General features: G+C 37.3%; 3 protein-coding genes across 3 annotated transcripts; 1 reads left to right on the top strand and 2 right to left on the bottom strand.

The window, feature by feature from the left end:
• Positions 1–1,696: 1,696 nt before the first annotated feature.
• Positions 1,697–4,029, bottom strand: LOC149827327 (zinc ion binding protein). The gene is made up of 3 exons (XM_090020291.1): positions 3,881–4,029; positions 2,527–3,411; positions 1,697–2,342 (listed from the first exon to the last, which is right to left on the bottom strand). The coding sequence occupies exons 1-3, from the start codon at positions 4,027–4,029 to the stop codon at positions 2,240–2,242; spliced, it is 1,137 nt and encodes a 378-aa protein (XP_089876417.1). The 3' UTR covers positions 1,697–2,239.
• A 1,768-nt stretch (positions 4,030–5,797) lies between these two features.
• On the bottom strand, positions 5,798–14,070 carry LOC149827328 (26S proteasome regulatory subunit 6A homolog). Its single transcript, XM_090019287.1, has 10 exons — positions 13,821–14,070; positions 13,533–13,649; positions 11,159–11,266; positions 10,002–10,193; positions 9,624–9,815; positions 9,375–9,493; positions 7,784–7,871; positions 6,446–6,565; positions 6,229–6,369; positions 5,798–6,056 (listed from the first exon to the last, which is right to left on the bottom strand). The coding sequence occupies exons 1-10, from the start codon at positions 13,920–13,922 to the stop codon at positions 5,979–5,981; spliced, it is 1,257 nt and encodes a 418-aa protein (XP_089875413.1). The 5' UTR covers positions 13,923–14,070; the 3' UTR covers positions 5,798–5,978.
• Positions 14,071–47,463: 33,393 nt separating this feature from the next.
• Positions 47,464–54,009, top strand: LOC149827329 (glycine--tRNA ligase, mitochondrial 1-like). The gene is made up of 8 exons (XM_090019286.1): positions 47,464–48,051; positions 50,568–50,950; positions 51,067–51,184; positions 51,503–51,697; positions 51,836–52,060; positions 52,673–52,732; positions 52,829–52,909; positions 53,022–54,009. Exons 1-8 carry the CDS (start codon positions 47,518–47,520, stop codon positions 53,655–53,657), a joined length of 2,232 nt encoding a protein of 743 aa, XP_089875412.1. The 5' UTR covers positions 47,464–47,517; the 3' UTR covers positions 53,658–54,009.
• Positions 54,010–72,089: the final 18,080 nt, after the last annotated feature.

The following is a 72,089-nucleotide window of genomic DNA, read 5'->3' on the forward strand; positions in this document are numbered from 1 at the left end:
TTAGGAGAGTGAGGCTTCAAAAGAATTTATTCTGTGTGTGTGTGTGTGTGTGTGTGTGTGTGTGAGAGAGAGAGAGAGAGAGAGAGAGAGACTTGAATTGGAAATGTATTGTGGTTTCCCCAACACCCTAAGCTGTTTGGGAGTGTGAATTGCCATTTCCCCCATCTGTTGATTCGGAGCAATGGTGTAGGTGGAGATGGAATTGGCAACCCCAATGTCACAATTCAACGACATTTACAAGATTTTTTTGGCAACTCCATCCCCAAAATCACATTTTGGCAAGACCATACTTTGGCCACACACACACACACATATATAATGGGTGCTTCTATGGTGGTACCATACCACCAAACTTGATTTACATAGATCTAACTCCAAATGCAAACTCTAACCTTTAGATCATGTTTAACATGTTCGGTTTACTATCTCCATGTTTAACATGTAGCTTGCACTCAGTAGACAAATAATCCTTTTCTTAAAAGTTTCCATAGAGTTGAACATACCTTTTTAGTATACAGCACATCAATACCTTATATCCAATTGATCCATCTTTCAAGAAGTCATACTGGTGATGTCTTCCAAAAATCCATCATTCCATTTGGTCTAGGCACAACGAAGCCTTCATATCATTAAGTCCTAGCAATTTACAGTTTCTATTCGAAGCAATAATGTTGATAAACCAAATTTTGCCAATTTAGTGTGCAAATAAAAACCCATGTTACCCCTAAAAAAAGGCCTTTGTAACATGGTACTTCAAAATCCCCATACAAGTGTTAATGCTGGTATATTCCGGTCTTGATACTAGGTGCTGCTACAAGTAGACATATTCTATAGCATAACATGCATTATATATGACCATGTATATTTTATATTTTTTATGCTTTTTCTCCATATTTTTAATGGATTTCTATATCTGCAGCAAAATGTATGTGCCTGACTGTAACATATACAACACAGGCGCATCCTTGCACCCATCTTTTGGAGCATAGATGTAACTGTGATCCTTGAGTGCACACATATGCATGAGGCCGAATATGTACCTATGCACATTAATATTTTTCTGTAGTGTTATGTATTTCAAAAAAATATGCACACATTAAATACTTTGTTCATATTCTCATTATCTAGAGTAAAAAATGCTATCTTGCTTCAGCATAATTTCTCAATTGAGTGGATAGGCATATTTAGTTTAATTCACCTTGTGTTTGATATATAACTCATGAAAGCTTATCAAAAAAACTTGGGGAAGAAACTCATGAAAGAACTATGCACAAAATTATTGATATTGCAATTTACATTGAATTGTATTTTTCAGGTTATTCCTCTACTTCCGTAGTTGGTGATTTCCATTTCATTTCATAACTAATGCCAAACAGTGATTTCTAACATAAACACCAACCAAACGGAAATAACTGATTGATTGTAACAATATAATAATGTGTTCTTCTGTTCATTTCCATAAATCTACATGGTCATAATTTTGAGTAGCAAATCTTGTGCCCCTCATTTTATATGCACAAATAAAAGCAAGTGAACTAGTCGGACAAAATATTGACAGTTGAGACATACAACATTGGTCTTCATGAACAGCTAAGATTCATATTGACAGTTGAGACATACAACATTGGGCTTCATGAACAGCTGAGATTCAATAATTTCATATGTTTCATTACGTCCAGTTCATGCAAGATTTCCTCATAGAAATGTAAAATTCTAATTCATAGCAAGCCATGTGATGAAATTACATGGACAGACAAAATGTGCATAATAAGAGACTACCAAGCAACCAGTTCCCCTATCCTGATTCCACTGAACTGGAATGTGCAGCCTTCAAGAATTTCATTGATCAATCAAGACTGTTGATGACATTTTGTTTCTTTTCTTCATGATGCAAGTCATGTTCTTCCTTATATTCATAGCATTAATGTCTATGCGTCTGAATAAAGCGCTAGGATAAAATACCAGTCCAAATAAGCTAATCCAAAATCATACGAGTCAAATGCAGAACACTAAACAAAGATGAGAGATCACATTCCTTTCAGAATTATCAGAAAATGTCAAAGGCACTCGAAAGACTATTACCACCTCCTCCCCCTTTAGGATCACCATCATTTCTTTCATTTTTTTTCCCTACCCAAGATGAACTGGCTGGCAGATGCAAAGACTAACACTATCCAAGTTGATCTTAAGGTTACAGCCTTACCACCAAGTTTTCAAACAATATAGGAATCTTTTAGGATTATCTTGCTGAGAAAATAGGTGCAGCATCTGCAGTAGGTTGTGTTCGTCGGGTGTACTTGATAAGCAAACCTTCTGATGAAAGGCCAGGTACATGCAAGTCTCTGAAGACAAAATTTGGACAAGAAATTACACAACAAGCACAGATGCTTTTACCACAGCATCTAACCTATCCACTGGCTAGATGAAGAACTATTTGAATAGTATGAACAAACTAAAAAGGAATTTCTTCAACAAAACAGCGGTAAACTAAATGAAATTCAAGTAGAAGAGGTGAATGTATTCAACCTGATAAATGGCTCTAGATCTTTCCATTCCCATCTTTGGCGTTCACTGAAGAGCGCAGCAAAACGCTCAGCAGGGGTAGAAGGAAGTGAAGACACGCTGAATCCACGCACCCAAGTCTCAACTCCTAGTTTCTCAGTCAATACCTCACTCTCTAACATGTCCATGCTTACATGAACGCCTGATGGAACGGTTCGCGTCCACTCTTCCATGAAATCCACTGATCTAATCTTCCCATATCTGCCAAGAATCCTCCGGGCATAAAGTACAGCAACCAACCTCTTGTTCAGGTACCAAGCATGGCTGTTTTCCCTCTCTACCTTGCTTCCATAAGTTCGCAAGCAATGCATCACAAGTGTTGGACTAAAACCATCATTAACCATAACAGGCAGAACCTGCTCCTCGCAAAGAGAATCAGAAGACCAATCTTGTAGGATCAAATTGTGGAACAATATGGTTAAAACCTCTTCCATCAAACCATCATCAACCAATCTCCAATACCCATCAATCTCCACTGCCGAGATAGCTCGTAGTCCATCCCTCAACTCATCATCACTAGCCTGAATTCTATCAACCAAGTTATCCCATGTATACAATCCAATCTTGCTATCAGAACCACCATCACCGGAATCCATCTTGTACACCCTCTGTCTCAGCAGAGCCTTAAGCTTATCAAGCTTCGGCGCCACTAGAACAAGTTCCATATATCCTGGAGCAAGTTTGATGACGGGTGCCGCCGAATCTGTTCGAGTCTCTATTCCGATCGAAGAACAGTCTTTAGGGGGCACAAGGAAGACTGAATTCGAGGTGCTAACAAACTTAAGAGCATAGGTTTTCGAAGATGTACAAAGAACAGCTTCTTCATCAGGCTCACCTCTGATTACAACCCTGAACGACACAAAATGCATAACACCAATTTGGTTAAAACAAGAAATTCGCGATAATGGAATCACTGATTGAATGTGCTCAGTCTCCAAGAGATCTAGAAGAAAAGAGGGGGAAAATGAAAGATTCGGTTCAACCAAATGTATTAGATACAAAGGAAAACAAGACAAAATTGAAGTCAAAATTGTATCCCCTTGTTAAAGTGACTCAAGGGTTCATTACTTCCTTAACTGTCCAACAATAAAACCCAAGATTTACAAATCCTAAAAGCATGAAAAAGAGAATAAGACATACCAAGTGACAATAATACAAAACCAACAAGAGGAAAAGGAGGAATGCATAAAAAAGGAGATGAGAGGAAGCTTTTAAAGATGAAACTGTAAAACGTACCAAATGGATAAGCAGAGAGGTGAATGAAAATGCAAGAAAAACCAAACCATTAGATTGGTTTCATTGGAGAGAGAGAGAGGACCTGTGCTGAAGGATTTGGGGTAGGAGGGCGTCGTCGACTTCGAAGAGGAGAAGGTCGTCGTGAGCGCCAAAGGAGGAGTCGTAACGTATGGGGATCGACGAATTTACTTCAAGATTCAGTACGCTCTCCGCTCCGCCTCCAATGTCCATTCTCTCTCTCTCTCTCTCTCTCTCTGCCTGCGCGAGTGTGCGCTCAGCTATTTCCCGCCATTTGATAGAGAGAGAAGGGGTGCGCGTGTGTGCGCGGATGGATGGCTATGATATCAAGGCAACTTGAGACAGCAAAAGCTTCTCTTAACTAAGCTAATAATCGCCCACAAGTAGGGATCAACCGGCTTGATTTACCCCGGGTCCAAACCTTATAGGGTCCGAATATTGTGACAAATAAGAAAACCCGACTAAGACCCGGGTCCGGATTAAATACATGGACCCAGGTATAGTTTGTAAAATTTTATACCAGACCCGGGCCCAACCCAAGTTCCAATTAAGACCCTAATTTTTCAGTGTAAAAGTGATAAAAACTATTATTTTACCATGATCCGGGTCTGGCTCATGTAGTTCGTATAGGGTCTGGGTATGGTTTTTCTTATAGTATACCTTTTAGACCCAGGTTTGAACCCAAAAATCTGGTTCCACCTGAGTCCAAACCAAACCCTACAAGTTGACACCCCTACCCAAAAGGGCTTCGCTCATGTGCTAGGGGCAACTTGTTGAATGTCACCAAGTTGACGAAACGGCACAAGTTAGAAGCTCATTACCGGTGTCTCTTGCCACAAGGTCGAAGCTGGGTGTGTTCTTTCGTGGTTAGGGATACTTCAAAGGTTTTACCAATGCGATTTTGTTATGGAGGGATTTTTTTTCCTTGAACTAATAAAAAAAAATAAGCTAATAATCTTGTCCGAGCATAGTCTCTCACGTGGTCTCACACTTGTGGATAAGGAGGCCTTCCTTACTCCAAGTTCGAATCTTCCCTTGGGCACCTCCTCTTGCACGATAAAGCAGGAGGCTCCTTGCAGGTCAAAGAGTCTTCCATAAAGTTTTTATGCTGTGGGGTAAGGACCATAAGTACGCCAAGCTAAACCAAAGAAAAAAAAATTAGAACATAAACAAACAGAACTGGTTATCAAATCTCCTTAGGCCCCTCGTTCGCATTAATCCAATCCGCAAGTTAAGACTTTGGCTTATGAACTCCATTAGAACTCAATCAGTTGTAAGAGAAAAGAGTTGCATAAATTTTACATGGATAAAGTTCATACGGAGAAAAAAAAAGTCTGAAGTGGAGGAAACTTGTTTAAAATGTCAAGTTTTTGTTAGAAAAACTTCTCATGTTTGTTATGCATACAATGAAATGCATGGGGTCCACTTATTCTGGGGAAGAACTCTCTTTTTCCAAAAAGTTTTTCCTGCAATTAAACAGAGCCTTATGATAATTTATGTTACAAGGAGATAGGGCCGGTAAACGAGAATAGGGCATGTTCAGGCTCAACTAGTTTCCTAGTGGATTGAGCTCGTGGCCCTTGTTATGAAGAGGAGCCAGTATTTAGCACTGAAATCCTATCCTAAATCCAAGATTTAATGTTGAAGCAGAGAATGAAGTTCCATCATTTAATGTTACCACACAAGAACAACCATTCACTCTTATTATTTCCTAAGATGCAAGATCATAACCCCATGTTATGGCTTTGTCACAGACAGTGGGAGGACAGCCCTCAACAACATATCTGCATGAAAACATCCTGGTGACGGATGTGGATCTGGATTATAATTGAATAATTTAGCACCTAAGACATCTAACACATATGCATGTAAACCTCCAGAGTGACACAATCCACAAGAAAGGATCACTCACCAGTTTGCTCTCCCTTTCTCATCCCCTACTACCATGAGCAACTTAAGATGGTTGCAGTAAACTTGTGAATTGGCAATTAATCCCTTGAGGACGTTAAGAGTAAGGTTCCCCTGAAAACTTTTACAACTGGCAACAAAGGAAAATAAATAAGTCCTTTAACATTCTTTCAGTGTACAGGCAAACACAGGACATCTGCTAATAATGAAGGCCTGAACTTCACACCAAGTATCCTACAAAAATGTAAATATGATTAAGCATAATAATTCAAGCTTGACTTCTTCTTTGCTTGAACTTGGATGATCCCTTCGTTGAAATCTTCATGGTTAACCTGAAATACAGAAAGACGTGTTGCATGAAGACCTCCAGCTGTTGGAAGGAAAATTTGCATCAATTCAGGGAACTATTGTATGACCAACAAAGCCATATGTGAGTGGTAGCTCGCAAGATGCACGCAGTTCATTTATTAAGATCAGAAATTTGAGAAAAAGAAAAGGCATAACCTCAGTTGCATCACGACGAAGAGCCAACATGCCTGCCTCTACACAAACAGCTTTGAGTTGAGCCCCATTGAAATCATCAGTTGAACGTGCTAGCTCTTCAAAATTAACATCCGGATGAACATTCATTTTTCTTGAGTGAATCTGTTGCAAGTGGAGATTTTTAGTTGTATTATGCACCACAACAACAATGAAAATAGATTCAGGAGTCTGGACTCACCTGCAAGATTCGGGCCCTGGCTTCTTCAGATGGATGTGGGAACTCAATTTTGCGATCTAGACGGCCTGAACGCATGAGAGCAGGATCAAGGATGTCAGCTCTGTTAGTAGCTGCTATGACCTGCTTGCCAAGAAAATTGATGCAACAGTTAATGGTGTACAAGAATAAACTACCCCCACAGCATATAAACATGAAAATAGATGTATAAAATAGGAAACAATGAAAATAGAAAGTATAGAAAGCAAAGTGAAGCAAAAGAAACAAAAATATAGAACCATAGCTTCACTCAGTGGGATATGGCATGACGGGGTACAAAATTGGTCTGAAGGGCACAAACATGGGAGAACTTAACAATCAATAATAAAAAATATATACATAGTTAACATTGGATGCTTCTGTCCATACCCAAAACCAATGCACGTACCTAACAAGCAAACTCTAATTCCAAGACTAGGAAGAGTTTGCATGTTACGACTTAAGAGTAATGATTTTACAATGCCCAGCATCATATTTGGAGTTCAATCCTTGCTGACAAAAGATCATCCCCTGTTCTCCTTGTAAATTTAGCGCACTTGTATTTCTCTCCAAAAGGAAGAAAAACAAAAATATAACTTGAATCCAAGGATGGGAAAAAGATATAACCCTCCTAAGATAATATAAGATAAACCATATAACTTTACATTTTGTGAACCTTGAATGAGCATTTCCTTCCTACTTGTCACATTCAATATTCAAAATGAGAAGTTGGCTGGAAAATCCAAGTCAGTCCAACTAGGAATGCAATAATTGATGCAGCACTCAGAAACAAGACAAACTAAAAGTCAAGTACAACAAGACATAATTCCATAGTAGCATAATGAAACAGTAGAAATACCCAAGAAAACTTGGATGGTCTAACAACAGGTAGCCTTGCAATGCTACCCATGACTGAAAAAAACAAAAGATTGTGCCAACGTTCCAAAAAGTTTCTCATCCTTTCTTTTGCTGATAATGACAGGGAGGAATATCACAGCGATGTCAACAACATTTATGGCTGAACTATATCTATGAAAAGGCTGCCAATTTTGAAAGAGTTTCATGGCAAGGAATCTGGTTGTGGAAGAGCTTCTCAAGAAGCCATCAATGGATCAAAATACAAGCAAGGGAAAAGGGCTGTCACTAAAACATGGCTGCCGTAATTCACTCACCATGATGCAAGGAGACTGCAAGACAACAAACAATTAGACTGGAAAAAAGAAAAACAGCATTGCATATGCCATGTAGACAAAAATACAGGCATGCATTAGGTAAAAGGAAAAACACATCAAACATAAACCACCTCAACGTTGTAAATCCTACCTTTATACCATCATCACTGCTAAAACCATCAAGTTGATTTAATAACTCCAACATTGTCCGCTGCACCTCTCTATCCCCACTTACTTCGCTGTCATAAATGAAGGTAATAACAAATTGTATGAATAGAATCAAAAGATTCAAACAAATTTCCAAGTTTTAAACAATAACAGAATTACCAATGTGTTTGCTAACCACAGGAATGTCAGTTATGAATAAGCATACAACATACATATCAGATTGAATCCCCAAGAAAGGTATTCAAGTAGTTTATATATATATATATATATATATATATATATATATATATATATATATATATATATATATATATATTCTAAGGCTGATCACAAGCCCACAGCTACTAGCTTACAGGGCTACTTGTCTAGATAAGTCATGCCAGGTTAAGTAGCACAATACAAATGTAGGATGTGATTTACACCACTCACAGCCCCTGTAAGTTCCTCTTCTCTCCCACAGCAGAATGAATACACATGGAGCTAAAACCACGAAAATAAAGAAAGATCCCATGTTTGTCTTCAGACTTGACAAATGAGACCATTAACACTAGAATTTTACAAACAAATGTGCAACCAATGTTGATCTATAAAAAACATAAATACACGATGCACATAAAAGATTGGTGCACGTGTGATAGCAAGCATAAGGTCCAACTTTCTACTAATTCATACATAATAGGGAAACAATAACTAAAAAAAATGAAATACCTCTTTGCCACCAAATTCTAATGGCTGGAACAAATGAAAAATTCATCCTAAGCATAGGTAGCCACTCAAAAATCAAACTAAATGTATGTATACATTCCAGATGCAGATACAGCATTCAAGAAATGGAGAAAATAGTTGGAAGCATAACTGCAAAGAAACTACAAAAGCACAGTCCTTTTCAAAAAAGGAAATTGATGATGATGACAATGAAGAAATACTTTAGGAACAAAGCTAGTTAATGAAATGGAATTTCAATCCATAGCACTTACATTATCAACTTTTAACAGCTATAGAATGATTTTATGCACTCTTATTTTATTTTTATCACCTAGTGAATCATATAGAGAATAAGCTATGTCACATGGGTGCAGGTGCGGCACTTTCAAAAACCTTGGGTGCGGGGGTGCGGCAAAAAAAAATTAATATATATAGGGGGGGTCCGTGGGTCCCGCTGCGCGGTCAGCGGGCGGGGGTCCAGGGGGGCACCCTTGGCGGGGGGTTATATGGGGGCAGCACCCCTCCCCCCCCCCCCAAGAATTTTTTTCTTTAAATTCCGCAGCCCATTTCATAGGGCAATTTTTTTTTTTTAATCCAAAAAATGGACCAAAATGACCAGGTTGACCGCACCGGGTGCCGCACACGCACCCGCGTCGACGCGGGTGCGGCACCTGTCTGGCCGAATCCCTGTGACATAGAGAATAAGAAAAGAGAGAATGATGTATGCAAGATTTGAAATGAAATGCCCAATAGATGACATCTCTTTTGCAACTACTAACATTGAAAATATCCTGCTATCTATTATGTGAGTACATGAGATGTGATACATAAATTCAAATAGCAATTACATCTTTCTGTTTTCTTTTTACCTGTCAAATCTTTTTGTTCCAATGGCATCAATTTCATCTATAAATATGATGCAGGGAGACTTATCTTTTGCAAGCTGAAATGCATCACGCACAAGCTTTGCTCCATCTCCAATGAACATCTGAACAGGACCATATTTCCATTTACTGGTCAAAATTGAATTGAAAGAGACTGCACACACCCGTGCCTGCCTACTGCCGTGCACACACACACACACACACACACACACAAACACACACACTGCTTTTTACCTGCACAAGCTGTGGACCTGCTAGCTTAAGAAAAGTAGCATTTGTTTGAGCTGCACAAGCACGTGCCATTAGTGTTTTACCAGTTCCCGGAGGTCCATACAGTAGAACTCCCTTAGGGGGGCGAATCCCTAATTTTTGGAACCTTTCTTTGTGAGTCATTGGCAACACAATTGCCTCAACAAGTTCTTGGATCTGCAAAATTACCATCAATAGACCTCCTAAGCACATTGCCAGAATTGAATATTAAACAATATCAAATAGAATTTAACTATATATATGAAGTATTTTTGCAAACTGCATAACTATTACAGTTCAGCATGCAGTACATGTAGAAATAAATGAAAACAACATAGGGTAGAAATTCACTCATTGTTGTACCTGTTTTTCAAGCCCCCCTATATCATTGTAATCTTCTGTTGGTTTTTCATCCACCTCCATGGCCTTCACACGGGAATCATACTCAGATGGCAAAGTATCCAATATCAAGTAGCTGTCTTTGTTCACTCCAACTAAATCTCCAGGCTTTAGCTTATCAGGGTCTACAAGCCCGACCACAGGAAGGAAGATTGTCTGTATTACAAAGTACAGAGTATGGACACACTTTTTAAGGCACTGAAGGCCAAACAAGTTCCAACTTTCTACTATTCAAGAATGTGATATAGCGCATAAAGACAATAAAGTACAATCATAGTACCAAGAGTGCACATAGACAACAATTAAAAGCCAAAATATAAAAAAAGAATGCCAAAGAATAGGCTGCTTGTTGTGATTGATGTCCAAAGAATGCCAAGAAAGGCAAATAAAAAGAAGAGTCAACATCTCCATTAGATAGAATAATATGGAGTTTGCAGACACATATACTTTTGATATTTTAAATTATAGCAACAATTTCACAAGATTATGACAAGAATAGGAAGACTTTCTTGCCAGCATTACTTTTAAATTTTTAATATATGAGATAAATTCACAAGAATAATATGATATTTATTGGGCACAATATTTTAGAAATGATTGGAGGAGAAGGATTCATGTGGAAGACCCAGAATGATTTTCTTTTTTGGTTCATATCGCCGACCCCAATTGTTTTGGGATGAAGGCGTAGTTGTTGTTGTTGTTGTTGTTGTTGTTGTTGTTGTTGTTGTTGTTGTTGTTGTTGTATTGGGCACAATATTTCCTAAATTTAATATGATTTTATTTCAATTTCTTTTTTACCAATTTCCCATTGCCTTCTACTATTTACTTCTTCCAATTCTCCACAGTTTTCACCATAAATTATAAACCACATAGAAATAATCAAGCAACATGATGAAGTTTTACAACTTCTACATAGCATCTAAAGAGTAATAGTGGTCATACGGAAGAAAAGATGCACACTTTTACATGCTGCAATTAAACTATGACAATAACACTACCATCCAGCACAAGACAATTAACAAAAGCAAAACCATGCTACCAGAATAAGGAATGAAAAGAAAAAGCAGGGCATATCAATTGTAGCTTAAACAGTTGCGGGTGAACATAGTAAGGCTTCTTACTTGACGTGTAGAAGTTTTCAAAACAACGCACTTCCCTTTTCTTCGAGAGTCTAGATCAACATTAGCACCATCTTCTTCAGCCTCATCTTCAGGATTCATTTCTAGGATCTGTAAATCCAGTAACTTGTGAGAAATGTCTGGTCATCTAAATAATACCAATGCAATTACTTTATAATAAAACAAGGGAAATTTTAAAAAATGCACCCAAATTGTTGACAATAATAAAAAACACAGCTATGGTTTTGAAATTGTTAGAAACACAACAAAATTATGTCATGGTTAATTAAAAAGATCCAAAGTTCCATTCCAGACAAGGTTGCCATTAAGTGGGCATGAAATTACCATTTTACCCTCAAAAAATAACTTAAGCTTTTAACAGTAAATTTTTAATAAAACCTATCAATATTGATGACAATGAACAAAAATGATGTGAACGATTTCCAACTGTTGCGCACCAAGTTGGATTCTAACCAATGAATATACTATTTTGTTGAGAACAAGGGAAAAAAAGCATCTGAATTGTCACCTTCAAATATTAACTCCTTACCAAAGTGAAAAACAAATGATGAGACAGAAACAGCAAGCTAATAGTTCCTTCCAAACACAAAATCCTTCTCTTAGTGCTTCACCTCCTTCAAACCGTAAGCAAATTACAAAAATGTTGGATTGGCAGAACCTTCCTTGTAGTATGCAAAGAAAATTGAAACCCTAGCAATTGGACAACGCACTTTCACTCGACTTCCCACAGCATTCCATTCTCAGACCTGTGGGTGAGAACAAATCAAAGAGGAGCTGACCACCAGCGATTGGATCTGGGTAGACGAGCATCATTGCAGACGAGCGACACCCTAACAATTCACAAAAAGAGGGGCAAGAGAAAAAGCTCACCTCACATAGGTTAACAAAAAGAAAAGTTTTGAGGGTAAATTAGAAGCTTTACCCTCAAGACTCAACTTGGATTAATGGTAACCCAAGTTAAATTGATGGAAGCATAAGTTTGATTAACAGAGCATAATGTTAGGTGTGTTCTTAACAAATTTGAAAACTTAGGTGTGTTTTTCATTATTGTTAATAATTTAGGTGTGTTTTTCAAAAATTCCCATAAAACAAGAAGTGCACATGTACTAGATGAAAAAAAACTAGCTAATGCAGCCTAATGAACTCAGGGAGGAAGCAAAAATTGTCTCCACATTGCCACTAGTATTAAAATCTAACGAGAACAATGTAAAAATGCATTCAGCAAGAAGCAAGGAATTAATTTCCAAGATGTGAAATAGACCATTTAAGAACTTGTAGAGTTATCCATCTGCTAAAAGCATCCATTGTGTGCCCTTACAAGCACAAAAGGTCTCTATTGCAATGCTGTGCTGGCTAAACATAGTGTGAGCACCAGCACTGGTCGTTAGTATCAGTGCCAATCTTTACGCATTTGATTTTCTATGTATGAATGTCAATATGTGTGCCTCAAACCTAATTTTAAATTATGATTATCCTAACGCAATACCTGTCATCATTTCTTTTAGCCTTTAAAAAAAATAAATAAGTTCATTAACTCCTACAAAAAGGAGAACCCGGTGACAAGATCGACTTTGTATGGCTCACTTGTTAACCTTCCCCAATAAAAACCATTTATGTTCATCAACTGCCTTTTAAGAACACAACAATCAAACGTAAGTTAGACCTGAGAATAGAACCCCAATGGTTTTTGAGAGTACTAAAAGAAATAATACAACATCATTGATGAGATACAAAACCTATATCACATGAATACTCCATTCTCTTCCACACGAGAGATTTCGGTATAGCAATGGAATCTCATCTTCCAATGGATAGAAAGCTTTCGGGTCAAATCAACCTTTAGTTGCATGCACTCCAACAGGTATCATTAGTAGGCAGGCACATTTGACACATAACATGCTGCTAAACCAGCCGTATTTAGTTACGAGTTTCTTCTAGGTCTGTAGGAACTGGTTATCAGCTGACCTAAGAAAACCAGTCCCAAAGTAGATCTCCTTTGGTTAACAATTGCTTGCTAAGACCAAAGGAATTTGAATGATGGCCAGTCAATTCCTCAAAAGCTTAGAGAAGCACAACAAGGTGATCACACTATCCCATATTCCTACAGAGATGTTAGAGACCACATGTTGCATCAAATGCCCAAGAATTCAACGTACAGAATTCAACTCCATGCACCCAAAGCCAAATTTTCATTATAAAATCTCCAACTTTTCAAGGAAAAAAGCGCTAACATGAACACAGATTGCAGAAAACAGATAGAAGAAACACTTGGAGGAAATTCTCATCGAAAAAGGAGGAAGGTTTCGATGCTTCAAAACCTTCAGCGACGTCGAATGAAGAAGATTCGATTGATTACCTCGACGATGTTTCCGACCAAGTATGGGAGTTGCTTGTTGAGCTTGATCTTCTCCTGGTTCTCCTTGATCTTCTCCTTCAAATTGTCCAATTCGAGATTCGCCCTCTGCAACTCATCCTTTACATCACCCATAGAAAACGAGGAGAAACAATCAAAACACTCGATGTTAAAAAATCTATAAAACTAAATAAAGCAAACCCAAATTCCAGATTAGGGCTTCTGATCCCGCAGAGAAGGGTGATGGGCACAACCCAAATAGAGAGAGAGAGAGAGAGAGAGAGAGAGTGCCTTGATGATCCTGATCTCGTTATCGAGGAGACGGGAGGCTCTGACGATGTCCTCGATGGGCATGGACGCCAATTGGTCATCCTCGAAGAAGTTGTCTGCCATTCTTCACCTTCCCTCGGTCTTGCCTTCCTTGAGAGAGAGAGAGAGAGACTCTTTCTGTTCCCTTTCTTTAAGAGGGAGGAGAGGACTGAAGAGTGCCCTTGTTTGAGTGGGAAGGGAAGCAGTTCTTTGAGTCTTTAGACTAGGGCACGTTTGGAAGTGAGAAAATTCCTGATAATAAGCTAAAAAGTTTTGATACGACAATTTTTCTGAATTGATTTTTTTTTTTACTTGTTTGTGTGTATGAGAAAAACTCTCCCACCACCTGACTCTCCTCTCCCTCTCCCTCTCGCCTCTTACTCACAATGGCCGTGTGTGACACCCGACTTGTAATACTTGAATTTTTTAAAGGTTTAATACATTTTTTATTTTAATTTGTGATTTTTAAAGTAAGCTGGCTTCAAATTTGAGTCGAATCTAAATGAGATTCAAGGTCCAAAAGCTTGATCAAACTGAGATGAGGATATGAATCCTTTGTTTGTTTTGGATATTGATCTAGATCCATAGTGACTTGATCTTTTAAATAGATATAGATAATATTCAAATGGATATTTTTGACATATCTGAATAATTCAGATCCAAAATTCAGGGTGATATAATGAGAAATATTTAAATGGTTCAGGGACAAAATAATAATTTCATAACTCAAGAGTATATTTTGAAAAATAATAAAATTGTCTAAGGGTAAAATGGTAATTTTATAATATAAAGGTATTTTCAAGAAAATAGTTAAATTATATAAGGGTAGTAATTTACCTCACCAGAAGCATATTCGAGTAAATGCCCAAACCATAAAAGGGTAAAATGGTAATATTCATAACCTAAGTGGCAACTTGGTTATGTAGAATCAGACCAAGGTCATTTTGGTAAAAATAAATAAGATTTATAAAAATTATCAAATAAATAAATAAAATAATCAAAATTTCTACCTTTTTTGTAAAACCATCGAAGGCCAATGATTTTCGCAAGTGGTTTTGCAAAACAATGTTTGAGAAACCATGGGCCAAGAACGTAGTTTTACAAAACCATGTTCTAGAAATCATGGGCCCAAAACATGATTTTAAGGAAGGCCAATCAGAAGAGGATACCTAGCAGAGGGATCTCTCTCCTTGGGCTATAAAAATACCCCTTGGGGCTCTCTCCTAAAAAAAAATTTATTTTCCCTTCTCTCTCTAGCTCTCTTTCTCTCCCAATTTCCCTCTTTCTCTCTCTAAAACCTAGGTTTTCGCTTTAGAAAACTCTACCCAAACCCCATTATTTTTTCGATATATTACAGTAGAAGGACTTATAACCCCAATCTCTATATTCCTACGGTTTCAATTTGTTTGTCTGAACTTTGCCCAATCAAATCCAACTTTTGGAGTATCACTAGAAGGAGTGTTGTTGGATTCAAAACACGGTAAGCAAATCTGATCTCTCCTGCGACTTGGTCATGCACACGCACGCCCCTTGCGTAGGTTAATCCTTAAAGTGTATTCAAGATGTTTCACACGATGCAACCATGACACCGAAGGCCTTAAATGGTCACCCCGTATGATGTGGAGACCTCACTACCATGCACCCATTTGAGTTTCTAAGTGCATATGCCTCTGTCAAGGCGTATTTACATGGACACCTGCAACATCGGATGCTTTAATAGACCACCATCTTTTGTTTGCAAAACCCCTCACCATTGTGCACCTTTGTTAACACCTTCGCTTTCGTTAAGGCGCTTTTCATGGTCCGCCCAAGGCATCGAAGGCCTTCCCGGCTACCCTCCTTTGTCGGCAAACCTACTAATCCATAGGCACCACCTAGGCACCTATCATAGTTCACTTACGACATCGATGGCCTTCTCGGCTTTTCTCCTTTGCCAGTGAACCACTCTAAACGCCTGCACTATTGCGTCTGTGCACAACTTTATTTGCGACATACCAAAACAACCCACACCTAGTTGTGCGTCCATTCGTTTAAATCGAGCAATATGCTTATGTTACATCGTTAAGCTGCCAAAATCTTCGCTTATCATCAAAAAAATTGATAACATGTAGCAGAAGCACTACCAAAATTTTTAGAGGCTTTGAAACTACGCTACAGAAGCGCTGCCCAAACTCCCACAAACAAGCTATATACTCGTATGACTCATTTGGTCTATGGATTTATAGGACTTCCTAAAACTTTCTCTTAAACCCTTAGGATTTCTTTTATGAGTTAAAATTACAGTAATTATATCAAAATCTCAGTCCATTTACTCTCATATATAGAGGAGATTCTTAAATAAATTTTAAGATTTTTCATACTAAATTAGGACACGGCTAAAATTTTAAAATTAATTTTTGGGTTTTTCATAATGCAAATACTATTTGAATTTTTATATTGTAATCTGTTATAGGGTAAATAATGTTGAATGAGCAATTTTGTTTGTTTTGAATTTGAAATACTCAAAAGAGAATTACTTTTATTTTAAGAAATTTAAATTAGTATTATAAGGCCTTTAGGTGATACTATTTTTCCTAAATTAATAAAAAATACTCGACACTTTTATTTGCAGAGATTATGGGTTCAAAATCCCAAATTTAATTGAATTATTTATGAGACTTGTATGTGATACATATGCTAAGAATTGCATACAAGTTTGTGGTTGAGCCATGAGTGTTAACCAGGGATTCTAAAATTGTCCACAGATCCATTTATAATTAAATACATGCTTCATGATGATGATGATTCATGCTATCTGTGTTTGATTACAATTATGAAAAATTTTGTAACTACATGTTAATGAATTTTGATTGCATGAAATGTTTTATAAGTATTGACTTAGAAGTGCAACTATTGTAATTTTTGAGCATGCTGCATTTATTTTTAATGACATGCATTGAAAAAATGACCTCAAAAAGATAAGAGAAGTTGAACTATTATTTGTGAAGCTAGTTTGATGGTGAAAACTTGACAACTAACGAGTCGATCAGGTAATACTAACGCTTTGCACTCATCCCCGTGGAATCCCTATGATGGGTTATAAGGGTAAAAACCCAAGAGCAAATAATCTATCTCTCAAAAGGATTGTGATAGTGAAAACCCAAGATCAAGAAATCTAAGGATGAGTAATCATGTCCCTGATCTACGATTGATGTAAAGAGAGACATACTCGACTGAAAGATGTCGGCAGTCCAACCATATATATGTGTAGCAGTTGACTACGATCATAGCCAATCACGGGAAGCCTTGACGAAGGTTCTTTTACTCTGGTGCCAGCCTCTCTATTGCCAGGGGTAAAATATGAAATACAAATTTATGAATGAACACCCCTTGAAAATATATATGTTCACAGTGGACCGAGCGAGTGGTGCCTTGAGATGTTATTGAATCAGGATAGTCACTTGAATTTTGTAAATTATTTGCTAGCATGACATTTAATACAAAAACAATCTAATTTGAAAGATAATAATATGGTCCATGTATATAGGATAGGCATGTAGATATATAATTATTTGTTTTATTAATTTTATAAAATGATTTTTATATTTATAAAAAAATGTGAGATGCAAGCAAATTTTTTTTATTATTTAGATTAAATTATTTTGATTATATATGTAATTTATAAAGGATTGTGAGATAAAGGCAATTGTCCTATGAATATGTATTGTGATTGTGAAAAAATGCATGAAACGAATGTATTTTAAAATATCGCATATGAGTACTGTGATATATTTTATATACATAATTTCGTATACACTAAAGACTCAAGAGAGGTTTACTAGTACATATGATGACATTAAGTTGTCTCACTTGTTTTTATTAAAAAAAAATCAAGTTCACAGAGATTAACAAGTGGATGCTATAATACATGAGGACTCAACTGTGATTTTATTGTAGATTAGATTAATTTGAATTGTATATGAGTTTTTATGATTTTGTCTTGTATGCACTATGGTATTTGTTCAATTAAATGAAATATTTTTAAAATAATTATTGTGATATTTCTTTTACCTATGACGAGTCTGAAGATTCAGAGCTGGTTTATATCTTTCATTGTGTTTCAAAAAGCAAAAAAAAAAATAGTGAAACTTTTAGTCTCTGAATTTTTGGGGCGTTACACGACACCTTCAGAGACAATGGTTGTGGTGTCATAGGGTGAATATCTAGGTGCTAAGCAAAGGATAGGCTTTGTTAGGTCTCTAGATCAAACCATATGGGATAAACAAAGAGAGGACAAATGAGAGGGGATCTGTTGGGTCGCCAGATATGATGGCATGCCATAGGTCAGTTGAGAAGTGTTGGATCCTGTGAGTTTTCTAGATGGAGATCATGCCATCGTCAAAGGAGTGAACCGTGAGGGAAGGAGACATGGGAGAGGGAGAAAGAGCAGAGGCAATAGGGCAAAGGAGAGAGGTCGAGAATGGGTGTTGATCATGCATAATATTTGCATTTTATTAATCATTATTTATGCATGATCCGTGTTAAAAATCGCTCTAAAAACCCATTTTTATTGTTAGTTCTGAGAAATCGCATTGAATCAAATTTTATTAGAAAATCGAGTTTTCAACGCTTTCTCTACGGTTTTTAGTATTTTTATTAGATTTAGATTTTATTAATGGTAGTTTAGTTAGCTTAGGTTTGTATTAGCTAATTTGTAATTTTTAATTAGTTTAGGAAGTTTTCTTTTTAGTCAATAAAATATGTTTTGCTAAAAGTGAGTCTTTTGAAAACTATTGAAAAGTGTGGGACTGGTTTTGAAAAAATTTGCTTTACCCTAATTTAATATTATAAGTAGTCTTCTACAGCAAAAAAAAGGGGCTCTCCCCCACTTTGAAGCTCACGCCTCTCTCTCTCTCTCTCTCTACCAGCCGGTTCTTCTTCCTTCTTCTCCTCTCTTCTACTTCTTCTCTTTTTCCCTTTCATCTTGCCGGCGGTTTCGTCTTCTTTCATCAAAGGGTGCAGCATGACAAGTTCACATCGTGGAGAGGCCACTCTTTTCTCAACCCTTCCATCGAAGGCGATCCACAATGGTTTGTTCTTCGATCTTGTTTTTCTATAGATGTAGTTGCATAGCATGGTATATTAAATTAGTTCATCATATCACCATCAACATATTCATTTAGTATAATTTAGCATCTGAAAAGAGAAAAGGAAAAAAAAAATTATGTGTCTTAATCTTCTTGACTTGCATGTAGATCGTTAGATTCATATAGGGTTTTTGTTCGTTCATCGTGTTGATTCGTAGTTAGCATTAACGTTTTTATAGATTATTTGATATTTATATAGGTTAGGTTGTTGATTTTAGTGCAGGTTAACCAAGCGACGTTTCAATTGTTTTCAGTTCCGTTTTGTTTTTTTGTTGTTGTTTTTGTTTCAGTCGGTTAAGTCCATCAGTGTAGCTGTGTTTTATAAAATTTTATTCAGTCATTTTTTTTTTACATTTTATTTCTGTTTCTTGTCACTGCATGTTAATTTGAGTTCATTCGTTTTTTTTCTAAGCTCAGTTGTCAATGGTTTTAGAAGTTTTGTTAATTAATCAAGAACAAAAAGACTCGGTGAAGTGTAGTGCCTTTTGTTTTTGTTTTTTTTAGCGTCTTTTGTTTTGTTTTCTTGTCAACGTGTTCTAATTACTTACGTTCAACAATTTGTGTTACTTAGGGCATTGTTTATTCAGCATTATATAGTTCCTTAGAGTACATATTATGCTTTGATATTTCCTTATTAATAGTCAGCCCCATCTCACGTTTTTAAGTTATTATAATACAGGTAGGTAACATTAGCAAAGTTCTAGTACTGTAGCTAGATTAATTTGAGGATGTTTGTTTTTGGAAACATTAGTATTGCATGTTCATTAGAATTCAGTCAATAGCTAAATAGAATAGTTTAGTCGTGATGTATTTCTCTAATAATTAGTTGTGCAGTTAGATAATGATTTTCAATAGAGTGTGATAGATGGTGTACATCAGACTTAATGTTGGGGCTAGTGTTTCTCATAGATTGGTTTAGTTAATATAATGTGTCTCATAGATTAGTAAATCAGATTTAAATTATTCCATAGTATTATATTGTCTGGTTAAGTTAAAATTCCATTAGTCTGTTATATAGTTGATTCTTAAATTGTTAGTAGATTTTGTCTTCTATTGTAGTTAGTGTGTAGTCTAATTTCAATTCTTTTGCTGTTTTTTGTGTGAATTAACTTTAGATTTCGTTTAGTTTTGTATTGTTTCTGCTGTGTTTGTATTTTTGTGTTTTGTAGGGAAGCGGGTAAACGTGCAAGAAAAGTGATTTTGACCCTCAGAAGAGCCTCTCAGGGAGTCCTCAGAAAAGCAAAAGTTCAAGAAAACATACATTACCTCAAGAAGGGACAAAAGGACTCGAAGCACTGAAGCCTTTCTTTTTTTTTTTAGACTAGGCTTTTATTTTATTTTATTCAATTCATTGGGTTGTAATAAAACCATTTATTTATTTTGTTTAAGCCCTCTGCGTAGGGCCGTACTCTCGTAGTTAATTCTTTAATTAATTCTTTTTATTTTGGCAATAAAGAGTAGTTAGATTGTGTGTTTGAATACAAAGTATTTTCCGTTCCCTGAGATCGACCCGGACTCCACCACTTGTGCGAGCCGGTTTTTATATTTTTGGTGTCTGGCTTTCACTGGATTTTCATTAAAAATATTGTTTTAAAAAGGGTTTTCATAAAACTCACACCAAATTTTGGCGCCGTTGCCGGGGAACGGCGAAATACTAGTATTCACTTTATTGCCTTGTGTTTGTTCTCGTATTTATAGGTTGTTAGTTTAATTCAGTTCTTTAATTAGGATTGTTTAGTTTGCTTTTCGCATTTAGGCTTAGAACCACGTGTGTGCATACCGTAGAGACAAGCTTACTTTTCTGCACAACTCACCCATTAGGATCCCCTTAGAAGTGACTGTGTACGATTGGTACCGTGCACATAGATTTCATTTTTGTAAATTCTCTACTGAGTGCAACTGCGTGGTGCTTGTTTATTTCTTGTTTTCAGTAATTGTTTGTGTTACTCGCTTTGTGTGGTTTGGCCGCTAGCGCGTTAGTTAGGTAGAAAAACCCAATTTAGGACGGTTGTTGCACCGGTCTACCCTTTGGTGCATGCACGGGCGACGTTCGCTTGAACCTGAGCTTGCCAAATTTGTTGAGGATCCCGAATCTTTCTTTAGGAGAGCCCATCAATCCAGCCCCATGGCTGAAGATCAGCAGTTGATCCGTCCTCTTAGGGAGTACTTCATGCCCAACACATACACTCCTGCCTCCTGCATCACAAGACCTGATGTGGGAGCGAACCATTTTGAAATCAAGGCCAGTGTCATCCAGATGTTACCCTCCTTTTATGGCCTTAGCAACGAAGACCCATACCGTCATCTCGACGAATTTCTCGAGATCTGCTCTACGGTGCGGATCAACAATTTTGGAGATGACGCGTTAAGGTTGACGTTATTCCCCTTCTCCCTTAAGGATAAAGCCAAGCATTGGCTGAAGGCCCTCGATACAGTTCAAATTACCGCTTGGGAACATATGCAAAGGGAGTTTTTAAAGAAATACTTCCCAATTGGTAAGACGAACCAGTATCGAAAAGCCATCACCAGCTTTTCACAGATCGAGGGAGAAATGTTTCATGAAACGTGGGAGAGGATGAAAGATCTTCTCCGCAAGTGTCCCCACCACCAGGTGCCCCGTTGGCAGCTGGTGCAATATTTTTATGATGGTCTCACTGAGAAGAACCGTCAAATGGTTGACGCTGCCTGTGGGGGCACTTTTATGCTTAAAAGTGAAGATGAAGCATGGTCCCTTTTTGAGACCTTGAGCGAGAACTCCATGCACCATGCTTCTGCTTCACGATCTGAGAGGGCCACACCTGTGCAAGATGGCGCGAAGAAGGTTGGTATATTCGAGATAGGGATGCACATTGAGTTGCAAAACAAGGTCGACCAACTGTCCCAGAAATTGGATCAGTTGTTGTCGGGTCCCTCTCCAGTCCTACAGGTGTGTGCGTTGTGTGCTAGCCCTGCACACCATGTTGCTGATTGCCCCGTTGCACCACAGTACCCTGAGTTTGTCCAGGAACAAGCTCAGATGGCGCAGAGTTTTGCTAGGCCCGCACCCAATCCATATTCCAGTACATATAACCCGGGCTGGCGGAACCATCCCAATTTTTCATGGAGAAATCCACAAGCCCAACCTCCCAACCCGTCCCAAAGCCAACCCAGGCAAGGCGGTTATACGCCTGGATTTCAGAGAAACAACTACCCTTCAGCTCAGCCTACTTATAGTCAACCTCAGTCCCAGGAGCCTTCGTCCAGCCAGTCTTTTGAGGACAAGATGTTGCAAGCCTTCTCAGATATCAAGGCCAATCTGAGCTCCCATACACATTCTATTGCGAAGCTTGAGACGCAAATGGGACAACTCGCTGAGGCGCTTAGCAGGCGGAGTGAGGGAGCTTTACCTAGCCAACTGGTGGTGAACCCTAGGGGTAAGGAGCCGATGCATGGCTTGCATATGACAGATGCCCATCAAGAGCAGGCTCAAGCAGTAATCACCCTCAGGAATGGGAAGCAATACCAAGCGAGGGAGGCTGCAGAAGAAAGAGAGAGAACGAGTGAGAAGCAGCCTGTCCCTACCGTCCCACCTCAGGAAAGCGAGAGGGCTCTACCATCTGAGCCTTCAAAGTCCTATACTCCCAAAGCCCCCTTTCCTGAGGCGTTAGAGAGGCCGAAGTCATTAGGCAAACATGGAGTGAATATGCAGGAGATGCTTGAGATATTCAACACGTTCAGATAAACCTCCCCTTGCTTGATGCCATTCAGCAAGTCCCTACATACGCAAAGTTTCTAAAGGAGCTTTGTACGCAGAAAAGAAAGTTGAAGTCACAAGTGCCGAAGAAGATATACTTGACTGAGCAGGTGAGTGCGGTGTTGCAGCACCAAACCCCACCAAAGCTTAAGGACCCAGGGACTCCAATTATTTCGTGTGTCAGAGGAGACATCACTGTCGAGCGTGCATTGCTCGACCTTGGGGCAAGTGTCAATATCTTGCCGGGTTTCTTTTATGACAAATTTGGATTAAAGGAGATGAAGCCAACACCTATGACCCTGCAGCTTGCAGATAGATCAATCAAGGTCCCGCGAGGGATTTTGGAAGATGTGTTAGTCAAGGTAGAGGACTTCTACTTCCCTGTCGACTTCATCATTTTAGATATGGAGGGAGTTAATGATATGCGACAGACCCCCATTATTCTTGGACGCCCCTTTCTGGCCACTGCCAATGCGTGCATTAATTGCCGCACAGGTGCGATGGATGTCTCATTTGGCAACAGGAAGATGAGGCTTAACATTTTTCATGCGGCGATGGGACCTGCCGGCGATGAGGCTTCTTTCGAGGTCGACTTCATTCAGGACCTGGTAGAAGCAGAGCATACCTGGTTATTGAGTGATCCACCTCAGGAGGAGGTTGATGAATCACTCAAAGAAGATGGCCATGGGTCGATAGAGAGTCGGACAAGTGATCTGAGTTGGACCTGACACTTCGAGCCGCTTCCTGAATTGGCAGAAAAGCCAGCCCGACCATCCATAGAGAGTCTGCCTGAGCTTGAGTTGAAGCCCTTACCGGCCTCACTCAAGTATGCCTTCCTAGGCAAGGATCAGACTCTCCCCGTCATTATTTCCGCAGACCTGACTGAAACACAGGAGTGTCAGCTTTTACAGGTCTTGCACGAGCATAAAGAGGCGATTGGATGGTCGGTGGCAGATTTGAAGGGGATAGATCCCTCCTTTTGCATGCATCGGATTATCATGGATGAGGGGGCTAAACCCTCAAGAGAGGCGCAAAGGAGACTAAATCCCCATATGAAGGAGGTGGTAAAGAAGGAGGTAGTCAAATGGTTGGATGCAGGGATCATTTATCCCATCTCCGACAGTCAGTGGGTGAGCCCTACCCAGGTTGTCCCCAAGAAGTATGGGCTCACTGTAGAGACGAATGAAAAAGGAGAAAGTGTCCCCATGAGGACTACCACGGGATGACGAGTATGCATAGATTATAGAAAGTTGAACAGTGCAACTAGGAAGGATCACTTCCCTCTGCCGTTCATCGACCAGATCTTGGAGAAACTCGCGGGCCAGCAGTATTTTTGTTTCCTGGATGGTTATTCAGGATACAACCAGGTGACCGTTCATCCCGAGGACCAGGAGAAAACGACGTTCACCTGTCCATATGGCACTTTTGCTTATAGGAGAATGCCGTTCGGGCTCTGTAATGCCCCGGCTACATTTCAGCGGTGCATGATGGCGATCTTCTCACATATGATGGATGATGTCCTGGAGATTTTCATGAACGATTTCTCGGTCTATAGCTCTTCATTTGACGATTGTCTCCAAAAGTTATCTCGTGTGCTTCAACGTTGTAGGGAGACAAATCTGATTCTTAGTTGGGAAAAGAGTCATTTCATGGTGAGACAAGGGATTGTTCTTGGACATATTGTGTCTGAGAAAGGAATCGAGGTTGATAAGGCCAAAGTAGAGACCATTGCTAGATTAGCTCCACCGACCTCTGTGCGGCAGGTGCGATCGTTTCTAGGGCACGCAGGTTTTTATAGAAGGTTCATTAAGGACTTTAGCCAGATTTCTCGACCGTTGTGCAACCTGCTAACGAAAGATCAGTCGTTTGTGTTTGATGATGCCTGTCTGAAGGCATTCTTGGCCCTGAAGGAAGCTCTGACTACTGCTCCTATTCTTCGATCTCCTGAGTGGTCAGTGCCATTTGAGATTATGTGTGACGCGTCAGATTACGCGGTTGGAGCGATTCTCGGTCAGAAGATTGAGCGACGATCTCATGTGATTTATTATGCTAGTAGGACTCTCTCTGATGCGCAAATGCATTATACCACCACAGAGAAGGAATTACTAGCCGTAGTTTTTGCTCTTGAGAAGTTTCGATCATATTTGTTAGGCTCCAAGGTCATCATTTACTCAGATCATGCAGCATTGCGATATTTGATGAGTAAAAAGGATGCCAAACCGCGTCTCATTCGATGGATCCTTCTGTTACAAGAATTTGATCTCGAGATTCGAGATAAGAGTGGATGTGAGAATCTTGTAGCAAATCATTTATCCAGACTGACAGTGGAGACATCCACTGATCAGGGGCAGATTGATGATTCATTTCCGGATGAGCAGCTCTTTCATGTCAAGCGTTTGCCTTGGTTCGCGCATATCATCAACTTTTTGGTGACTGGAGAGTACCCTTCGCACTGGAACCGCAATGAGAGAGATCAATTTTTCTCGCAGGTAAAGCACTATTTTTGGGAGGAACCAGAATTGTTTCGATTATGCCCGGATCAGATGATTCGGAGGTGTGTTCCTGAGGAGGAGTATGACTCCATTCTATCATTCTGTCATTCCTTGGCTTGTGGAGGTCATTTTTCTAGTCGAAAGACAGCCGCAAAGGTCCTCCAGTTAGGATTTTGGTGGCCGACATTGCATAGAGATGCTCACGATTTTTGTAGGAGGTGCTTGCGCTGTTAGCAGACGGGACGCATCGCCAAGCGTGATATGATGCCCCTCCTTCCTATTTTGATTGTTGAGATTTTTGATGTGTGGGGCATTGATTTTATGGGTCCTTTCCCGCCTTCGTTCGGATTTATTTATATTCTAGTGGCGGTTGATTATGTCTCCAAATGGGTCGAGGCCGTGGCCACCCGAACCAATGATCATAAGGAGGTGCTCCGATTTATCAAGCATAACATTTTTAGTCGGTTTGGAGTCCCTAGAGCGATCATTAGTGATGGTGGTACGCACTTTCGTAATGTACAAGTAGCTTCCTTACTTAGGAAATACTCGGTACATCATCGGATTGCCACACCCTACCACCCACAGACTAATGGCCAAGTCGAGGTCTCCAATAGGGAGATCAAGCGGATTCTTGAAAAAACAGTCCGGCCAGACCACAAGGACTGGTCTCAGCGCCTTGATGATGCCCTTTGGGCCTATAGGACTGCTTTCAAGACTCTGATTGGCATGTCCCCATACCGATTGGTTTTTGGGAAACCATGCCACCTTCCTGTTGAATTGGAGCATAGGGCATATTGGGCTATCAAGAAGTTCAATTTTGATATGGCCCAAGCTGGCGCTGAGAGGAAGTTGCAGTTGAGTGAGCTTGAGGAGTTGCGCAATGAAGCCTATGAGAGTGCCAAAATATACAAGGCTCGAACCAAGCATTTCCATGATCAACATATTGTGAGGAAGCAGTTCGAGCCTGGTCAAAAGGTGTGGCTTTATCATTCACGTCTCCATCTTTTTCCAGGGAAGCTGAAGTCCAGATGGGATGGACCATTCATAGTCCATAGAGTTTTTCCACATGGAGCGGTAGATCTTTTGGACCCTCGAACGGGTAGCATTTTCAAAGTTAATGGGCAGCGACTGAAGCCCTACATTTCTGATATGGTGGTGCAGCAAGACATTGAGGCTATTAACCTCGTGGATGCATGAGGGGGAGCACAGGTTTGTATGTTGTATTTTTAGTAGGATCTAGTAAATATCATAGATGGTTTTTCGTTATTTTGCTTTGATTTCTTGTATCTCATGAGTGTTTTGTTAGATCAGGTATGCATTCTTGTGTAATCGTAGGACATGCATTCATATGTCATCTCAGGTGACTTCTGCTCTTTTCTCCCAATTATTTTGTTCTCAAGTGCAGCCTCTTAGTTTCATACAAGCATGGGGGAGTGCCACTGAGGACAGTGTCATTCAAGCATGGGGGAGGGTATAGTGTGCACACCTAAACTTTTCATGTCTTTGTACTTGCAATTTTTTTGTCAACTCATTAAAATTAGGCTTTTAGGGAATGAGTTTGAACTTATATGACTGCTTTGCAACATCTAACGTCTTTAGAGAATTTTTAAGCCCCACGAAAATTTTTCTAACACGAATCTAGAAAACCATGGTTGTTTATGTGGATTTCAAAGAAATGATTATAAATGCATGTTAGAGTTTATTTTGAATCACAAGTATGAATATGCACAGTTTTTTTTTTAAACTAAGCAAATGAACAACGTTGCAAAAGAGCTCAAAAAGTGAAACGAGCATACGTTTAGTTGTTTGATATCTTCGTACTCCCTAGTAGCTGGGCTTAGACACAAGTTGAAGTGCTTGAGTCCATGTTGAAAAGAATAACGAAGGAAGTCAATTCTTTGTCTACGTTAATATATGTGGCCTATTTTGTTCGAGCAAGTAGAGCCTGAGGGGTGTTTACACCTGGTGCCCTAAAGCCATCTGGTTTCGGAGTCATCGACCCGAAAGCTCGTTACATGGACTTTATAGAGAGCCTAATAGATATTGACATTGCACATGACAGAGAAGTAGACTATACGTAAACTATAGAAAATTGAAGGTCTAGTGACTCGAGCAATTAAGTCTGAGGGATACTTTGTATCTGGTGCCCTAAGGTCGTCTGACCTGGGAGTCACTGACCCAAAGCTCGCTACACGGGTCACAAAAACTGGAAATTGGGTATAGTGCTCAGAAAAAAATTTTGATTGAAAAATGTGGAAAAGTGAAAATCAAGAAAGAGAAAAGAGCGTAAAAGAGAAAAGTTCATTGCTTAAAAGCAAATATTGAGAAAACCTGTGCAGAACACATATGAGTGAGGATAAGTAAATAATGATATGTATGTATTTGAATTTCTAAGGATGAAACATAAATGATTATGCTATTTAGAAAAGTGAAAGAAAATATTTTATTATGTGGTGGCAAGTAGAAGACTCTAATCATGTTTTGATGATGCAATGGCATGAAATATTTGTGGAAACGAACTCCTTAACTGCCTAATGCTTTGTGTTTTAAAATTCTTATGCATACTTGACACAGATGTTTGTGGGTAGCATCACTGCAAACCCTCACGAGACCTTACTCGTCCACTGGGGTAACTCAGGGGTTGAAAGGGCTTGTTGCATATGCTAAATGCAATCGTGATTCCTACGAAAGTGAGTTAGGTATCTATTGTGTGTCTAGTTTAGTATTTTTGTTTTTGCTTCAGTTTGCTCGAGGACTAGCAAATGATAAGCATGGGGGTATTTGATCATGCATAATATTGGCATTTTATTAATCATTATTTATGCATGATCCGTGTTAAAAATTGCTCTAAAAACCCATTTTTATTGTTAGTTCTGAGAAATCGCATTGAATCAAATTTTATTAGAAAATCGAGTTTTCAACGCTTTCTCTACGGTTTTTAGTATTTTTATTAGATTTAGATTTTATTAATGGTAGTTTAGTTAGCTTAGGTTTGTATTAGCTAATTTGTAATTTTTAATTAGTTTAGGAAGTTTTCTTTTTAGTCAATAAAATATGTTTTGCTAAAAGTGAGTCTTTTGAAAACTATTGAAAAGTGTGGGACTGGTTTTGAAAAAATTTGCTTTACCCTAATTTAATATTATAAGTAGTCTTCTACAGCAAAAAAAGGGGCTCTTCCCCACTTTGAAGCTCACGCCTCTCTCTCTCTCTCTCTCTACCAGCCGGTTCTTCTTCCTTCTTCTCCTCTCTTCTACTTCTTCTCTTTTTCCCTTTCATCTTGCCGGCGGTTTCGTCTTCTTTCATCAAAGGGTGCAGCATGACAAGTTCACATCGTGGAGAGGCCACTCTTTTCTCAACCCTTCCATCGAAGGCGATCCACGATGGTTTGTTCTTCGATCTTGTTTTTCTATAGATGTAGTTGCATAGCATGGTATATTAAATTAGTTCATCATATCACCATCAACATATTCATTTAGTATAATTTAGCATCTGAAAAGAGAAAAGGAAAAAAAAAATTATGTGTCTTAATCTTCTTGACTTGCATGTAGATCGTTAGATTCATATAGGGTTTTTGTTCGTTCATCGTGTTGATTCGTAGTTAGCATTAACGTTTTTATAGATTATTTGATATTTATATAGGTTAGGTTGTTGATTTTAGTGCAGGTTAACCAAGCGACGTTTCAATTGTTTTCAGTTCCGTTTTGTTTTTTTGTTGTTGTTTTTGTTTCAGTCGGTTAAGTCCATTAGTGTAGCTGTGTTTTATAAAATTTTATTCAGTCATTTTTTTTTTACATTTTATTTCTGTTTCTTGTCACTGCATGTTAATTTGAGTTCATTCGTTTTTTTTCTAAGCTCAGTTGTCAATGGTTTTAGCAGTTTTGTTAATTAATCAAGAACAAAAAGACTCGGTGAAGTGTAGTGCCTTTTGTTTTTGTTTTTTTTAGCGTCTTTTGTTTTGTTTTCTTGTCAGCGTGTTCTAATTACTTACGTTCAACAATTTGTGTTACTTAGGGCATTGTTTATTCAGCATTATATAGTTCCTTAGAGTACATATTATGCTTTGATATTTCCTTATTAATAGTCAGCCCCATCTCACGTTTTTAAGTTATTATAATACAGGTAGGTAACATTAGCAAAGTTCTAGTACTGTAGCTAGATTAATTTGAGGATGTTTGTTTTTGGAAACATTAGTATTGCATGTTCATTAGAATTCAGTCAATAGCTAAATAGAATAGTTTAGTCGTGATGTATTTCTCTAATAATTAGTTGTGCAGTTAGATAATGATTTTCAATAGAGTGTGATAGATGGTGTACATCAGACTTAATGTTGGGGCTAGTGTTTCTCATAGATTGGTTTAGTTAATATAATGTGTCTCATAGATTAGTAAATCAGATTTAAATTATTCCATAGTATTATATTGTCTGGTTAAGTTAAAATTCCATTAGTCTGTTATATAGTTGATTCTTAAATTGTTAGTAGATTTTGTCTTCTATTGTAGTTAGTGTGTAGTCTAATTTCAATTCTTTTGCTGTTTTTTGTGTGAATTAACTTTAGATTTTGTTTAGTTTTGTATTGTTTCTGCTGTGTTTGTATTTTTGTGTTTTGTAGGGAAGCGGGTAAACGTGCAAGAAAAGTGATTTTGACCCTCAGAAGAGCCCCTCAGGGAGTCCTCAGAAAAGCAAAAGTTCAAGAAAACATACATTACCTCAAGAAGGGACAAAAGGACTCGAAGCACTGAAGCCTTTTTTTTTTTTTTTTTAGACTAGGCTTTTATTTTATTTTATTCAATTCATTGGGTTGTAATAAAACCATTTATTTATTTTGTTTAAGCCCTCTGCGTAGGGCCGTACTCTCGTAGTTAATTCTTTAATTAATTCTTTTTATTTTGGCAATAAAGAGTAGTTAGATTGTGTGTTTGAATACGAAGTATTTTCCGTTCCCTGAGATCGACCCGGACTCCACCACTTGTGCGAGCCGGTTTTTATATTTTTGGTGTCTGGCTTTCACTGGATTTTCATTAAAAATATTGTTTTAAAAAGGGTTTTCATAAAACTCACACCAGGTGTTACGTGGCCGGATCTGATAGCTTACCAAAGATGAGGCCATTGATAGAGGGCTTGATGATAATGGTGGTGGGTGGTGGTGGTGGTGAGATGGATGGTGGTGGTGGCGGTAAGATGTGTGATGGGGAGTGAACCTTACTATTTTCTCTTGTTAGGAAACATTCCACCATCTCCCTTCTGGAAGAATGTTTCTTATCAAAAAGTATATTTTTTAGAAAAATCTTTTATTGTTTAAAAATGTTGGAAATTCGTATAATTTTTTCACGTTATATTACTTTTCCTATATTTTTTCCACTTCCCAACACAAGCTGAGACCTGGTCTTCCTATTGCTTCAATTGGTTACTTGGAGACATTGGGTCTGAACTTAAGGGTGTTAACCGATTAGATTTGGTTTGGACTTAAGTGAGACTCAACCCATATATGATTTGAAGTGTTGGTACATGGTTTGGAAATGAGTCTAGTCCTATAGGGTATTCTTAATTGCCTATCTCGCATCTCCTATGGGACACTGGGGATGCACAAAATGCCGCTTATTGCATCCATTTTATGGTGAAACACTAACACCCCCCAATTACAATGAGAACAGGATGGGAGAACAAAACTTTAAAAAAATCGGTTAGAGGGGAGTCTAACTCGGTCCCTCTCATTCTCCTCCCCCCCCCTCCTCTTCTCTATCCCTTTTCTTCTTTCTTTCCTTTCTTTTTCGTTCTTTGTTCTTGTAACATGTGATTTTTCAAAGCATTTTAATGAATAAAATAATATTAATGATGATTTTTATGAGAAAAAATGTAAAAATGCAAATTAGTTCAAGTTGAATCTTAAAAGATATTTTATGGAGAATTAAAGTTTATTTTAGTGAAATTCGCATTCAAAATCAAATTTATGAAAATTTAAAATTTTAATAGAATAATTGGTAAATCTTATCAAAATAAAGTCAAATATGATTTTAGACGACTTTAGGTTTAATTTGATATGCATGTAATATAATTGTATTAAATTAGAATTGGTTTTGTATGAATTTGAAATCCAAATTCTAAAATAACACAAGATATTAAATAGGGATTTTATAGAATGAAAAAACTAAATTAATTTAGTATAAAATGGTAGATGTCCATAAGGTAGGGAGTCCCCCTATGCGGGCCCATCCTATATGGAATTTCATACTAGAATTAAGTTTTGGAAATTGGTAAGTTAAAACCCTAAAAAAATAATATTTCTAAAGTTTCCTAAAAAGAAACAAGTATTGAAAAAAATAAAGAAAATAAATTTAAAACTTGCAAAAAACCAACACAAAGGAAACCTTCTGTGGATTTTTTAGACTTAGAGAGGATATTCTCTAGGGTGAGAGGTTCCATCCTAGAAGACCCTTTTGGCTGGACTATTAGACAATAAAAAGAAAGAAGCAAAGTCAAAACTTACCTAATAAGTTAGAAAGGTTTAGTATTAGGACCCAAGCTATATGGGTTAGGATTTAGTAAGTTTGAAAGCACAAAAGAGGAGTGACCCATGCTTGTAGACCCTCATGCGCTTACTTGGACTTAATGAGATGCATTGTATAACTACCTAATATGACAATATAATATAAGATTTAATATATAGTTATGTAACATAGATAAGTAGATTTAAAAAAAATATAGAAAGTTAATATGGAGAGGTGATTTGAAAATGTTTAAAATGAATTTTAGAAAGTTTGGGCTGAAAAGTTAGAGGGATTTGGAAGGTTTGAAAAGAAAAGAAGATTTATAAAAATGGCCAAGGAGGGTTTCACGCCCCCTTATTGGGATCTTCTAGAGTTTTTGCCTATTTTTTTTCTCTCTCTCTCATTCTCTTTTTTATCTTTTTTCCCACTTGTTTCTCTCATTCCTCCATTGGGTTTGAGAGGTTTGAAACTCTATTAAGGGAGTGACTGATCAAAGAGTTGCAGTCACACGTTGAAGGAGTTATGCGGATCGAGTTGTCAAACTGGTCATTTTGGCTTTCACATCTATTGATTTCAACAAAATAAGGTAGGGGTTCTATTTGATACTTGTAGATCGGGGCTCGTATGCACGAGCATATACCGAGGCTTAATAGGGTTAAACACATACATTGATCAACACACATTAGGAGGTTGATGTTGGTTCAAACCTATTGAGCATTAGATCGGTCTTCAAAATCGATTACCGATTTCATGTAATGACTCAAGTATGGATCGATTATGAACATGGTGCGATGTGAAACTATATATATATATATATATATATATATATATATATATATATATATATATATATATATATATATATATACGTGTATGGTTGTGGAGTTCAAAAAAAATAAAATATAATTTGATGTGCACTATGGAGCTTAATCAGGTATTTCAAGCATGGTCGATTGGTCAAAATCGATCATACGAGGGATCAAGAACTGATCTACTCATGGACCAGTTTTGATCAACTTAGGAATAACTTGACCAGACCTTAGTGGGCTGGGTCGGTTCGGTTCCGAACAAAAAAAAGGTAAGGTTACATGTAGCACGAAAATTCCAAAAATGTTTATGAGAAAAATATTTTTGTGGTTGATGATTTACTTGTTTATTTAAGTGGTAGTGTGTGACTGTTATTATCTTGATTCCATGATGATAATAAGTGAATCTAAGATGCGTAAGGACGTGTGAAATCAACCATGGGTTTAGGCCATGACTAAGATGCAAGATTAAAGATAAAAGTATTTCAAAAACGATTTTCAGCAAAACATTTTTTGAAATAATCTATGTATCTTACAAATCCTAATCCTTGTGCATATACTATTTATCCTTGTTATATACAGGTGTTGTGGAATTGATATAATCATGAGAATGCATGCATTCAGTCTGTCATGATTGATCTAAAAGAGACACGATAAGGAACACTCCAAGTTATTTGTTTTGAGAACCAAATAGGTTTTTGAAAGAAAACCTATGTGATTGTTGTTTCAAAACCATTAAAGACTTTGAAAATAAATAAATAAATATGCAATATATATTTCATATGTCACTACTAAGTTAGATCATAAATGGTTTTGATGTCTGCAAAAAAAAGAAGAGAGAAAGTAATTTATATGTGTTAGCAGTTTCACACGAGTATGTTATTTTCATTCATGTATAAAAAAAATCAAACCTATGACCAGTAAATTAATCGTATCTCCCTTGTCTAGAGGAGCTTTTACAAACAATTTACGACATTAGAAAGCTAACAAAATTTTGCATATTTTATAGAAGTTTGAGCTCTGTTCTCAGACTGTGCATAGAGCAGTGACTGTCGAAATACTAGAGCTGATGAGCCTAAATGGGTCTCAAATTGGTTACCAATGCATAAAATGAGTGTTTGACATGAATTTATGTTTTTAAATGTTAAATTAGCATGCAGATGTAACATGTGATGATATGTATATGTAGGTTCTAAGTTTCTAATGATCATGACACCGAAAAAGCTTATTATTGCATGTTTATGATTTAATGCACACTCTATTGAATTTCATATATTATGTATTATGTTGTTTATGTGATTATGTATGGATGTGTATGGTTAATCATGATCAATGCCTATGAATGAATGGATAAATAAATGTGATGTGTTACAAATTGCATATATGGCATGATAGCGTCTTTAGCATTGACTCCTGTATCCCTGTGCTCGAACTGAAGGCCCAAATCGTAGATTAGATTTATTTTGTAAGTGCATGGATAAATAATAAAATTAATGGATTAAAATAACAATTATGTGAATATCAACTTTATTGGGCTTACATTGAGAAGATAAGTGATACTCTAGGTTTCATGAAATATATTTTGAGCATGAAAGATTACTCCTCCCCAACCATAAAGATAGGGGAAGGCCTCCATATTAGCTGCAAGGTAGTAGGTCACGAAACTCATGAGTAAATTCTAATACATAAAGATGGTGGTGTGATATCTCTCTTGACTAGGTCGTTCCTCACCCGTTACTGGTGAAAAGTGTTTAGCTAGTGTTAAACCACAAGTTGATTAAATATATCGCTCCTGAGCCGTGGTCCTCATCCAGGTTAAACTTGTGCAATACCTACAGGGTTAAGGTTAAAAAATGACATAATTGTTTATGCATTTATTTAAGCATGGCATACATCACGTAAAAAAAAATTACATAAAGGCACTTAAAGTCACACATGCATGAAAATGTGATATGTTCAACATCGGTAAATATATATATTATTTACTTGTTCATGCATAAAATTATAATTTGCTTATGAATGATATTCATGTTATGTACTGAAATGCTATACATGCTTGATATAGATAATTTCCCAAATAATTGTGTGAATTTATCAGAATATATTCATATATACTAGTTTTGATTTACTCGTGTTGAATAACATCTCCTACTGGTGACTTTATGAGTCCGACCCCAATAGATATATTACAGGTACTGAGTAGAAGACCATTGCGATGGTGGGATGTTGTGGCAGGACTAGCATAAAGTCTTTCCTTTTTCTGCAGAGTTTTAAATTTTGGGCATTTATGACTAATATTATTTTCAAGCTCTGAAAGTAAATTAAATTAATTATGTGATTGTTAAATTCAATTTGATATGGTGAATGATTTGATAGATCTGTAACCCACCCAATTTCTCTATCCCAGTTTGTTATAAATGATTTTTTTTGTGATTCTAAACTATTTAAAAAAAATATCAAGATTTTAGAGATAAAAATTTGGGGGCGTCATAGTTCTTCTTCTTAGGGTATTTTTTTTTCTTTGCTTAGGTTTTTTCATTAATTATGGTTTTTTTCATTGATTAGGACTTTAAACAAATATCTTTAATTAGGGATTTTGTTATTCAATTTTATTAGAACTTTCCTTTGATTTAATTAGAGCTTTAAATCAAATATCTTTAATTAGGGTTTTAGATATTTAATTTGATTAAGATTTTTTTATTTGATTGTCTTTGATTAGAGTTTTAAATCAATTTTTTTAATTAGGGCTTCTTATACTTAATTTTATTATGTATTTTCTTATATTTGATTAGGGTTATTTTTCTTTGGTCTTCTTTCATTAGGATTTGAACTAGGGCCTTTTATATTTAATTTTATAGTCTATTTATCATTTTTTTGGTTTTATGATTTATTTTTCTTGTAGTTTAGGATTTTTTGGTTTATTCATGCTTTATTTTTTTATATTTTAGGTTTTATGATTTATTTATGGTTTTTGTATTTGTTTATAAAAATATGAATTTTTATTTTTTTCTTAAATTACCCAAAATTCAAACATTTTCTCTATACTTGAATCCAACTTTAGATCTATATTTGGGGCTCAAATTCATAATCTTTGATAAACTTTCATAATTAGATCCAATATAGCATCAATTAAAGTATTTATATATAAAAAATATTAATTATTATTTTTCTCAAATTACACAAAATTGAAATTGTAAAACCCGATATTTTTTTATAGTTAAAATAAATAAATGATGAATTATTGGTGTATTTATGACTATAATCGTGAATTCTTGGTTTTTTTGATATTCTTGATTTTCTTGATTTCGATTAATTACGAACCTTTGTTTCAAATTATGAAGATTATTTCAAGAATAATTGAAAAAGCTAAAACATATAAACTAAACAAGAAAGTAAACGATTTGTATAATTTTAGATTATAAATTTTGAAATTTAAATTTGAATTTAATAAATATGTCTAAAATGTTATAATTAGATTTGAGTTTGATTCAAATCTAAATTAAGACTTGATTGAGTGTTAAATTAAAGTTTAAAAAATATAATAAATTATATTTATGTTGAAATAAAATCTATGATTTTGAATTTAGTTCAAAAGCCATACATGTGATTCTTTAGGGCATTTCTAATAAATAAATAATAATTTTTACAAGAAGGAAACATAAAAATATAAATCAGCCAATGGATTTAACTAATGATATTTAAATCAAACCCAATTAAATTGAATATAATACATAACATTTAGATCAATTAAAGGATAGATTATATGAGATATAACTCGGGATATCTTGAATCATATATCATTGGATTTGACCCATAGAGTTGGACGCTGAAAAAAATATTATTATTATTTTGACCAAAAAAAATTAGCTGATCAGTAACTCATCTATTAAATCGTAGTTGACCTTGACGTTTCTCGAGGGCATCAAAATTGACTATTTACATGCCCAAATTGGTGTTGATTTGAGTATTTTATTATCAACCAAAGTTCATGCCTAACTATAAGTCGAAATTTAACATTTTTCGATATCGACTAATTTTTTTTGCCAATTTGTATGTGTACGATTAAATCTAAGACCACCATGATGATCTATGTTTCGAGGGCTATCAAATCGAATATTTAAATATCCAATTTTGATAAGTTTTTGGGTTTGTAAGCCTTCCGGAAGGTTACCTTGTCACTAGAGCCCAAGACAGGATAAAAAGCCCAACTTTTCTTTTATAGCTTAAGTAATTTTGAAATTTATTGAATTATGTATTATAATTTATTATTTTATTTTATTAATAAATATTAACTTCTTATATTATAGATGAAACTCTTGTCTAATCCCATTTATGAATAGAGGCCCTCATAAGAAGGATTAACAAGGTTAGTTATCTTTTTCCGCTTATCTCTTTTTTACACCTCTTAGGGCTTTTCTTCTTCTTTCTTGGATTCAAAAAAGACCTCCACGTGATTTCAAGGGGTGTATTAGATCCTTTTTAAGCTATTAAAAGGTGTGGATCATCTGGATCATGTAAAAAGACTCGTTAGAATCTTCAAAAAATGTTTTTGCGATAAGATGTAGAGTTTTTATGTTTTTCTTACAAGAACGGAGTTCTTGGCCTGGATTTTAATGTTTTTTCATGAGTTTAGACCATGATCAGACCCTAATAACCGTGGGTTTGACCCAGATTTAAAGATCTATGGAAAAAGAATGCCTCCCCTAAAAGAAAACCCTCTTTGAAATTGGGGTTTTCATAAAAACTGGTTCTCAAAAAAGAAATCTATAAAATTTATAAATATTTGATTTATACCATGAATTTCTCACAAGTATCAATTTGTATTGATAGAATATATTATTGTAGACTTTTTATAATTTTTTTAAGAATTTCTATGGTCAAAATCTTGAAATATTACGATTTTAACAATATCGGGTTTCTCAGAAAAAGAAATTGGTAAATTTAGAAAGAAAGTGAATTTCGTGGTTGGATTCATGCAAGATTTGATGGTTTATGATAGATTATGTTTTTTAGATATTTTGTGATTTTTGTAAATATTTTTGAATTTTTATTTAATGTATATTACATATTTTAGTTAATTTATTATATATTTTGCCAAAATTATTCTTGAGAAAATAAAGCATATGCGAGATGGGCATATTTTTCAGCCAAAAGGCTGAGAAAAAACATAATTTATCTCAGATAAAATATGTTAGATCTACCTGTGTATTTTATTATAGCTTTTGTTTTAAAATATGCAAGAAAAATTATGGGTGTACGGATTCGGGTGACTCGGTTTGGTCCAACCCGAATGCTTAGATCCAAAATTTCAGTTTTTCGGCCAGACCACCGACCAGTAAAGTGTTTGTATCTTCCTCTTTTGAAGAAGTTTTGACAAATGGTTTATTATGTTGGAAAGCTAACAAAATTTTACACCCACTATAAAATTTTGGGCTTTGTTCATGGACTAAATATAGCCCTGTGACAGTTGAAACAAAATATGACATGTCTGTTGTAAAACGTTCATAAATCTCTCATATGGAGAAATTTTCATGAACTGTTTGTTGCTACAAAAAGCTAACAAAATTTTCTTTATACTATAGAAATCTTAGCTTTGTTCACTAAACATAATTTTTTTTGTGAGCTCTGTAACATTCTGGCAGAGTTATTGGTTTCATAAATCAAGATCGGTCTTTGGACCGAGGGTAGACCTATGCATAGTTCGCATGTTTTTGAGTAAATTTCTTCATTTCGAATAACATACAATATGTGAATAAGTATACAGGACTGATCCTATGAAAAAGCTTATATGGATATGCCTATGACTTGAATAGTTAATAAAGCCTACACATTAAGATCAAGGATAAAAGAGTCTAATGAATGCAAGTTTATATTTTAAATTCTGAATATGTGTTGGCTGCAAGTATGCTCATGTTATGATGATGATATGAATATTTCACTGAGATGGATGCTCATATTCATATTTTTTATTGCATTAGCCATGTATATGCATACGTGTTAGTTGAAGTATGAAAATGAATAAGATTTTTATTTACGCATATGCATAAGTTTATGCTACAAGTATGATTAAGTAAATTTTCCAATGCTTTATAAGAATGCATTCATGGCCTATAAAATGGCTCAAGTTTTGATGTTGTATAAAAAAAACTAAGTATGTAATCAAGTAACATTAAAACTCAAGATACTTGTTGGGAGAGTGACTCGGTTTGGTCCAACCCGAATGCTTAGATCCAAAATTTCAGTTTTTCGGCCAGACCACCGACCAGTAAAGTGTTTGTATCTTCCTCTTTTGAAGAAGTTTTGACAAATGGTTTATTATGTTAGAAAGCTAACAAAATTTTACACCCACTATAAAATTTTGGGCTTTGTTCATGGACTAAATATAGCCCTGTGACAGTTGAAACAGAATATAACATGTCTGTTGTAAAACGTTCATAAATCTCTCATATGGAGAAATTTTCATGAACAGTTTGTTGCTACAAAAAGCTAACAAAATTTTCTTTATACTATAGAAATCTTAGCTTTGTTCACTAAACATAATTTTTTTTGTGAGCTCTGTAACATTCTGGCAGAGTTATTGGTTTCATAAATCAAGATCGGTCTTTGGACCGAGGGTCGACCTATGCATAGTTCGCATGTTTTTGAGTAAATTTCTTCATTTCGAATAACATACAATATGTGAATAAGTATACAGGACTGATCCTATGAAAAAGCTTATATGGATATGCCTATGACTTGAATAGTTAATAAAGCCTACACATTAAGATCAAGGATAAAAGAGTCTAATGAATGCAAGTTTATATTTTAAATTCTGAATATGTGTTGGCTGCAAGTATGCTCATGTTATGATGATGATATGAATATTTCACTGAGATGGATGCTCATATTCATATTTTTTATTGCATTAGCCATGTATATGCATATGTGTTAGTTGAAGTATGAAAATGAATAAGATTTTTATTTACGCATATGCATAAGTTTATGCTACAAGTATGATTAAGTAAATTTTCCAATGCTTTATAAGAATGCATTCATGGCCTATAAAATGGCTCAAGTTTTGATGTTGTATAAAAAAAACTAAGTATGTAATTAAGTAACATTAAAACTCAAGATACTTGTTGGGAGAGTGACAAGTGGTACAAACTAGCACGAATGGTTGCTCCTCTCCTCAGATAATTTTATGGGAAAATCTCTGCATTAGACTGAAACATAGAGGATATAAGGTATTCGTGAGGGAAACTGGTGCATCAGGTTGAAAGGTATTGAGAATCTCTCTCGTATTGATGTACCTCACCCCGTCCTGGTGAATGGATCTGGCCAGGCTAAAGTCACCCCTGTATGTAAAACACGTCATGAGCCATGATTTTAATATGAAAATATAAGTAAGTATCGTATCGACAAGGCTGAGAAGTGATAACTTAATATGTATGTGTATTAGTTAGGCATTGCATGCATCATTTAAAAAAAATGAAATTAAAGATAAGAATATATGCACGCATTGAACGACTTCTACATATGGTAAGTCATGCATTTTATTTCTTGAATGTATGAATTAATGCTCTCTTGTTAAATTTATAAATTTTGAACATGCAAGATTAGTTATGTAATTATTTCAATTAATTCCAAAGGCTAAACTATGCAATTTCTATTGAAATTCCTACTTTGAATTTTTGTCTTACAAGCTTAGCATATTTCACTCTACTGAAACATGTTTTGTCTGACACTATATGGTTTAATATTTTTCAGGTAATGAGGAATAACTTGCATGCGAAGGCGAGAGGTTGCAACGAAAAATGAGTCTACCTTAACTTCGCATTTACAAGATTTTTGGACTCGAATTTATTATTTGTTTATTATGTCAATGGACAAAAACAATTAATATTTTGCATGATTATGGACATTAATTTATTTTATGCAAGATAAAATCTATTTATTTTAAGTTTCCACAATCGTATGGCTATGCATGAATAAAAGAAGTAGCATGCCAACTTTTAGACCCGATGAGTTTTTCTTTCCGCTGTTATTTGCTAAAATATTTAAAGTATTTTAAAAAGAAAATCTACCATTTTTGGGTTATAAAAATTGGGGTATTACAGAAATACATTTTAGTTTTTAGATCAAGTCAGAGATTTACATCTGAAATTAAAATCCGTAATAAACATGTTAAAACACTCATATGGTTGGGCATATCGAGTTGTACAATCTAAAACAAAGTTATTCGAGTTATTATTCATATGTGTCCAAGCTGTTTACATATTATAAAAATCAAGCGTTGAGCACAAGAAACACAACATCTTGTCCAGTCGAAACAAATGATGGGCATAGTATATTTGTTACAGAACATGTATATTTTGTCTGTTATGTTTGGTTGTTTCGTCCAATCTTTGACTACCCATCCAACATACCCATATGATGAGTTTGATTGTGTACTCCTCGCATAACACTCACCGTGCCAATTGTTCGACATGACGAACACACAAAATTGCATTTCAAGAATGGTAGTAACACATTTAAAAAAAGAATCTGGAGGAATGGGGGTATACCCTAACTCCCCCTCTCTCTCTCACCCACAGTTATGCCGACTATGTGGTGACACCTTATGCTCTCTCTCTCTCTCTCCTTTTTCTTTCTTTCTCTCTTTCTTCCCTTTATTCTTCTCTTTATCTCTTTCTAGCTTTAGGGTTTGAATTAGGGTTTTTCTTTGAATTAAACATAAAAGATAAGAAATTTCTTTGATTAGGACTTTTAATCATTTTTTTTTAATTAGAAGTTTTTTATATTTAATTTGATCAGGGCTTTTTTTCTTTGATTTCTTTGATTAAGGTTTGAAATATACCATTTTGTATTTAATTTTATAATTTATTTATGGTTTATTTGATTTTATAGTTTATTTTTCTTATAGCTTAAGGTTTTTTGGTCTATTTATAATTTATTTTATTGAAATTTAGACTTTATTTATATTTTGTTTTCTTGCTATTTATTTATTTTCAAATAAAAAATATAATTTCCTATTTGAGTCTGTAATAACCATGAATTTTACCAGATAAATAAACTTAAAATTTATATCCTTAAGCTGGTACAAGGATATTTTTAGTGTCATATTTGTTTAGTCGTATTTGGATCTCAGATATCCTATTTGGATCTTCAATGTTGGATCCCTAATATTCTAATCAAAACTTTGATATTCCATTCAGATCTTAGATATCGGATCGTGAACCTTAATGGGATATTTAATAATAGATTTTGATCAAATTTGATATGAGATCCAGGATGAAATGAGTGGATCCACAAAGTTCAAACCAGATGTTAACGAGAAAATTCTATTTTTGGACCCATAACACTTTATTGGGATCCATAATAAGTTGCTTAGATCCCTTAATACTAATTTGGATCCATGATTCCAAATCATAGTATAAAGAAATTGTTTGGATCCTTGGATTCAGATTTACTTATATGAATCTATGAACAAATCTAACCATGGATCCATACCACATTAGCACCCATTGAAGAATGTTTTAAAATTTTAAGGAATTGGATCCGAATAGCCCAAGAGTGGATCCCATTTATAAGTGGGTCACGGGTCACGAGTTCGAACGATCCGAACTCACACACGTATGTGTGTTAAAGAAAAAGGAAATACACGTAAAAAAGGGGTAAGAAAGGAAGCATATCTTATAAGTTATTTTTTTTTATGAGAGAGGCGTTTAAGATGAAAATGTGAAACCCTAAAAGGGGGTTCACCCCCTTATCAGAAATGGAGAGAGAAGGGAGGGCCACCCTACTTTCCCCTTTCCACGATTTTGTAACTGACCCCCCTCTTCTTCACATGATCTTCTCTGATTCCCTCTCCCTCGCATCTTTTAAAATCCCCTTCCACCTCCTCTATTTCACTCTCCCTTCCTCTCTTACTCATTACCTTTCTCTCTCACTCCCTCTTTCTTCCCCTCTTGTGCATGATTCAAAGGAGAGACCATTGCATCACGAGCGCACAACAGCAAAATCAGGGATTTTCGGTTCAAAGGTAGGAGTTCTATGATTTCGGTAGTGTGCTGCGAATAAGTATGTAGTTTTGGTTATGCTGTGTTATGTTTTGATGTGCGAGACTGTTATATATTTTCCAAATATATATCTAAAGAAACACAATCGAAGATTTGCTGCTTGTATACATTGGGAAAATCTTACCCTAACACGATTTGGGACTGGAGTTTTGCTTTTCATGTCTAATACAAATTTTCGGTGTTAAAAGTATAAGCTGTTTTATCTTTGTCTCGAGTTGGTATAAATTCTTTGTTAGCTTTTTTTTTTCCTTGGTTGCAAGGTATGGGTCCGTGTTGTTTGGCATGAGTCAATCTTTATCCTTTTCATCATTTTTTTTCCTATTTATGTTGTTTACCTGTTATTGTGTTGTCCACTATCGCGGTTTGCACTTTTGCCTTGGTCACCTTATGATTATTTCTTTTCCGATATCAAGAGTTGCCATATAGGTCTGTCACAACACCCAAATCGAGTTTTCAGGAAAAAAACATGATGCCAAATGTATATATATATATATATATATATATATATATATAGAGAGAGAGAGAGAGAGAGAGAGAGAGAGACTCAAACCTGCTGGATTGTTAGTGCACATAGGAATGTATAATATGTACGCAATGTATGTCATCACACTTTGGTTTGCGCATACTATGTTGTTTTGTGTGATTCTATGAATTTGATACATGATGTACATGTAACTACTATGGATACATATAAGTCGTGTTCGATGCATATTATGAATGTTATATATTGTCTTGTCATATGTTGAACTTGTTTATTTTTGTACGAAAAAATGCATGTACATGTTATAGATTGTTTTGAACATATATTGTCTTGTTTGCTGGAGAAACATGTGTGTATGATGTATGGTGGGATGGTCAATGATTTTTTGACATACCCTTACGTAATTATATCTAAGGTGATATATTGATTCATGTGGTGAAATATGCATGACTTTTATCCTATATGCAAAACTCAAACTACGTAGGAGTTACGTATGTTGAGGTTTAGTTGCTTCGTATTATGAAATGTATATGTTCACGTATGCATGCATAAAACTCATGTTTTGTTTACGCATGCTTTGAGGTTCAATTTACGAAATGCAATGTTCCTTGTGGCGATGATATGATGCGTATGATAATATGTTTCTGTATGATATAATTTAAATGCCACGTGATATGAAATTATGAATGCATGTGATAAATGTTTAAGTTCAATTGTGAACTATGGTTTATGAAACCTTATTGGTTAAATGTGTAATTTTATGATTTAAGTACCATATGAAGTGATGTATGATGTGATGCACATTGATTGTATACATGCTTGTGCCCGTGTTGGTAGCTATCGATCATGAGAATGGTTATTTGTATTGATGCATGTATCACAATAGTTTTCAGTGGATATGGTATATATTGGGAAACTGTTCCCAAAGGATTCTCTGTGAGGGTGTGCATGACCAAATCAGGTAATTTGGCAAGAGCGGTAAGTCTCTGTGAGGAAGTGCATTGTCCAAGAGCGGATAACCCATAAAAATGGTATATTCTTGCAAGAAAATAAATTATCCAAGACCAAACAAACCATCTATCTAGAGCGGTAACTCCTTGTGAGGTTATAAATTTCTTAAACTAGGTGATTCGACATGGATCTTGTAAATCATTATTATAATTAATCAAAATATTATGATGAATTGTGGTGATCTTCTGAGTTGATTGAGATAGCTAGCTATGAATCTATAGATTTAGCTTTTTTGTTATAACATGATTATATGCTGAACTCAGATGTGAGAATTAGATCTTTATTGATTTTAGATATTGATATGAGGTTATGATTGTGACACTTATGTTAGTATATAGGTGACACACCTACAAATGACTAGTTTTGACTTATTAGGTGAATGATACATCACTCCTACATAGTTTTATTGCAAATGATTGCATTATGATTGTCTGAGTGAATATATCACACAGATGTATCATGATTGATGTGTATCATGAATATCTAACTAAATTCCTTAGAATGTATGTGCATGCGTTTCACACTGGAATGGTCAAATATTATTTGACTTATTGTTTATAAGAATTATGAATGTATATGAAAATGAGACAATGATCTGAATGTCTTAGATGCATATATATATATATATATATATATATATATATATATATATATATATATGCGATGACTTGTATGACTTGAATGCATATAGATTATGCTTTACTGTGTGAGTTAATGTTGAATAGAATATTAAATGATGAAAGACTTTATGTTTGAATGTTTAAAATGAATGACTTATAGGACGTTGTTCATTTGTCTATCATCTCACGATTGATGAATAATATATCATGTCTTTACCTTTAAGTGCTTGATGTGTTTTCTTTAAGTTTGAGTTTGGGTTACTTTACCAGACTTTAGCGAGTCTGATCCCGTTTTATGGGAGACATGTAATGCAGGTAAAGTATAACGAGTAGTTGGAGCAAAGGGCTGGTCGAACTGTATCCTCGAGGGTTCAGTCTTACCTTGCGATCTTGGTATTCATGATCTTTTTGTTTTAAGTACTTGATAATGTAGAGACTGAAGTGTTAAGTTTTATTTTCATTTCAAATCAGAGTATAAAAACAACACTTCATATTTCAGTCTTATATTGTACGTAGTTTGAAATGTGTATATCCCGTACATTTTGATTTGATTGTTATCTTTAGTGTAACCTCGCCCAAAGTCTTAACTATTTTTTAAAATCATTTCTACATTATAAGATTTGATTTACTTATACTTATAAAAAAAAAATTGGCCTCGAAATTTCAAAATTTGAAGAGTAATTAAGGTTAAAATTTTGGAGGCATTACAAAGTCGAAACAAACACCAGATGAAAAAACAATTGATACATAATTAACAAAACATGTACTTTGTTTGTTCTATTCTATTGTTCTGTCCAATCTTGAACAAGCAATCAAGCACACCCTTAAGATTCTTCCTATCCTCCAAGGAGTATACCTAGCTTTGACTATGTGGCAAGGTACACTCATTTGGATTTGAAACTCGTGACATCTTATCAATTTAGGCTATATTTGAGACTCAATTTTGGGGCTTGCTAGATTTGACAAATCCAAGATTTGAAGGCCATGTGGTTTACCAAAACATATAAGGGCCAGTTTGGAATCTCGATGCTAGGATGAGTGTTTATGCATTTGGTGTTCCAGAGGCAAAATCTTGGTCAAACACCCAAGGTGGTCTTGTTTGGAATCTCGGTGCTAGGATGGGCATTTATGCATTTGGGATGAAAAGTGAGGCTCTTTCTCCTTTTGTATTTATGCTAAAGGATGCATAAACTCGACAAACACTCATCACAACTATCGATCCCAAACAGACCCTAAAGCTTTGTTTGGAAGCCATTGCTAGGATGGCGATGACAACAATGATGAAATAGGTGAATTTGGAAACAACATTCTCGTGAAAATGTTGCTAAAATCGGCATATTCGTCCAAACCTTGCTTAATTGTAGTAAAAAAAGTGGGGGCAACATAAATGTAATGTCAGACCATGCATATTCTTTTATGTAACCCCAAATGGATCTAGCTTAGGGATGGTAGTGGACCGGGGCAGGGCAGAGGCAGGGGACAAGGTTTTCACTCCTGCCCCGTCTCAAAAAATTTCCCTCCATCCCTGCCTTCATCTTCTCATGGGTTTTGATTTTAACATCTATCCCCAATCCATTCCCCATTTCATATCCTCCATCTACGATTCAAAGGGAGTGAGGCAGGGCGGGCCCCCATTTCGGTAGTTCTTTTGCTGTTAGAGGAAGGAGAAGAAATAAATGGGACCTCACACGGCTCGTTAGAGGAAGGAGAGGAAGAAGAGATATATAGGATTTTATAAAAATGTACAAGGATATAATAGTACTTATTTTAATGGGGATTGAGAACAGGGCAGGGTGGGGCGAGGCAAGGCGAGGGCAAGAGTAAGTCCATCCCCCACACAGATTTTGATTTTAACCTTCATCCCTGGTCCAAACGGGGTGAGGTTGGGCAGGGCCTCATTTCTCCCTCGTCCACTGCCATCCCTAATCTAGCTGAGAAACAAAGCCTAATATAATACCAAATCGGATAGGTCCAAACATGGGAAGGTCCAAACTTGGAAAGGTCCAAATTGGTGGTTAGAGTAGACAAAAAGTAGGTTAGCTTCAAACAATTTTTTTTTTTTTTTTAAGTTATAACCGGAAGAAACTGCACCCGACATGAAGACTTGATCGCGTTGGCCCAGCCTGCCATACCTACAGTCATCGTGCGTAAAACTCTTGAGGCAAGGACCCCAGACCCGGAGCCTATCTTTCACATTATTAGCTTCCGCAGAGGGGTGACACCCATGATAATCTAACCTTGACTGCCATCTAGCAGCCAAGGCCCCCACCCAACCCCGTTGGGGGCCAGTTAGCTTCAAACCTAAGCACCTTATTTCTCAATGCTGTTAAAAATTAGCTCACTAAGTGAATCGGTTTGAATTTCGAATTGAACCATTTCAAAATTTGATTTTTATTCAATTTCTGAAATCGTATCGCTTTTCAATTGGACCATCTCAAACATTGATTTTTATGCAAAACAATGATCCGATTTTGCTGTTTTGACAAAAAATCAGTCGATTCTAAGGAGGTCCCTGTAGTATCACGACTCTTTTTTAAAAAAAAAAAATAAAAAAAATTCCAACCAACATTTTTATTTCCCACCACATGGTGGTGAAATCGATCCAACCAAGGTGGGTCCCGCTAAAAGTTTATAAGGCAAAATCCTCGAGCTGGCATGCACATGGAGTTAATGGAATATGAAATGGGAAAAATATATTTTGTTTTTTCTTTAGGAGCCGGAAAATAACTACAAGAAAAAGAATCTAGACAAGCCAAAATATCTTAAAAAAAAGAAGAAGAAGAGAAAATCTAGAGATGCCAAAAAGCATGAATTTGGAAGATCCCAATTGGCCCTCTACTCAAAATTTCACCGCCACCCCCCCTCCCATGCTCCAATATTTCCGACCCTACTTTTCCTGCCATCACCATCATCTCTTCCTCTCTCACCTCAAAAATCCTAACCCTAAAATCCCTAAACCCTTCCTTATCCGCCTCCTACCTTCCTCCCTCCGCTCATTTTCCGGTGAGTTTCCGTCCATGGATTCCACCGTCGACTCCCTCCGGAGAGCCGTGGCCGAGAAGCAGGCGGAGGTGGAGAAGCAGGGCGAGCTCGTCCGCGCGATTAAGGCGGACTCCGGCGCGTCGAATCCGGAGACTGATGCTTCCGTGGAGGCCCTCAAGGATCTCAAGTCGGAGGTCGCCGCCCTCTCCGCCGAGCTCCAGGCGAAGCTCGCCCTCGATGCGAGCAGCAATGGCGGGGGCATCAGCAGGGAGGCGTTCCGGGAGAAGGTGGCGAACACGCTCGAGAGGAAGCTCTTCTACATCCCCTCGTTCAAGATCTACCGGGGCGTCGCTGGGCTCTACGATTATGGGCCTCCCGGTTGCGCCATCAAGTCGAACGTCCTTGCCTTCTGGCGGCAGGTGATTGAAATGTGCCTCCTTTTTCATATTCTTTTGTCCATTCTATTTCTTTTGGACGGGGAAGTTGAATTTGTGTCGTTTAGAGTTTAGGGTTCTGAATTCTGGTTGTTTTGTTGGCGGTTTGTAGTTTAATGGTTTGGAATCGATTAAAGATTGCATTTCAGTTTGGAATTTCTCGTTTTCTCTTTGATAAGCTTCTGGAATTCTGCTTGCTTTCGTTTGTTTCCTTTGCAATTCTGGTTTTCTCATCTCATCATTCAATACTAAAATGTAGATTTCATCATTATCATCAAGCCTTGTCCCATCTTCCTAGAGGGAAGCTAGAAGTAAATGTACATGGGAAGGGGGTAAATTTTTTTGTGCTGAACTTAATGATTTGTTCCTTACTACAAGATATGGGACACTCGTGTTGCAGATGCTCTGTTTTCGACTAATTTATAGATTTAAGGCTAACAAAAATTTGGATCTTTTGTAGATGACTGTTTAAGTAAATCAGAATCCTAACAGGTTCATGAAATTATAGTAGCATGCAGTTGTTTGATGTGAAGAGGAACATGAGTAGAGAAAACTGATTGTGTTTTGTTTTTTGGAGTGTTTGGTTCTTTGGTTGTTCATTTTGTAACATCTGATCTTTATAGCCTCTTTGTAATGAATTCTTCATTATACGGTTGCATGGAGGTTAGACTTATTGTCAAAATTTTTTGCACTGTTTTGCTACCGGTGCCATGTTGCATATTTGTAGAACTGATGGCTTCTGCAATTGCAAAGGAATTGTTCAAGAGGTTGTGTAGATAAGCTTTTCCCTAGCCCTCTCTTGTCCATACTAATGGTGATTCTCTTGGAGAGATTGATGTAAACTATGATATGATGTTGTTTGTGTTTTCATTGGTGCCGTCATAATTGAGGCTTGCCATGGTACTTTTGAGCTGCTCACTAATTCAGAATCAGTATCTGAACTCAAAATTTGAGGTTGTTGATAATCTGATAAGCATGAATTCCAAAACTTACTTTTAATCTACATAACAATTACCAGCGTTATTTTGAAATATCATAGTTTTATCTTGACATTTTCAAAAGCCATACATTTCCAAAATTGCAACACCTATTCTGAAAAAATCACATTTTTTTCATGTTACTAATGCAATAAAATCACTTCATATTTTTATTTGTTTTTTTAATTACAATTTTATATGTAATTTATTTTTTTGATTTTTTTTTTGTTTATGTCAACATTTTCCTGAGATTCTCCCAAAAATTAACGTGTCACAAGATTTCCCTTGCTGAGATTTTCGGGAACAAATATTTTGATATTGCTTTTAGTTCACGATTCCAACAAAAAATTTTCCCCAAACCCCTGATTTCACCTCAATGTTGTTTCATTAGTGACAGATTATTCCATGAACCATGCTGTTTCCTTCCACGGTGTTTGATCTACAAATCGTCAAATTGGAGTACATTGTATCCTGTAGATATTATTGAGATATTAAAAGATGCATCTTGTGCTTATTTCCAATACCCAGGTGGAAATTTGCAGATCCTTGAATTTGGCAGATCCATTTATATCTGAATTCGTCATCTCAAGCTCCATTTTATACAGCCAGATGTTCCACTAGCTTGTTCATCTTTGGAGGCCTTCGTCCTAGTACTGGCAATTGTATAAGAGATTAACTATACTTTATTGCCAAAATTCAACTTGATTTTTCTAAATTTTTAAGGACCAAATGGCTGCTTTGTCTAGCATGATCAGTGGTATTACAAATTTCTGCTGTGGATATGCTAGCGTTCTCCTTTTTTTAGGGAGTGACTGCAACTAATTTGAATAAGCACTACTATTCATCACAGAATTTTTTTCTCGGGGTGTGTATGAAGATTTAGATGCCTTGCATATTACTGAAACAGGTTTTAGATTCACAAACCATCATAATACAATGAGCCTTGACATATTGGCTTCCTTACTCCAATAAGGAAGTCTTCAAATAGTTTTAGTTGTAAAGGCAATTGATGATAGTGGACATTTTTCCATAGTTGGCAAACCCAGCGAGTCGACTCGGGAATCGCCCGAGTCGACCCGGATTGGACCCCAACTAGGTCACGATTCAGGACTGCCGATCCAACCCATTAAATAATTTTTTGTATCATGTATTTTATTATTTTAATGCATAATTCTTATATAAAGTCACTTGTTATGAAAAATCTAATATTGTTCAATGAAAAAAGTTAATAATCATGTATAATTATATGTTTTTGTAACTTAGCTATTGATATATTAGCTTGAAGTTTAGTTATTTCCATGTCTTATTCATGTGCTTACACTAAAATATAGAGTCCTGACTCGTCCGAGTCACCCGCTGACTCGGTGACCCAGTAGGGGTCTGATCCGAGCCCGAGTCACGAGTTTGCCAAATATGCATTTTTCCTCCAAGCTTTAATGGTGCTGTCTTTGATGAGAACATGCTAGTTTTCATTTATTCATTCTTTGTTAGTTGCTGGTTTGTTTGACTATACACTTTATGCAGCATTTCGTATTGGAGGAGAATATGCTGGAGGTGGACTGCCCTTGTGTCACACCTGAAATTGTCTTGAAGGCTTCAGGTCATGTGGATAAATTCACAGATCTCATGGTCAAGGATGAGAAGACTGGAACATGCTACAGGGCAGACCACTTGCTCAAGGACTTCTGTAAGGAGAAACTTGAGAAGGATCTCATGTTACCAGTTAAGAAGGCAGAGGAATTGAAACATGTGCTCGCAGTTCTTGATGACCTATCCTCTGACGAACTTGGTGCAAAACTGAAGGAATATGGCATAACTGCTCCTGATACAAAGAACCCCCTCTCTGACCCATATCCTTTCAATTTGATGTTTTCAACATCTATTGGCCCATCGGGCTTAAGTCCAGGGTAGGAGCATTTGTTTCTAAACAAAACTCCACACACAGTATACCATCTTTGATGCCTTCTCATTTCCAATTCATATTTATCTGCGTTCAAGGGATATGTATCATATTTGATTACAGGTATATGCGGCCAGAAACTGCACAAGGCATCTTTGTGAACTTCAAGGACTTGTATTATTACAATGGGAACAAACTCCCCTTTGCTGCTGCACAGATTGGCCAGGCTTTTAGAAATGAGGTTACTTTTATGTGCTTTGGTTTCTTACATTCCGACTGCCATGCCATCCCCACCACTCCCTCCCCCCTCCCTGCCTCTTGTAGCTATTATTATTAGAGATATCTCTGATGATCATAGCTGCTGCTGGTATAGTCTTTGTTCTTCTATGTCCTTTTTTTGTGAAAAAATTGTGTTGGATCTAAACTAGTTTCTAAGCAATGATGAACCACCTGCATGATTGTTTATTTTCACGTGCTTCTGTTTTCCAAGAGCTGTTTATATGCATAATAATTGATAAAATATGGTAAATATTATGTACTGCACATGTTATCCGTCCAGATTTCTCCTCGACAAGGACTTCTCAGAGTTCGTGAGTTCACTTTGGCTGAGATTGAGCATTTTGTGGATCCAAACAATAAATCACACCCAAAGTTTAAGGATGTTGCTGATTTGGAGTTCTTGATGTATCCAAGAGAAGAACAAATGTCTGCAAAGCCATCCAAAAAGATTCGCCTTGGTGATGCAGTCTCAAAGGTGGGCTGCTTTTTCTATTTCTTCATCACACAATGCCCTAACTGTTTTACATATTTTGCTTTTTGTTTTATGGTTGATGACAGTTGAAATGGTTCTTTATGGTTAATGGACTCTAATTATCAGTGTGTTTGTTAACAGGGAACCATTAATAATGAGACTCTGGGCTACTTTATTGGAAGGACTTACCTCTTTCTAACATCACTGGGTATCAACAAAGATCGCTTGCGCTTCCGTCAGCATTTACCTAATGAGATGGCCCACTACGCTGCAGATTGTTGGGACGCAGAAATTGAGTGCTCCTATGGCTGGATTGAATGTGTCGGTATTGCTGATAGGTCTGCATATGATCTGAATGCACACACGGTAATAATTTGAGAACTTTTGATGCATAACTACAGACTTATTTTTCACTTTCCAACTTTATATGGGCTGTATGATGGGCATTGTTGACTGAGCTGTCTCTTTTCTATATCTTGATTCCATTTGATTCACCCAAATTCCCTTTGTTCTTCCCCTACTTACCCATTATTGAGTTTTATTTGTTCTTTTATGTTCAATTATATGTTTATGGCATTTTGGCCTCATCTTTGCATCAAAACGATCCAAATATCTGACTGATTCTTTTCATGGCACACACAATTGAAAATAATTCATCATTTGCATCTCACATATTGTTTGTAAATGAGCCTAGCTTTAGTTAGAGTTGAGTTTGCTCAGCCTGCCATACCTACGGTCGTCATGCCGGCGGTGTAAAACTCCGAGGCTAGGACCCCTGCCCCCGGGGCCTATGCTACGCATTGGCTTGTGCAGAGGGGCGACACCCATGGGAATCAAACCTTGACTGCCTGTCTAGCAGCCAAGGCCCCACCCCACTACGCCAACCTCCCTTGGGGCCTCCTCTTATTTGCATAAGCACAGATTCTTGATCATTAATTAATTTCATGTTCCATGACAAGAATACCATGTTTGCAACAGGAAAAGAGTGGTGTTCCATTGGTTGCCCAAGAAAAATATCCAGAACCACGAGAAGTTGAGGTAACACTCTCTCTCTCTCTCTCTGCATGTGAGGGCATGCATGCATCTCACAATTGTATGCTTGACATTGGATGACTCATGGTTTTGCAATCGCAGAAACTGATTATTAGTCCTGCAAAGAAGGAGCTTGGCATTGCATTCAAGGGTGATCAGAAAAAAATCGCTGAAGCTCTGGAGGTGAGTTCTATGATTCCCCATATCTGCAAAAAGCATCCAAGTTTTCTGGGTTTAATAACTGTAATGTCAAGCGTCTATGGATAGTGATGTTTGTGGCTACTTTATTGAGCAGGCCATGAATGAAAAGGAAGCTATGGAAATGAAAGCTAATTTAGAATCAACAGGGGAGGTTGAGTTCCATGTATGCACTCTTGGCAAGGCCATAACAATCTCCAAAAAGATGGTATCAATTTCGAAAGAGATCAAGAAAGAGCACCAAAGGGTATTTACGCCATCAGTAATTGAACCCTCTTTCGGTATTGGAAGGATAATCTACTGTCTCTTTGAACATTCTTTCTACACAAGACCAAGCAAAGGTGGTGATGAGCAATTGAACGTTTTCAGTTTTCCTCCACTAGTTGCACCCATCAAGTGTACAGTTTTTCCCCTAATTCAGAACCAGCAGTATGACAACGTAGCAAAACAGATATCCAAATCACTGACTGCATCTGGGATATCACATAAAATAGATATAACTGGTACATCCATTGGTAAGCGATACGCAAGAACTGATGAGCTTGGTGTTCCCTTCGCCATCACTGTTGATTCCACAACCTCTGTGACAATCCGGGAGAGAGATAGTAAAGATCAGATCCGTGTCTCTGTCGAGAAGGTCGCATCAGTGATGAAGGAGGTGACAGACGGGCAGAGCACCTGGACTGACGTTCTTTGGAGTTATCCCACTCATTCTTCATCAACAGCCGATTGAGTTGTGAACGGATGCTTTCTAAATAGCTCGTTGATGATGGACAGTGAAAAGGTAAAGCTTCTGGGAGTGTTGCTTTTTCCTGTCCCTTCCAACAGTTTAGGATTTTCTAAGAATTTTAGATACATTTTCTGAAATTTGGTAGGCTTTATGTGGAGTAAATGTTGAATATTGGATATATCATTTTGATAAACTGCAGCAAGAGAGCAATTATCAATTGAAACGAGTAAAAGATTTTTCTTCCTTAGAGGAAGAGCATGGTGGATGATGCATTTAGATGCCAAAAAAAAGTTAATACGTGTTTTTTACCAACAATATCTTTTCAATAATAATTGAATGATGATTTTGAATGATATGCACGATTGTGATATCTGGCCTTGCAACATGTTACATCAAGTAAGATCTCTAGACTACTGAAGATATAAAGATGAAAGGTGAAACTTACCCAGGTCATCTAGATGTTTGCTGAGGGCAAACTTTTCTTCAAGTACCAAGAACTAGCAAGACGCCAATGGGGGCTACGCTTGTCTGGTATGAGCAGCTAGTGCACGTCACCTTGTGTTGGGACGTTGCAAGTTCAAATCCCAATGGTATCGTGATATAACTGGTAGGGGTCTGCCTAACCCTAGCTTGCCTTTAAAAAAAAAAGTTCTTAGCCGGTGGTATAGGAAAATGATTGCCCAAGGCACATTGGAAAAGGTTTTTGCAGTAGTAACAGTAGTAAGTTGCCACCTCTAAGATTATGTACCTTTTTTGGGTAGTTGTCCTCAATTTGTTCTAGTAGCCTATCTGCCCCTCCGACTAGGGACATGGCTCTAGTAGGGTGACTTGTCTTGACCTATACACGTTTTCCTGAATAGCGGTATCATTACTCTAGTATTGTACCCATATTTTTTGGTTTTTTTGCCTTTTTTCACAGAAATGTTGATGGTCAGACCTTCATTTTCCTTTGCTAAAACTTTCACCTTAATGACCTAAGCAGGGGCGTAGCTAGGATTCATGTGAGGGGGGGCAAACAGGGGTGTAGAAAAAAAAACTGTATTTGTGTAATAGTCGGGGGTTCGGGGGCAGCGCCCCCGAATTTTTTTTTTTTTGAGATAAAATAAAAATGGCTACAATTATTAATAAAAATCTATTTCATATGGACAAATCAAACTATTTGCTGCAGTCAGGGCTGGGCTAAAAAATGGATAAAAATCTATTTCATATGGAATCAGGGCAGGGCTAGGACTGGGCTTTTAAAAAAAAAAAAAATTTAACTGTTTGGGGAGGCAGGACTGGGCTACAGCCCAGTCCTGCCCCCCCCTAGCTACGCCCCTGGACCTAAGCTTGGTACTTGAGAGGACTATGGTTGGATCCTCCTCAGCCTGTATTGGTACATTTACTCTTATATGCTACACACTTTGTATCATATTTTTTTTTTGGATAATCCAAAGGAAAACCCTCCATCACCGACCACATATTGGTTGGCCTCCTGTTGGTAAAACCCTTAAGGTTCCTCCTACCCATCGGGAGTGTGCACCCAGCTTCGACCTTGCGGCAAGGGACACCATCAGTGGGTTTCAAACTTGTGATGTCCCGTCAACTTGGTGACATTCACAGATCGCTCCTACCAGATGAGCGGAGCCCTTGTAGGCTTGTATCATTGTTCTTGAAAGCTAACTTGGGTCTACAAGTGCACTGAGATGAGAAGCTTCCGAGCAAGATGACAACATAGGTTTCTTCTGGTAAGCTTTTCAACATGATTATAGGCAACAATTGCATGTGATGAACCCACAATGAAGATGGCAGCAAGTCTTTATGATTGGGGAAGGATTGCGGTGTGTGTAGGTTGTTGTCCTTCATCGTTGGTTTAAGCTCAATTCAAGTCAGGGTGCCAAATCATTAGCTTTTGTTGAACCGAGCATCCTTGTGAAAGATTACGTATATCCAAGGATCATACATGACAGCATAATACAAAGGAAATCTGGAATGTCCATTGTCTGTATGGAGGACTTCGGTAACCAATAAAAATACTTCTAAACGGTTTTGGCATAAATGTAATGGAAAAATCTCCAAGAATTGAAGGCGCCAGCATGAAAACTGTGATGCCATCCTCACAAATCATGTCGTTGGTTCCCAGTCCTTTCATGATGATCTAATGTCAAATGGCATATAAATGGGAATTGCACAGATTTAGCAACTGCATCAAGGAATGGTAAGAAGGCATTTACAACTAGCCTAGGTAAATGAGGACTTAATCTCATTTCCATTGATGATCGAATCATTGTATATTTTGCATAAATCCTGAATAACACACGACCATAAAAATGTTAAAGAGTCATTTTAAGCTAAATGTAAGTGCAACCGACCAGCCTTTCTTATAGTTACTATGATGCTGTCATTTCAAGAATTAGATAAGCAAAGGTGGACCAGCAACTCGAGAAAAAGCTTCTCTAACACATTTTTCCAGTATGGTCCCACCATATATAGGATATATTTAATAAAGTCCACTAGCAATAAAGTTGAATAAACGTAAACAGATAATAGAGCATATCTCTCTCTCACTCGAGGCCGTCTATCTCTGTCGGGGGTGTTCGGCAAATCATAAATGGCCTGCGAAGAAGGAGAAGGCCTTCCTCAATTGTATCGGCTATCGATGCTAGGTCTTCAAGAAAGCCATCTCAGTCCTACCAACCCCGGTTTTTTTTTTTCAGATTTTGTGCCATGAAGACTGTTTGTTGGAATATTAGGGGCTTAAATTATCCCACAAAACACATATTTTTGGTTAATTGGGAAGCCCGACCTGTTTGCTTTATGTGAAACTAAAATGGAGGTCATCCCGCTCGCAGTCGCCTTTAGCATCTGGCGAAGAGCTGATTATTTCTTTAAGCTTGCGGTCAACCATGCCAGAGGTATCCTTATCTTAGGAAAGCAGTCTTTAAATTTATCTCTGCTGGACGTGGATCTTTTCTCTCTATCTGTTGCTTTCAATTTGCAGGCAGTTGATAGAAATGTAGTGGTTTCTATTATTTATGACCCTAACTTCACCGTCATGAGACTCGCGTTCTGGGATGATTTAGATAGGGTTGTCGTTTCTAGCGTGGAGTGACACTTTCTTATGTGAGATTTCAATTGTTTGCTATCTATTCATGACTATAATGACCTCGTCATTCCTAATCCCGCTATGCGAGGTTTCCATGACTTTGTTCATCGGCATCTTCTATACCCTATCCCTTTAATCGGAGAGCGCTTCTCTTGGTCTAATAGGTGGTCTCGCTCGTGTTGTAGGGTCCTTGACAGGCTCTTTGTCACTCCTAATTTACTGGACCTCATTCCCGACGTTAAGTGCGTGTTGCCTGCTCCCTCAATCTCGGACCATGGGCATATCATAACTCATTGAGGGGATGACTTTAAATCCACCAGGAGCTTTGCGTTTGAAGAATGGTGGCTCCAGGCGCCAGAATTTCTTAGGGTTATCGCTAATTCTTGAAACACTCATTCTGATGAGCATTGGGCGTCTCTCCGGGTTTAAAAGAAGCTTTCTCGTCTAGCTAAGGACATCAAGACCTGACTTTATAGTCACAATGTAGAGAAATTTCAACAAATAGCTGCATGAAATTATGAGATTTCTGCGTTGTATCAATCTATGCCTTCCCTCGTCTCTCTCTAATTTGCAGCTTCTCAGTTTCCAGGCCAGGTCCATAGAGTTAACTATGCACTTGAAAAGCTGGAGGGTCAAGGAGGAAATTCGTTGAAAGCAGACGTCTAGGGTGAAATGGCTTGCGGTTGGTGATGACAACACTACATTTTTTCACTCATATGCTTCCCATCGTCATAGGAGAAAGATCATTCCTTCTATCTCCATTGGGGGTGTTCCCTATCTTAATTAACACATTATTTCGGCAATCACGTTATATTTTAAGGCTTTATATTCTACTTCGTTCGCTGCGGAGGGTGTCATTAGTAATGTCCTAGTTGGGTCAATTCAGCACAAGCAAGCCAGATCTATGCAAAAGAGATTCTCTGAAGATGAGATTTTTAGGGCCATTAAGGATCTATCAGATTGAAAAGCGCCCGATATTGACGAGTTTCATGTCGACTTTTTTAGAATCTTTTGTAACTGTGTTAAGTTGGACGTGGTGAGCATGTTTGAAGAGTTCTATCATAACTCCACACTGCCATATTTTTCAGTTCCGCCCGATCTCGGTTATGAGTGCTCTCTATCTGATGTTTGCCAAAGTTTTGGTGAATAAGCTAAAATCGATGGCTAACCAGATTTTTTCAGACTCTCAGTTCACTTTCATTCGTAATAAGAGGGTCCAATACTCGTTCATCATGACGTCTGAGGTTGTTCATTCCTTGCAGCATAGCAGTCAACCTTATTTTGTTCTTAAATTAGATTTTCATAAAGCTTTTGATTTCGTGCATTGACCCTTCTTATTTCAAATATTATCAAATTTTAGTATTGCTCATCATTTTTCTGGTTGGGTAAAAGTGCTGGTCTCAAATGCCCAGGTTATGTTAAATATCAATGGTATTAGATGAGACCAGTTCAAGCTGTGGCGGGGTCTGCGGTAAGGGTACCCTCTCTCGCCTTTGTTGTTCAATGTGGTTGCTGAAGGTCTTGTGGTCTTGCTTAAGCGAGCCACGCCGACATCACGTTTCATTCATCCTTTGCAGCTTTCGAACTTCTCAAGTCATATTCTTACTTATGCTGATGGTATGATCATTTTTGGTCGTGCAAATGTTCAACAGATGCTTAGGTTCAAGTTTATCCTTCAGTTCTTCCTCTCTCTATTCGGGCTTTCTTTGAATGAGAACAAATGCGCTCTTACTATGTTCAATGTTCAATCCACTATGCTTGCAGCTGGGAGGAGGATTTTTAATTACATTATTTCTGAGTTGCCTATAATGTATCTGGGCTTGCCATTACAAGTGAAGCGCTTATTTTCTACTGCATGAGTTTCGACACTTCAAAAAGTGAAGCGTAAATTACTATCGTGGCAATCGTCTTATCTCTCCATTGCTGGCCGTCTGACTTTAGTTAGATATATTCTTTCCACTATTCTAAAATTTTTTATGTCTATGTTTGTGATGCCTGTGAGAGTGGAGAAGCAACTAACGTGCTTGTTGGCAGGTTTCCTATGGTCTGAGTGTCAACTCAAGGGTAAGCGTCACTTGATTGGTTGGCGTTCGGTGGTCTTACCTCAGCGTATGACTGACTTAGGTGTTCCTACACTAAGACTGCAGAGCATTGTTCTTATCGCCAAGCAATGTTGGCTGGCCCACCAACCAGATAATCCTTGTGCTCGTTTGCTTCTTGCTAAATATGAGGCTTCTACTCGTATCTCGGTTCGCTTGGGAACCCGAGGTTTGGCGTTCTCGCATTTGCGTAAATCGTGGTTGAGGGCTTTAACCTTCTTCAAAGACCATTTTGAGGACTCCAAAAATTTTGGTCAGTGGTTGCACTGGACGATTGCTCCAAGCTGGGAGTTCCTCACCTCCAAAGTTTACATATTGTTGCTTCTCCCAGGGACTGATTGGTTGCTCGAGAGTGTGCTTTGGACGAAGGGCCCTTCTCTCCGTTCTCGGGTTCTGGCTTGGTTAATTTTGCATGATAGGATTCAAACCCACAATAATTCAAAAAAGTTGGGCCTTCAGCTCCTGAGTTGGTGCATGCTTTGTCAAGCTGCGAAAGAATTTACGTTTCACTTGTTCTGGTCTTGCCTAATATTTGTGGAACTCTTTAACCAGACCTAGAGGCATCCAGAAGTGTTTGTTAAGGAAGAGTTCTTTGTGCTCGATCTGATCTTGGTCCAGGTTTGTATTAGGCGTAGCACGAGGTGAAGGTTGATCGGGCGGACGTGGTTGCTTACCGCTTGGTGGTTTGTTTAAATGGTGCACAACGATACTCATTTCCGTCAAATTCTGGTTAACATTTATAATCTGGTGCATAAAATCTTGATGGATGTTTATGCGATCCTGCGTATGCATCTTAGTGATATCATGCTTCGTTCTGCTGACGCTCCCCCTCTTTTACCGCCCTCTGGGCCAGCGACTTTTGCGTGATCCCATTTTGTCTGTCTGATAATTTTTTCTTTTCTGCTTTTCTTTATTTGTTTTGACTTTTACTCTTGTTCAGTTCATGGGTTCAACATTTTGTTGATCTTCAGTATTTCTTTAGTCTCTCCCTCTCTCTCTCAGCATGTGCATATAGAAAGAAATGGGGGCTGTATTGCCACATGACTTACTTTCTTGGCTGGTCAGTTTCAGTACCGTCTAAAAACCTTAGCAAATACGCCGTCTGCTTTTCTCTCTATATAAGCATTCACACACTTCTTTCCAAGCTCAAAAGCGAGCTAACTCTTCATTTACCTGGGCGATTCCTATCATATACTCTCAAAAAAAATCATAGACTCGTAGAAATGGCTCGAAACCAAGCTACAACACTAGCTCTGTTTATGATTGTTGTTGTACTCCTATCCACAACTCCAGGTAAAACTCAGCCACTTGTTTCAGCTATTGTATAACATATCTCAGACGTACTAATTTGCAAAAAAATGTTCTGAAAAGTACTGTTTGTTCTGATATTGTTCTTATATGAACCGTGTATCTTTTCAGGAGATGTGATCAAGTTGTTTACTGGTCAGGTACTTTCCATTCCCTCTACATCTCTTAAGTGCATTGCTTTCACTTTTAACTTGTAGAACTCATCTAAAAAATCAAAGGCACACTTATCTATGCAACTTTATGCATGAAACATAAAGATGGTAGTGGTGCAGATTGGTTCCCTGTATTTTTTTTCTTAAAATAAGTAAAAAACAAAAAGTTGCTCAGTAGTAGAGTGTCCATCTAGTTTGTGTGATCAAGAAAATTTAAAATAATTGAAAAAAGATAAAGAGAAGAACATGTTGGTAGCCACTGATTTTATATGTATTTATGTGGTTGATGTCAGGATGTTCCGGGATAGAGGGCATGGTGTGTGGCAAAGACTTCAAGCGAAGATTCTGACCTGGCTAAGATCATAGAGTATGCATGCTCTCAAGCAGGCGTGGACTGTAGTGTGTTCAGCCCAACCCGGGCATGCTATCTTCCCTCCACCTACATACCTCTGCTACCAAGCCAACGGGAGGAACACCTGGATTTGCAACTTTGGAGGATCTGGCCTCATCACCATCTCTAACCCAAGCTCAAAACTCTACACTCCAACTTTCTTGACATTCCTTTCTCGAAACTTCTCTTTTTTTGCTCAATTTAAAGATTAGGAAGATAATGGAGGCTTGAAATTGGTGAATTGACTAATTGTGTTTGGTCACTATACAGGAGGCTATAACAGCTGTGTCTTCTCTTGAACTTGTTGAAGGAGAATAAGCATTTGTTCAATAAGGGAGGACGATGTGTCGCTGCTGCTGCTGCTCCCAAGTCCCCATTTGCTTGCCTGCTTAAGACTCGTATTAATTACTATGTAATAATTGATCTAGGGGACTTTATATATTACTGTTGCACACACAGTCTCTATTGATTTGCTTTTACTTAGACTCATTCCCCTATGTGATAATTATTATGGCCTTGATCATATATGGAATGACAACTTCTATGTTCAATTGCTGGTTCAAATTCACTTGGTTCCCACTACTCGGATAAACTCCAGTTTGGAAATGTTGATCCAAATCCGACCCGAATCTGAAAGTAATTCAAACAACAAACAACAACAACAACAACTACGCCTTCATCCCAAAACCATTGGGGTCAGCGATATGAACCAAAAAAGAAATTCATTTGGGGTCTTCCACACGAATCCTTTTCCTCCAATCATTTCTATCCAATGCCATGTCCTCGGTGAGGTTCAAAGCATTCATATCTTTTCCTATCATCTCCATCCAAGTCTTCCTAGGCCTACCCCGACCTCTTTTAACTAATATATTTTCCCATTTCTCCAACCTTCTAACTGGAGCATCATTAGGCCTTCGCCGAATATGTCCAAACCACCGTAAACGATTCTCTCGCATCTTATTTTCAATGGGTGCAACACCTACCTTCTTACGTATCTCCTCGTTTCGAATCTTATCTTTTATTGTATTTCCACACATCCATCTAAGCATCCGCATCTCAGCTACACTCATTTTTTGAATATGATGTCTCTTGGCAGCCCAACATTCCGAACCATATAGTAAAGCGGGTCTAATAGTCGTCCTATAAAACTTTCCCTTCAACCGCAATGGCATTCTACGATCGCACAACACTCCAGTTGCACTTTTCCATTTCATCCACCCAACCTTTATCCTATGATTTACATCCCCATCAATTTCTTCATACTTTTGAATGATGGATCCCAAATATTTGAAATAATCATTCACCGGTATTTCTTGCTCACCGAGCTTCACTACACTCCCATCACTACTTTGTTGCTTACTAAACCGACATTCCATATATTCCGTCTTACTCTTACTCAACTTAAAACCTCTAGCTTCCAATGTTTGTCTCCATAATTCTAACTTAGCATTAACCCCAGCTCTAGACTCATCAATCAAAACAATATCATCAGCAAACAACATACACCACGGTACATTTTCTTGAATTGATCTCGTAAGCTCATCCATCACTATCGCAAATAGGAAAGGGCTTAAAGCAGATCCTTGATGTAACCCAACCGTTATCGGAAAATTGGTTGTCACCCCTCCACAAGTGCGGACATTGGTTACTACTCCTTCATACATATCTTTAATTATACTAATGTACTTGAGAGAAACACCTTTCTTCATCATTGTCCACCAAAGAACGTCCCTAGGTACTCTATCGTATGCCTTTTCTAAATCAATAAAAACCATATGCAAATCTTTGTTCCTCTCTCTATATCTTTCAATAAGTTGTCTAAGAAGATGTATAGCTTCCATAGTTGATCTTCCAGGCATAAAACCAAACTGATTCTCCGATATCATGACAACCTTCCTCAACGTAGACTCAATCACCCTCTCCCAAAGTTTCATAGTATGACTCATGAGTTTTATACCACGATAGTTTGTGCAATCTTGTATATCACCCTTATTCTTATATAAAGGCACCAAAGTACTCTTCCTCCACTCATTAGGCATCTTATTTGTTCGCCAAATCAAGTTAAAAAGATTTGTCAACCATTCTAAACCTTTCTCTCCCAAGCATTTCCAAGCCTCGATAGGTATACCATCTGGGCCAACTGCCCTTCTTGATTTCATTTTCTTCAAAGCCTCTGCAATTTCTTTCTTTTGAATCTTGCGCATGAAGTCACGATTTATCTCATGAAAAGGAATGGAGATGTCTCCAAGATCTTGAGCATGACTATCATTAAATAGCTTATCAAAATAATCTTTCCATCTCTCCTTAATCTCCTCATCTTTGACTAAAACCCTTTGCGTTTCATCTTTGATACATCTAACCATACCCAAATCCTTCGATTTCCTATCTCTCATCTTTGCAAGCCTATAAATATCCTTCTCGCCTTCTTTGGTATCCAACTTGTCATAAACCTCCTTATATACCTTAGCCCTCGCGTTTCGAACAACTTTTTTAGCTTCCTTCTTTGCTATCATATACTTCTCCAAATTCTCATTATCACGACTCTTACTTAGATTTCTATAACACTCTCTTTTAACCTTAATAGCTACTTTGACATCCTCGTTCCACCATGATGTATCCTTACCTAGTGGTGCACCGCCTTTAGACTCACCCAATACCTCCTTAGCCACTTTTCTCATGCCACCCGCTATCTTATTCCACATTGATTCTGAATCCTCCTCGAGACACCAATCAACTTCCTTAACTACATGTTCTACAAACATTCCTTGTTTAGCTCCTTTCAGTGCCCACCACTTAATTCTAGGATCTATCTTATGTCTATCCCTTTTGAGGCATTGTCTAATTCTAAGATCTAAAATTAAGACTCTATGTTGTGTAGCTACACTTTCTCCCGGTATAACCTTACAATCGATGCAACAACCCCTATCTCTCTTTCTAAGTAGGAAAAAATCTATCTGACTCGTATTAGATTCGACAGAACATATTCGAATCCGAATGCACATTCAGATTTTACTTAAAAGAATTCATGTACAGAAATAACATGTCGGTCTCGGATTGGATATCCAACCATATCCAATCCATTTGCAGCCATACCTACTACTGTAGGTTTTGCACCTAGCCACTTGTAACCCTGACACCTGAACTTGGACTGGGTAAAATCAACCAAACTATTACAATAACTGGGGGGCTGGATTCCGGGTTGCAGGGGAGGGTTGGATAGGAAACTGTCCTAACCTTCTAACCAAAGTAAGAAGTGACCACTCTCATGAATGGAACCATTTCTCACAGACAGTCAAAGCACTTTACCATTGCACCAAGCAAAAGGTCATCAGTTAACTAAATGTCTGCCAAGTCAGAAGAATGTACCAACGGGGGCTCCACTTGTTTGGTAGCACTGTTAGTGCACGTCACCATGTGTTGGGATGTTGCAAGTTCAAAACCCAATGATCTGCTGTGTAATTGGTTGGGGGCTATATTCTGCTCTGGGAATCTAATAGGGAGTCACTGTTTGCCTCTAAACTTTTTTGGGTGTCAAACTGGAGCACTACCCATTAAATACCTTGGTCTGTGTACATTTTGGAGTCTCAAAAGATAGTTATTGGAATGAAGTAGAAGCTAAAGTTGCAAAGAAAATTAATTTATGTGCTGGTTTTAACCTAATCTTAATGGGGAGAGTAACTCTTATCAAGCACGTCCTATCACACTTCATCCAACTTTTTTTCATTCCCTCCAAAATTAAGAAGAAAATCAATAAAGCTTTTCAAGTTTTTCTTTGGTTCGAAAAATGCCTCGTTTGGAAGGTCAGCTCTAAACCTAATTAAAGAGGAGGGGGGTTTGAGAATTAAAGAGATCGGAAGATGAAACAATGACCTTATTCTTAAATGGCTTTGGCAATGTGATAAAATGGCGTAGATGACCACCTATGTGACATTTTCGTTAATGTAGTTTTTGCATCTAGATCCATTGCTAAAAGTTGATTTTCTTTTACCCCTTTATACTTTTCTTGATGCTTTATCATGCCATCAATTTGGAACAAGATTAATGAACCAAGTCTGAAGCCACAAGTGGACCCAGATATGGCTCATTTATCTTCTCTATATATAAAGGGGCCATTGTTAATTCCTGTGGTTAGCGGTTGATGAGGGTTTTGTAGTTTCCTATTGGCTGCAAAGCTAATAGTTTTTCTTAAACCTGAGATGCTACTGTGAGTTGATGAAATAACATAGGTTACAAATCTGACATTTGGTACTCTTTGAAAAAAGATTCTTAAACTTTTTTTTGACAGTGAAAGCTGGGGTTAGGCAGATCCCTACCAGTTATACAACCATACCATTGGGATTGAAACTTGCAATGCCCCAACACAAGGTGATGTGCACTAACTGCTCCTGCCAGGCAAGCGGAGCCCCGGTTGGCGGTGCGGTAACCGCCTTGCTCACAAAAGAAATCGAAGATCTGACTACTATATAGGTGGCAATAAAAGAAGAAATAGAGAACATGACTAACATATATGCCTAACTATCACTTTCTTTTTTATAGGCAAGCTGGGGTTAGGCAGACCCCTACCAGATACCTCTTAAGCCCCATGTGGCAGAGGAATTCGAACCTGGGCCTTCAGCTTGGCACAGGACCCCACTTACCACATGGGATACCACCTCGGTGGCGGCTAATGCTTGGTTGTTTAGGGGGGTAAAGAGAGAAGCAAAGAGCGAGAAGTTCTGCAGGAGCCCATCAGTGGTTGCTGATAGCCATTTGGGGGGTACTGGCAGGAGGGCAACCAAATCAGTCGATTGAAAATGTTTAGGCTGTTGCAGGTAGCAAGAAAACTGATAGTGTGGCGGTTCCAACCAGCATGCAGCCTCCGCACTCTCCACTTATATCCTTCTTCTTTTCAACACAGTGCACTCTTTCGATCACTACGACACCCCCGTTCCTCTCATGAAGGACCAGTACCCTATTGTGTTACCTTTTTAAGTTGGTATTATGTTATGCAAATGTCTTTGCATTCTAAACGGCTTCCTCAAACATGGGCAAGTGACACGAAGAGAGATTTATGAATAGAGTATAAAGCAATGCATCATGCAATTTTTCATGATAATACCGACAATTTTTTTTACTGTTTTTTCAATGATGCAGATTATGGTTTTGTTGGTAGTTTTAACAATGTTCTTGTAAATGAATAATGCTACATGCTGACTTTCTATTGGGACAAGGATACGACCTCAACCCACTTGGCAAAGTATTCAACGACAATTAAGATGTAGCAATAACCATTAGATGCATGCTGATGAATAATACCAATGGCATCGAATAAAAATGCAACCAAATTTAAAGTAGATGAGGGTGAATGGATAACGTTACCATGCTTTTGACATTTTGTACATTTTCTGACATGAGAGTAACAATTGCAGTCTATAATCAACCAACAACATCTTGTTTTTAAGATCTTTTTAACCATCATCTGAACACCAATGTACCCTCCACATAGACCACCATGAAATTCTTCCAGCACTTTCTTGGATTCCTCTTCATCCAAGCACCTAAGGAGCCCAGTGCTGTAATCCTTTTTGTATAGGACACTGCCAAGAAGATGAAATCTCTTGATTAATCTCTTTAAGACTTTCTTATCTCTAGAATGAGTATTTTCAAGAAAGATTCTGCCTTCTAGATTTTTTTTTGATATCATAGAACCATAGTTTCTCATCTTTTGGAGTTTGATAACCTCTTACAAACTTGTTTTTTCTTTCTCCTTGTAGGTTGGCTTTTTTAATCTTTTGATAGCGAAAGGCGTTTGGTCCTGCCCTTGCTCCATTTTGGCAATGGAGGCAAAATTAGACAGATTGTTAGCAAATTGCTTGTTATCTCTTTAAATATAAATTTTTTTTGCATAATTCAAATTTCTTTACCATCTTCAAGATAATATCAACATAGGGAGTCAAATTTTCATGTTTAGTTTTTCATACTCGTGTGACTTGTTGAATCACCAACATTGAATCACTTTAAACAGAGACCTTCTTTGCTTTAAATTGAATCAGACATTTCAATCCTTGGATCAAGACTTGTTATTGGTGCACACAAAATCTAATTTGAAAGCATGAGGAATCTTTTCATCATTATGGGTGATGGAAACAAATATTATTCCTGATCTATTGACATTTCAAGATCTATCAAAGTACAATTGCCAAATTTACTCTTTCTCTTGACTTGATAACAAAATATTTTTATTAGAAACATCATCATTTACTCCTATTTTCTTATTTATGGGTAGACCCGCTAAGTGATAAGCTATGACTTTCCCTTTGACAGATTTTTGGGCAGCATATTTCAGATCAAATTTCATCAACAAAACTTGTCATCTTAATATTCTTCTAGTCAAAGCTAGTTCTCAAAAACATACTTGATCAAATCAAGTCTAAACAAAATTCTAACCTCACATACTAGCATACAATGCCTCAACTTTTGATTCCCCCAAATAAAAGCTGTGCATGTTTTCTCCAACCTATTATACTTCTTTTCACATTCCACAAATGTTTTACTGGTATAATAGATGACATATTCTGTCCTCCAATCCTCCTTGTACTAGGCAAGCAAGCATCTAACAAGTATAGGAGCAAAGGTTGTCCAATGAATCTTTATGGTTTTTATTAGCTCTTTCTTTCATTAATTTTCCTTTGGCTGGTTCTTATTTGTCTCTTTTATTAATTTTCTCTCAATTCTGATCTACTCCTTCAGAGGTAGGTGACGATCATTATATGTACTCAATATGAGGAGATTTGGGGTTGGGGTTTCTATTTTTCTGTGAAATTTTCTGGTTTCAATTTTTTCTTTTACCAATTTGCTCCTAATTTGGCAAGCAAATGAGTTATTAAAACTGCTCCAGAGGCCAGCCTTTCAACATTATGTATGTTTGGCTTACCTAATTTATGTGATATATTTCATTTTGTGATCACATTCTAACAATATCCATGAACTCTTGCCAAAGCTAGAAAAGGTCCAAGTGATTTACAACAGACAGTTTGGCTAACCATACTTGCATATGGTTTGAAGGATACTGTTAACTAAGTTTCTATTTCTGATTGGGCACAAATACACACGGTTGCAACAATTGGACAATATCTTAAAATAGATGTTGAGACTTAATAAGCATCATATGAACCTCTATGAATTTTCATGCACATGCATGAGTTGTTGACATATACATATAATGAATTTAAATTGACTTTAAGGGTTGGGGTATCGGCGTTTTGTGATTTTCTGGTTTATTTACCCTTTCTTTTACTATATATATATATATATATATATATATATATATATATAGAGAGAGAGAGAGAGAGAGAGAGAGAGAGAGAAGTTTTTTTTTTGATGAAGAGGAACCTTCCTCAAAGAGAAAAAAAAACCTTTGGTGGAGCCCCACGATCAACCACTCTGTCTTACCTGGCCCACCTCAAAAAGCTACGGACACACCCATGCATCAGCAGGGTTCGATCCAGTGCCTTCATCTTAGCACCCTCACAACCACCCTACTGGCCAGTGGCCACAAGAGTGACCCCTGCAGACTGCAGTGGTAGAGGCCCCAGAGGGAGATTACAAGTTACATCTCAAAATTTTGGCGTAACCATAAGAGCCTTAAAAGTCATTTTATAACTAAATGTAAGTGCAACCGATTAGCCTTCTTATAGTTACTATGGTTCTGGCATTTCAAGAAATGGATATATGCAAAGGTGGACCGGCAACTCAAGAAAAGCTGCTCTGATATAGTTCATGATATTCTAATAAAGTAAATAGGCTGTAAAGTATTGTCATAGACTCTTAAAAGCCGTTTAAGACATTGACATCAAGTATATTAATAATCGAGAAATAAAAAGTTCGGGGTCCATTTTTTTTGTTTGAAAAGCAAGCTTGGGTTAGGCAGACCCCTACCATAAGAACAGCCACCCCATGTGGGAGAAGGATTCGATCCTGGGCCTTCAGCTTGACACAGGACCCCACTTAACACATGGGATACCAACTCGGTGGTAAAAGTTCTGGGGTCCATTGATCATTAGAAACAGGTGTTGTCAATATGGATGCGATTCGGCCGATTTAGCCCCCAGCTAATTTTAATATTTTAATATATTAAAAAATGTTTAATATTTTTAAATTACCTTAATAATTTAATATTTTTTTAAAAAACAATGAATTATATACATTAAAAAGAAAAATGGCCGATTCAGCTTGATTCGGACTTGAACCAAATAGGCCATTTGTCTGAATCAATTTGATTCTGATCCCAAACTGATACTGACAACATTACTACAAACAGTATGATGAAAAGCTTTGAAGCTCAAAAACTAAAAGGGATATTTAGAAATTTATTGACCCCAAAAAAATGTCTGAGCTTTAAGGAGACAAGAATACTAAGTGAAGTAAACAAAAAGTTATAATAATAAATTTATGATATACAGAACTATATATATATATATATATATATATATATATATATATATATATAGAGAGAGAGAGAGAGAGAGAGAGAGAGAGAGAGAAACTAAGAATATCGACATTACGACAGGTTCAATAGGCGTTAAAACCGGCAAACAAAACACACAGGACCCAGGCCGACAAAAAACACATAAGCCCAAAAAAAGAGAGCACAAAATACAAATTAGAAATAGGGGCGATCAGTCCGGATCCAAGGGAGGCCTTAGCGGCAAGTGGCGCTGAAGATCAGAAAGACAAATGCGTAACGAGGTGTATACATCCGCCAGAATATAATTTATTAACTTGTTGAAATTAACCTGTTTATGCCTGAAAATAGCATTGTTGCGCGACATCCAAACAACCCACTAGGAAGAAAGCAACCAAGTTCTCCAAATTATCCGCCAACTTTTATATCTACGAACTAGCTGGTCCCCCCACAAGAGGTCCACAGTGAAAGACTCCTGGCGTACTCATACGATCGGCTTATTCCAGGTAACCTTAAATATATTCTGAAAGACATTCCCAGAATAGGTGCAACGCAGATTCTTCGCCCCCTCGCAGAGAGCACATTTACTCACAATGCAGAAACCTATAGACTTGAGCAAGTTATCCGTCTGCACCCGATCTTGCAGAATAAGCCAAGCAAGAAAGCACGCTTTCGGAGGAGGACCTTTGCCCTAGATAATACTCGTAGGGGATCGATTCACACCTGTCGAAAGGAGAGAGAGGTAGGTGTCTCTGGTGCGGAAGGAGCCGTTCGGGGTGATCGCTCTACAAAGGAACTGGCTCTGACCAAGCTTGAATCCACGATCTACGCAGATGCAAAAGGGGTGACCTAATCGTGCGCTGATCTCCAAACAAAGACTCCACCGATCCATATTTAGCCAGAAGCAAGTTTGCACAAGGAGACCCCGATTGATGCACAAGCCAGCTTTGCTTAACAACCAGAATAATACTTTTTAACCTGGAGTCCGAAATCTCCAACCCCCCTCTATTCTGCGGCAACCTTATATTGTCCCAACCCACAATGTGACACTTTTTATTGTTACCTTGCCTAGATCACAGAAACCTGGTCAATAATCTAAAGAGCTTCTTATTGATCTCCATAAGCATAAGGAACATAGACATAAAAAATTCTGGTATCACATTTAAAATATGCTTGATGAGGGTAAGCCTGCCGACAATCGAAAGATAGGAGGCTTGCCAGGTCGAAATCTTAGTTTGAAACTTTTGGAGAGAGAGAGAGAGAGAGAGAGAGAGAGAGAGAGAGAGAGAGAGAGAGATATTGAACTTTTGTGTGTGTGTGTTTTCATGTATAAGCATAATATAGAAAGAAAACCGGGGTGCATTGCTATATGATTTCTGTTCTTGGCTGGTTAGTTTCAGATTCCCACTACCGCAAACTCTCCAACAAATCACCCACTAAAAAACTTAGCAAATACGCCATCTGCTCTCCGCCTCTATATAAGCACCCACGCTCATCCTTCCAAGCTCAAAAGCGAGTAAGTTCATTTTATAACTGTGATTTCTCAATCATAGCAATGCCTCGAAACCTTGCTACAGTTCTAGCTCTCTTTATGCTTGCTGTTCTATTCCTGTCCTCAGCTCCAGGTATAAATCAACAATTTGGTTATGCAATTGTTTAATATATCTCTTGATAGGTTAATTTGTCCGAAAAAGTGCCAGTTGTTCTGCCATTATTTTATTTTATTTTATTTAATGAACTACTTGCATTATCAGGAGATGGGATGAAGATGGTTAATGGTCAGGTAATTTCCATTCCCTCTACACCCCCAAGTGGATTGAAGATGGTTAATGGTCAGGTAATTTCCATTGGCTCTGCACCCTCAACTGGATTATTTTGCCTTTTAACTTTTACAAGGCATCAAAAAAATCAAAAGCCCACTTAGTTGTCACCCCTCTTTTATTTTTTATTTTTATTTTCTATTCATTTTTCATTTATTTTATTTTCTATTTATGTTCGGCCCCTCTGAACAAGGGATCTGCTAAACCTTTCTCTAAAATTGAAAAAGAACAAATTGTCATCAAAGATTTTTTTTAAAACAAATTGAAGAAAAAGAAGGATGAAAATAAAGAACAACTGTTAATAGTAGTTATTGATTTGATGTTTATGTGGATGATAGAATGTTCGGGGACAGAAGACATGGTGTGTAGCAAAGCCTTCAAGCCAAGATTCTGACCTGGCTAAGATCCTAGAGTTTGCTTGCTCCCAAACAGGCGTGGACTGTAGGGTGTTCAACCCAGGGGCTTCATGCTATCTTCCCTCCACCAACTTCAACCATGCTTCTGTTGCCATGAACCTCTACTACCAAGCTAATGGGAGGCAGACCTGGAATTGCTACTTTGGAGGCTCTGGTGTCATCACAGTCACAGACCCAAGTAAGCTTAACTACATTCTCCAACTTTGAACATTAGGAAGCTAATGGAAGACTGAAATTGGGGACTGTGACTAACCATGTTGCATTTCTAAATTGCACAGGCTATGGCAGCTGCGTGTTCCCGTTCAAGCAATGAGAATAAGTATGATCTAGCGATTTAAAAAATAAGAGGACCGTATGTGATTGATGCTGCTGCATTCTATTCCAAAGTTCCCATTGCTTGCTTGCTTAAGACTCATATTACTATGTAATAATTGCTGTGGGAGACTTGATGTGTTTCTGTTGCACACTAAGTCATCCGCATTTCTTTGCTTACTTGGAGTTATTCGCCTATGTAATACTTGTCATGACCATATATATATATGGATTGACAGTTTCTATGTTCCATTTCCCTTCAAATTTCACTTCAAGTATTGGTTTTGCAAGTATTACAAGCTCAAGGAAATATAATGACGATATGCTGTAATTAATGTATAGATGGCCTAGAAGTTACTCAATGTAGCTGGACTGGCTAGAGTTGCACTAGTCTGGTCTGATTGGAGGG

This window comes from Nuphar pumila, chromosome 10 (assembly GCF_984573655.1).
Source record: "Nuphar pumila chromosome 10, dmNupPumi1.hap1.1, whole genome shotgun sequence".
NCBI lineage: Eukaryota > Viridiplantae > Streptophyta > Magnoliopsida > Nymphaeales > Nymphaeaceae > Nuphar > Nuphar pumila.

Bases quoted from the DNA above. Each gene is read 5' to 3' on its own strand.
- LOC149827327 (XM_090020291.1), bottom strand. From the start codon at position 4,029: ATGGACATTGGAGGCGGAGCGGAGAGCGTACTGAATCTTGAAGTAAAT. The intron at 3,412-3,880 runs GTCCTCTCTCTC...TGTGTCGTTCAG, and splicing joins CCCCAAATCCTTCAGCACAG to GGTTGTAATCAGAGGTGAGC. The intron at 2,343-2,526 runs GTTGAATACATT...TTTTGTCTTCAG, and splicing joins GATCTAGAGCCATTTATCAG to AGACTTGCATGTACCTGGCC.
- LOC149827328 (XM_090019287.1), bottom strand. From the start codon at position 13,922: ATGGCAGACAACTTCTTCGAGGATGACCAATTGGCGTCCATGCCCATC. The intron at 9,816-10,001 runs GTACAACAATGA...GTAATTTTGCAG, and splicing joins TAGGGGGGCTTGAAAAACAG to ATCCAAGAACTTGTTGAGGC. The intron at 9,494-9,623 runs GTAAAAAGCAGT...GGTCCTGTTCAG, and splicing joins CAGGTCCACAGCTTGTGCAG to ATGTTCATTGGAGATGGAGC.
- LOC149827329 (XM_090019286.1), top strand. From the start codon at position 47,518: ATGCTCCAATATTTCCGACCCTACTTTTCCTGCCATCACCATCATCTC. The intron at 51,185-51,502 runs GTTACTTTTATG...TTATCCGTCCAG, and splicing joins GCCAGGCTTTTAGAAATGAG to ATTTCTCCTCGACAAGGACT. The intron at 52,733-52,828 runs GTAACACTCTCT...TTGCAATCGCAG, and splicing joins CAGAACCACGAGAAGTTGAG to AAACTGATTATTAGTCCTGC.